Source organism: Pseudochaenichthys georgianus, chromosome 1 (genome assembly GCF_902827115.2).
Source record: "Pseudochaenichthys georgianus chromosome 1, fPseGeo1.2, whole genome shotgun sequence".
Classification (NCBI taxonomy): Eukaryota; Metazoa; Chordata; class Actinopteri; order Perciformes; family Channichthyidae; genus Pseudochaenichthys; species Pseudochaenichthys georgianus.
Genome location: NC_047503.1, coordinates 10,696,231 through 10,768,319, shown reverse-complemented (window position 1 = coordinate 10,768,319; position 72,089 = coordinate 10,696,231). Strand labels below are relative to the sequence as shown.

Below are 72,089 nucleotides of genomic sequence, written 5' to 3'. Positions count from 1 at the left end.
CAGAATACGACAGTTTAATGGTGGAGGTACACACATATTGATAGGTGTCTTGTAATGCACTGTTGAGGAACCTGCAACCCAAGTTGTTCATCTCCGACCTTGTCAGGTAGTGAATATTTAATAAATAAAGAACACAGAATTATTAAATATAACACACAGAATTTGTGTGATTATACTAAATGATTTACAAATAAACACCACTGCAGATTTACAACTGTTACACATGCTGATGTAACGCAAATGTTTCCAACTTGGGATCAACAAAGTATATCTTATCTTAAGATGATCGATGGCTACTGCCATATTTGCAAAATGTGCCTCTGAACCTTGACAAGTGCATGTTTCAGGCTCATCAATGAACAACAGGAGGGGTCACAGACATAAGACCAGCTGTTAAATAAAGCTCTTCTGACCTTAGCTGGCATGTGGGTATATATATTAATGCTGCCCATAATGGGCACAAGCAATTTTCACCCATTTATTAATTATATGTTTTAAATTTGAGTGTTTCCTATCCCCTAAACCTCCAGGGATGTACACAGTTTAATACTGGCAACTTCTTATTATGGGAAATATGAAAACGTCTTTTAAAACTACAATTCCCAGCAGAGACGTGCCATAGAGCATGTTGCAAAACACACAATAGCCAGCATGTGTAGTTCTGGGGACAGGGTGGACCCGTCCATATCCAGTTTTGGACAGTCTGCCGTGGTTCCATCCCATTTCAAAGTGCTGTTTGACGCTCGGCGTAAACCTCGGCGCACACTCAAACATCCAATCATAGAGCTTGAGGACTATCACGGGGTATGTCAAGCGAGGCGGAGAGAATACTTACTTCCAGGTGTAAAATTCTCTAAAGCAACTACTATGAGCTGCTCCGACCCTCGGTCCTGACGGACTCCAACTTGTGTTTATTAATCAAACAAATAAATAAACACAAGGATAATTATGTGTTATTGTTGAGTAAATAACAGTGTGTGGTTTAGAAAAGAATACAAAATTAGAAGGAAAAAACGATGAAACAATATAGATTTCAGTATTCTGAGCCCCTACTCTCCCCATAACTGATGGCAACAAAAGTCCTACATTATTCTATTAAAATAAAGAAGTAAAAATAATAAGTGTGGCTTGATATTGAGTTAGAAAAAGGTTGATAAACGCTGTGAGAATGGATCTGCGGAGAGCATTTCGCCGCGATCCCAACTCGTCTATTACCAACGTTCAGGGAGCTCCATGCAAGTCAATGGGACGCCCTGCTCGTTGAAAACTGACTCTCAAGGGGTACTCTGTCCGTAATAGAGTAACGGGGAGGGGCCCTGACCGACCGTCAACATGTGACGGGTTGGGAGTGAGAACATGTTGCTGTCCAACCTCAGAGCACTGTGAACACACACACACACACACACACACACACACACACACACACACACACACACACACACACACACACACACACACTCACTCACTCACTCACTCACTCACTCACTCACTCACTCACTCACTCACTCACTCACTCACTCACTCACTCACTCACACACACTGTGGCAAGCCATTTGAGTATTTATTCCATATCCTTGATATCAGACGGCAGCTGCCTACACTAGTTGGCTCTTTGATTTCACTTGTTAGATATATGGTCAAACTAGTTTGGCACTCTGCTTTACTATTTAAATAAAACATTATACGAGTCACTCTTTTTCAGCAACTAGTGGCACTTTTGTCTGACTAGTTATCACATATGCCTTACTAGTTATGCCAGGAGCAGCATTAGTAGCACCAAAGTCCCAACTCGCCAAATCTCCCTTTTTTTAATTTTCACAAATAGAATAAAGGTTTCACAAAACTAAAACTGTGTTATAAAGAATGTTTAGACTCTCTGGGATCATCTAGTCCAAATAAATCGGACTAGATGACAGTGACATCATGTCTTATAGGTCTTACTAAACCACAGTTTACAGTGCACATGACAACAAATGTAAAGTAAAACTATCATTAGTTTGTATACTTCTTTATGGTAACCTGAAAAAATAAGGGCTCCATTTGGTCTGTGTAAAAGCCGTCAAAGGTGGGTCTTCAAGCTAACACAAATGTGACTTTACTTCATTATAACATATCCCAGGATAAAATGACATCAGATTTGTTTTACGAAAAACACGTCATTCCTTCTGATTGTTTCACAAGTCTTGTTAATAAGGATCTGTGCTGACCTTGTGCTCCTCTGGTCCATACCAAACGCTACTTTAGGGACAAGTGTATACAAAATCTGACATTTAAGGCACTAATTAGTGGTATAATACACTCTGAGTCATTATTGGAGCAGATTTGTCCTTTTATGGTGAAAAAGTAGATTGTTTCTGTTACTTTGTCTGAGTAGGGGTAGGGGTTCTGTGATTTCAGAAGCTTGTGCCAGACTTGAAGGACAAACAAGCGTCAAACTGTGAGACTGGCAGGTGAAAGAGTCCAGCACAGCTATTATTGCACGCACACACAAAATATGTGCATGGCGGTCCACTGACAATGGTGAATCTGGTACAGTATGCTTGACTTTTGTACTTTTTCTTTATTTCTTATTTTTTCTCTTCAAAGACACTCACACAGACAACTATAATTAATATATAACTCCCTGTGTCAAGTGGCCTCTATCAATCCTGTAAGTAGTAATAGTCCACTGAGTATAAGAAGAGGAGTGCATATTTTGTGTCAAGGGAATGTATTCACAATTCATATATATCTTACCACCAGGAGTTCTCTTGAATGCCCCTAAATGTTAGCAGCTGAGAGGTTCCATTTGAAACCTATTCAGCAGTATTTATAAAACAATTAAACACTTTAGCTATGGAATTGTGCAGTTGACCTCGTTGCTAATAAGGGTTTAAGACCTTGAGAACCTGGGGTCATCTAGAGACCAGGGGTTCCCAAACTTTTCAGCCTGCGACCCCCAAAATAACAGTGCCAGAGACTGGCGACCCCTGCACTCTCGCAGGAATATCTCAAGCTTAAGTTTCACTTTCGATTGCATGATAGCCCAGCGCAACACCTTCGTTAAACATGTTGCCACTTGTTTGTACCATTTACAGGCAATTTGTAATCTGTTCTAGAAATTGGATTTCAAGAAGCATATAGAACAAACAATGGATGTATTTTATGAACATGTATCCATGCTGAAAGTAGATTTAGATGTTTTAGGAGTCAGATAGAGATTATTATCTAATATATGCATCTGATGAAGCATTGTATGAAGTCTGTTGATGATCAGAGGCTGTTGTTGGGGCTGCATACTAGTGCTGCACGATTCTTGCTCAAATGTGAATCACGATTTTCCTCTATAAGAATTGAGATCACGATTCTCACACGATTCTCATCGTTTCAAAGAAAATATTTATTGCACTCTTACTCTTAGACGTCACGAGAGTACAATGAATTTAAACAGACAACATCTGTCTCTCTTGTAACAAAAACATAACTTTGTCTTTAGCCTGTAGTTGCTGAATACTGAACAAACATTACTACATTCAAAATGTGGCACCTGGAGCCAACTATTGTGGCTCTAAACAGACACCATCAACATCAAAGTGCTGGACTTAAATCCAAGTCTCAGTTTCTTGTAGCAAAAACATAGAGTAACTAAAATTAATTTGACAGCCAACTACTGTGGCTTTAAACAAAGTGCTTGACTTAAACTCAAGTCTCTCTGGTAACAAAACATACAGTAACTAAAATAAAGATATTGCTGCTGTCTGAGTGCTGAACATAAAAAATAGAATTGTTGCAGCTTTATAATAACAAAATGTAAACTTTGCAGTAGCACCTGTCCACAGTGACAGGACACCCAACTACTGTACAACAACACCAACCTGTTTGTTACAGGGAGGAATGCACTTAAGTTACTCAAAATACCTCACCACAGTGCTGAATATAAAAACAAAACAGTCACAGCTTTAGAATAATAATATTAAAAAAGCCTAGCCGGCTAGCACCCAGTTCAACTACTGCACTTAAAGGTTCTTGTACTGAAAAAAACATAAACTTAAACAAAGTGCTAGACTCCACTGAGTAGTAATGTCACTGAATCAAAAGGATTAACTTAAATACTGCAGTCAGTACTGAATATAAAAACGGAACGGAACATAAAGTTACAGCTTCAGAATAAATGTAAATAAAGCCTAGCTGCCTAGCTACTAGCACAGTCCATCTACTGCACTTTAAGATTCTTGGCTAAGAACACCAACATGTCGACATTCTGAGGTTTCAGGGAGGAACGCTGGCAAGTTACAATGTTCCCCCTTTTTTTTTCATCGGTGTTGTCCTCGACCTCCTCATCAATAATTTCTGTGTCACTCATTTCTGTTTTTCTTGTAGGCCTACTACTAGTCGCTCTCGTCACTCTTTGCTAATCAGTGCTAATGCTAACGCTTCTGTAAACATACTGCCGGCTCCTGCCCTCACGTGCTGCAGTCAGTGAGTGTTGCCAGGTATACTTATTATAAGCCACATTGGGCTTATCTTTCTGTAAAGTTGCTTGGTAGTAAGTAATAATGGTTGTTGCAGTTGTGAACTTGTAGACCCGATATATATAGGTTTAAAGTGTTCATGTTCTTTTGCGCTTGTTTTCATAGACCTGGTTGCTTATTCCTTCCGCAAAAACTGGCAACCCTCGTGGCTGCAGCGTTAACACTGCATGAGAGGAGGAGAGACAGACAGAACACTACCAGTTGTATGTGATCATGGTACTTTAATGTTAAATGTATAGAGTATATTTGCTTTAAATCGTTTAAGTATGATTGACATTGCAAGTTGGTATTATTCAGAAGCAAAATAATTTAAATAATAGATCCCACAAAAAAAAATCAGCTTGACGTCATAGGATCGCCGTAATTTAGAAATGAGATCGCATAGGTGTCTGAATCGAGATCACGATCTTTTTTCGATTAATCGTGCAGCACTACTGCATACACGTTTTTTAATTTTTGTTTTGTAGGCAGACCGTGCAGGCCTCAGAGAGTTAAACTTGGGCCCGCGACCATAGTTTTACTGTATTTTGTTTTTAAAATCCACAGCGGAGGTTTGTGTCGTACTAGGCCTACATGCGGAGTATTTTGCATATCTCTCAGTAGTCTGTTGTCTCGGACATAAACTCCATAATAAATGTAGTCTACATTTCATAAGAGGTGTAAAACCTGAGAGCATTTTAAATCGCATTTGAACTAAATGCTTATATAATCTGTAGTTGTATTTGTATTGTTGATTTATTGTGTGAACGAGGCGATGTAGAGATGGTTAAGCTGTCATTATTAGGCTGTTTAGTACTATTGGAGTGGTGAGCAGGCCAATTGTTTTTGGATATTTGTGGAGTCAGGTGGTCCCTGAGTGTTTTTTTATAGGTTAAATTGTCCTTGGTATGAAAAGGTTTGAGAAACACTGCGCTAGTGGATTGTCAACAGGGGGAGCCTCACTGCGGGGACAATTATACAGATGGCTAGTCCGCCCCTGAAAAATGTATGCACACGTTATTATTAATAATATATTTTTTAATTTACAATTTTTATTTTGTAATCACCTCGCGACCCCCACTTTGGGAACCCCATATGTCAAACTCAAGGCCTGGGGGCCAAATTAGGCCCTTGGTGGATTTAACTTCGGCCCGCAGGATAATTACTATTAGATATGGCCCGCCGGTATATTGCACGCACACCTTCACTCAAACCTGAGGGTTTCCTCCGCTCAGAGCCTGAGCCCACACATTGATGAACTTGCACCCAAGATGAGATGCCAAGTAACCAGTGTTGGGACTAACGCGTTACAAAGTAATGCGTTATTTTTTACAGTAACTAGTACTCTAACGCATTACTTTTTAAATTCAGTAACTCAGTTACCGTTACTACATGGTGTGTTACTCCGTTACTGCGTTAGTTTTTTTGATATAGTCAACAGCCAGGCGAACAGAGATGAGAACTCTACTTAAGTACAGTACTTGAGTAAATGTACTTAAATACTTCCTGTGTCACATGCGGAGACGGACTGTGGGCGTGTTTGTGTTGTTTACTAACAAGACTATCATGGCGGCGGCGGAGCTCAAGTCTAGTTTCTCCACCTGGAGATATTCTCACTATTTCACTTTTGTCGAGCACAAAGAAAAGAACGTTTTAGTTAAATGTAAGTTGTGTCCTGGCGGGTCAAAGAGCCTATCTACTGCCCAAACCAGTCATTCAAATCTCTTAAAACATCTGCAAAAACAACATGCTGGGACGAAGCTAGTAGCTAAGACCACAGAGACTCATCCACCTCCACCTGCACCTAAGCAACAGCGGCTGGATTTTAACCAAGGGACTGCTCGCCAGGGAAAAGTCGATGAAGCCATTGCACGGTATGTTGTAGAACACATGCAGGCTATTGCTACAGTGGAGTCACCCGCTTTCAGGGAGCTAGTTAGCATGATAGCATGTCCGGGCGGCACACGGCATATGAAACGGAAAACTTTTTCCAACTACCTGGAGAAAGAATATACAAAAATGTAAAGCCAGCTAATATCGATGCAATCCAGATTGCATATAATGCATGTCAAGTTGATCAACAGATTGTATTATTCTCCAATGCAATAACAGTACTGAAATGAAGGCTATAAGGGCATTAATATAATGGGAGCCCTTTTTTAAGTAACTAAAACGTTACTTTTCACAGTAACGCATTACTTTTTGGTGTAAGTAATCAGTAAAGTAACTGAGTTACTTTTGAAATGAAGTAACTAGTAATGGTAACTAATTACTGGTTTTCAGTAACTAGCACAACACTGCAAGTAACTGGCTTGAAATAGCATCACAGCAGCACAGCAGCACAGAGTTTAAATGGATGTTTCCTTTTGCACTTTTTTTCTTGCGACAACAGAGCATGTTTGTTTTTCTCTTTGAGGGGAATAGTTTTGTTGAAGCTGTTGTTGGCCGGTGGAAAAATGTAATCATAAGAAATGACTCAGAAAAGCTGCAGATAGAGCCATAAGAAATGAAAGCAACTGATTATTTAATGTTTAATGTTGTTTTTATAGGCAATCATTTAAGCTTTGTTAGTTCCAGGTTTAATATGTACAATAAGTTCATTTCAATAAGTTTTGCAATAAACATTGAACCAGTCCGGCCCTCGACTAGTACCGATTTTTTAATTTTGGCCCACGGTGTATTTTAGTTTGACACCCCTGGTTTAGACAAAAGTTCCTACGTTTGCTTGGAACATGGCAATAATAGGGTTTTCTGAGGTACTAATCCAGAGTCAGTGTATAACATTACACACAACGGCTGTGTCCCAATTCAGCGGCCGCATCCTCCTGAGGATGCATTCGAAGACCGCATACGTCACGAAGGCTGTCCCAATTAAAAAAAAAGACAAGGCTCCTCCGAATGCAGCCCACAAATGCAGCCTTCTATTCCCAGATTTTGAGGATACATCTGATGTACACTCCGCGGTGTATCATATCCCAGGATGTAATGGGCGACGGTGACGAATGAGTTATTTAAAAATAAAATGGCTTCTCACGGGACGGCAACGGCTGAAGCTTCGGCGGGAGCCGGATTTGTTTTTAAACGTAAGTATAGGGTTTCAACTCACCCAAATAGTAAACGACATGAAACAGTAAACCGATTTAACTGTTTTATTTAAAGATACGGGCGATTGGAGATGTCTTCTTTGTATACATAAAATAATATGAAGTGAAAATATTTCGACATGTTGTAAACCAGAACCATGGTTTTCATATTGTTGGGATTAATTATAAAGCTAATTTATTTATTTAACTGCTTTTGTTATACAAATCTTACTGCAAAAATGTTATTCATAATACTAGATGTTGTACTATTCTCTCTGTGATTAGGACGGTTTTGGAAGATATGGGCCTGCAGGGAAGTGTAACTCCCCTGCAAGCTAAGAAGAAGTGGGACAATCTTAAAGAAAGATATAAAGTATGTGAGTTTTACAAGTTAATAAACACATTTGCTGACATTTGTTTATCTGCTGGTGTTTTTTTTTTTAATGCCATGATTGTTTTACTCTGCCTTTAGGATTGCAAATACCCAGGGTCAGGAGAGGGAGTCGGTGGGAAACCCACTGCTGCAACTTGGCCGTGGTTTGTCCAAATGGATGAGATATTAGGACAGAGGCCCTCTATCTGCCCGCCTGTCCTAATATCCTCTATTCCAGAGGACACGCCACGGCCAAGTTCAGCAGTGGGGGACCAAGAGGAGGACGAGGAAGAGGATCAGGTTGAGGCAGGGCCACCCCGGCCTAAAAGGAAGAGAAATGATGGGCTCATGGACCTCATCAGAGAGGATATGAAGCAGCAGAGGGAGGAGAACAGGGAAAACCTTAACAGGCTTTTTTCTCTCCTAGAAAAATTAGTTGATAAATAAATGTAATGAGCAATATGAAACTTATAATTTATTTGATGGAACAACATACAAATGAAACAACATACAAATAAAACAACATTTAAACTATATACACATTCAGGCTGAGCAGGGAGTCCCAGGTGGTGCTGCTGGACCTGGCTGCCACAATTAGGACCCTGGTGTGCTCTGATGGTGGGTGGGGCATCATGCAGGGTGGTCTCCAGAGCTGTTGGGGATGCTTCTCTCCACAGTACATCGGATTGTCCTTTAGGGCTAGGGTTCGCAGGGCGGACGCAATCGACGGCTGCCATGTCACTAAGATGTTTTCAGCAGCAGATAAGAACAAAAGATGTATATAAATATTGCACACGGTTATTTGATCACAGCTCGTCAATTGTTTTACATACCTTTACACATAATCGTGGTCACCAGGAACCTCCTCCAGGGCAGACACCTCCGCAGACAGTTGGTCCCGCCAAGGAGCACCACTGACTGCCTCCAACACATTCTCCCCCTCATCCTCCGCTACATCCTCCACAGTGTCCTCTTCTGGGGCCATGATGTCGCCGGCCCCAATACAGATGTTGTGGAGGACGGCACATGCTGTTATGATCTGAAATTTAAAAATTGGCAGAAATATATAAATATATATATATATGTTATACCTCATGTTAGATCTACTCTTCAGTATTATCAAAATGTCCTAATGAGTGATTACTTACTTGAGGAACGAAGGTGTGGTGCACCTCCAGCGCTTGCAGGAAGATACTCCTGAATCTTGTCTTCATCACCCCGAAGGCACGCTCGATGATGGAGCGTGCCCGGGAGTGATGGCTGTTGAAGCGCTGGGGTCCCACACCTTGCAGCGGCCGTTTGTATGGAGTGATGAGGGGGAGTGGATATTGGAGGCAGGGGTACCCCCCGTCTGCGAGGATAAAGTGCCCTGGAGGAGGGTAGAGTGCCTGCCGATAGAGTGGGCTGTGGCGGAGCACTCTAGAGTCATGGACTGACCCAGGCCAGCCCACGTATGTGTCGATGAAGCGGGCCTGATGGTCACAAACAGCCTGCAGCAAAATGGAGCTGAACAGTTTTCTGTTTCTATAGCAGTGACCATCAGGGCCGCTTGGTGGCACGATGCGGACATGGCAGCCGTCGATTGCTCCAGCAGCTTTTCTGAAGGCTCTGTGTCTGGCCAGCCCTGCGAACCCACGCGACACAGCCTCCAGGTCTTCTGCTGTCCTGGGGAGGTGGATGACCTGGTGGCAAATGGCCACCACCTCCTCAGTCACTCTGTGGACAATCCGATGTACCGTGGATCTAGGCATCCCAAAAACTCTGGAGACCACCCTGCATGATGCCCCACTTGCCAGCCAGAACAGGAACACCAGGGTCTCAATTGTGGCCCCCCATCCATGTCTCCTGTCCTGACCCAGGAGTTCCAGCAGCACCTTCAGGGACTCCCTGCTCAGCCTGAAATCAGGGCGTGTGTCCTGGTCATTAAAAAACCTGTCCAGGACAGGGACGCTTAAGTTGATCCTGCAGTACAGGGGCCTTGGCTGGTAGAGGGAAAGGTTGAGAAAAAAGGGTTAAATAAGTGAACAGCATTTTTGTTCTTTGTTTATACATATATCTATTGACATGTTTATATATATATATATGTTTATTGATATATACACACAAAAATATATACATATATATATATACATACTTATATATGTATATATATATATATATATATATATACTCAAGCTATACTCAACCTGAAATAAAATTTGTATCAGTATTATGCTAATAACATTACTGTTAGCTAAAAATACAGTACATACATATATTCTGTGTTTGTGTATAAAAATATCTCTATAGACATGTTTATATATATACACAAGCTATACTCAACCTGAGAAATAACATTTTAATCATGTATTATAGGCTAATATTAACATTACTGTTAGCTAAAAATACAGTACATACATATATTCTGTGTTTGTGTATACATATATCTCTATAGACATGTTTATATATATACACAAGCTATACTCAACCTGAGAAATAACATTTTAAACATGTATTATAGGCTAATATTAACATTACTGTTAGCTAAAAATACAGTACATATATATTTTATATAATATGATAATAGATATAAGTATCAGTACCTGGACATGGTCTTCCATTAATTTGAAATAGATGGTGCGCCTGGTGTGACCTTGGGAAATTGAATTTAACATATTGAACATCACCAAAAGAAGTACTATCTCTGACTCCATATTGAACCGTTTGAAAATATTTTGCCTAATGTCAGAAATTATTACAGGCACTTCTGACTGCAGCTGGTTGCTATGCGACGGGGGCGGCAAAAGGTAGGGATAACGGCCGGTGACGTACCAGGAAATGCTCCGTAGACCGTCTCATTTCGCATTCCGCGGAGGACCCACGTCGGTTGGGTCCTCCGCGGAATTCAAAGGCTGGGTCCTCAGGAGGATGCAGCCGCTGAATTGGGACACAGCTAACATTACTTTTATCTTGTAGAAAATCATAGTTCCTGGTCTTCGGCTGCTCTACATGTTAATTTGTTTGTCTTATTGTTTATTTCTTTTGGTGGCACCTGGAAGATCGTTGACATCCACCTGGATCCATCTTTTTTTGTGTCTTTTAATATACATTCACCTTATAATTGTATTTGAATTGTCTTTGTTGTAAATGTTCAATTATGTCTAAGAACAGAGGGTGTCGTGCACTGGAAAACTGTAAAGCCCCCTGAGACAAATGTGTGAATTGTGATAAATACAAGAAGAAATTGAAAGAAAAAAAAGAAAAACATTTATATTACCACATTACTAACACTTCTTTTTAAATCCATAAAAGCCCTGCATATTGTTAAATATTACCTTATGCCAGATTTCCAGACTTTTGACCAATCAGAATATTTTTTTTGGCAATATCTCTTATCATAACAAATGTAATCAAATGTTTTTCATTTTACATCAAACTGACGGTGTATCTAAAACACGACATTGTACCTGCAAATCCACCTCTTCGCTAAGATATCCATGAAAAGTTCAGGGTTTCCCACACATAGACTATACTTGGGCGGGCCGCCCAGGTATATTAACGGCCGCCCAAGTATATTTCGCGACCCATTTAGTTTTGGTTTTTTTTATACGTTTTTTTTTTTATTTGTCCGTGACCACGACGCCATCTGCGATCGATTAACTTGTGGACAATGATCCCTTGCTCCCTTGCTCTGATCTCGCCTCCTTCTGGCCTGTTAAGTGGCCTGCCTCACACAGGGTGACTGGCTGTCTACATGATGTGGCCTGCCGACATGGCCACTGTCATACAGATCATAAATCAAAGCCCTTGATTGGTCTCTGTGTGTCATTCAAGCTCGGGATAACCTCAGCTCAGGTGAGGTAAAGGACTCTCTGAGTGTTTAGATAGTTAACTTAGTCTAAGTTCTCAGTGGGTCTCAAACGGTGTGGGCACCATTTATGTAAACACATATTTCCATTTGAGAGGGTAGTGATTGGTCTAATGGATAGTGAGGTGGGCTGAAGATCGGAAGGCTGTGAGTTCAAATCCCGCCAGGAACACCACCACTAGTGTGACCTTGATTAAGGCACTTAGCCCTTAGTTACTCCAGGGAGAATGTCCCTGTAATCGGTCATTATAAGTCGCTTTGGATAAAAGCGTCAGCTAAATGAAATGTAATGTGATTAGTAAAATATGCATGAATAAATAAATAAAAAGTGAACTAGGTGAAAAAAGGTAAGATACACTTTTAAAACTTGTTGAGAGAAAACTAGTCTTTGCTGCTGCCTCAAAGAGAAGCAGGGGGAGAGGAGGGAGACAGGAGAGGCTGATTCAGGAGCACAGACACACTCACAACTATAAATGAACCAAAAATAAATTAATAAACAAGTTTCAGTGTTTTTTTCATATTGGAAATGGTATGTTATTCGTTATGGCCATGATTGTATGATTATTGAAATGTATACAGTTCTGTTTAATATAGGTGTTTCCATAGATCTAGTCTCTTTATTTTCCCATATGTTCATGTGTGGGTAGTAGATTTAAACTATAGGGCTATCATTATGGGCCCTGCCTGTACCTGTTCGCTCTGCCATCGCGTGAAGGGTCTGCTAACAAGCGACCAACAGAAATGTTAATGTTGTTGCACGTCACCTCAACCCCCCCCCCCCCCCCCCCCCCCGCTACCACCACCCCCCCCCAAGTATATTTCAGATCTGTGGGAAACACTGAAGTTCCATAAAGAATAAAGGCTAAGTGAGGTATTGTCTGAATGTTTTTGAATATGCAGTCCGTTAAACTAGTGCCGACTTCATTCAGCAGCTGCACTTATTTTTTTTCAAACACAATAAAGAGGAGGTGAAGCACAAGGAGTAAGCCGGGTCTCTCTTAATGGATTTAGTGGATTTACAACAAATGGGAATAAAAGTTAGAATGAAGAACACATCAAAGTTCAATTTCTTCTGCCTAAGCTGCTTTTATGAAATATGAAGGTGTTATGAATAAAGCACACTAGCCTCGCAACATTTGGCATAAATCTCCCACAGTGCACTCTGTAGCCTGTTAAGCACTGAATTTAATATTGGAAAGATTTAGCACCGGAGAGAAAGGAAGACATTTCTTAGAATACAAGTAGGAACAGAACATTGTTTTCCAAATCCAGTCATGCACAGCTGATAATATTAATTGCCCTGCAAATAAAAAATACAAAAAACAGGATGTAAAGGGGTGAAAATTCCTCGGGATGGAACATTTAAAATGTTAATTATCTAGAAACTGTAATTCTTTGTTTGCTTATGCAAAATGGAATTATCCTTTGACACCTTCTGCCTGCGTTCCTTCCTGTCTGCTCTTTTTTCTCATGTTCCATTGTCTCTCCCAGCTCAGGGAGACGTTTACGGCCTCAGTAATGAAAGCGGTGGATGAAAACCACCCGACGGTGCTGAGCTGCACACGTTACAATTTTAAACATATTAAAAAACAGTGGGAGTTCTGAGGGCAAAGCCAAAGCAAGTTATGATTGTAAAGGAACACAGTGGAGCTTCTTGGGCGTGGGGGGACTTAATAAGTACTGCATTTAGGGCATATGGTGGTCCGAAAAGCTCTGACTGGGGGATCCCAAGGCGCTCCCAGGCCAGCGAAGAGATATAATCCCTCCACCTGGTCCTAGGTCTACCCCTTGGTCTCTTCCCAGTTGGACGTGCCTGGAACACCTCCCTAGGGAGGCGCCCAGGTGGCATCCTAACTGGGTGCCCGAACCACCTCAACTGGCTCCTTTCGACGCGAAGGAGGAGCGGCTCAACTCCGAGTCCCTCCCTGATGACCGAACTTCTCACCTTATCCCTAAGGGAGACACCAGCCACCCTGCGGAGAAAACCCATCTCGGCCGCTTGTATCCGCGATCTCTTTCTTTCGGTCATGACCCATCCTTCATGACCATAGGTGAGGGTAGGAACGAAAATGGCCCGTCTCACGCTCCATTGTTCCCTCACTCGAGAACAAGACCCCGAGATACTTGAACTCCTTCACTTGGGGTAAGGACTCATTCCCTACTTGGAGTGGACAGTCCATCGGTTTCCTGCTGAGAACCATGGCCTCAGGTTTGGAGGTGCTGATGCTCATCCCAGCCGCTTCACACTCCAGTGAGTGCTGAAGGTCGCAGACCGATGAAGCCATTAGAACCACATCATCTGCAAAAAGCAGTGGTGCAATCCTTAGTCCACCAAACTGCAGACCCCCTCCCCCACGACTACGCCTCGAAATCCGATCCATGTATATTACAAACAGGATTGGTGACAAAGTGCAGCCCTGGCGGAGGCCAACCCTCACCGGAAATGGGTCCGACTTATTGCCGAGGACCCGGACACAGCTCTCGCTTTGGGAGTACAGAGATTGGATGGCCCTGAGTAGAGACCCCCTCACCCCATACTCCCGCAGCACCTCCCACAGTAACTCCCTGGGAACTCGGTCATACGCCTTCTCCAAGTCTACAAAACAAATGTAGACCGGATAAGCGTACTCCCAGGCCCCCTCCAGGATCCTTGCGAGAGTAAAAAGCTGATCCGTCGTTTCACGACCAGGACGGAATCCGCATTGTTCCTCCTCAATCTGAGGTTCGACAATCGGCCTGACCCTCCTTTCGAGTACCTTGGAGTAAACTTTCCCGGGGAGGCTGAGTAGTGTGATGCCTCTGTAATTGGCACACACCCTCTGATCCCCCTTTTTAAAAAGCAACGTTGATGAGACGTGTCAACCATGACAGTCCCTCAACACCCAGAGCCTTCAGCATTTCCGGGCGGATCTCATCCACCCCCGGAGCTTTGCCACTGTGGAGTTGTTTGACGACCTCAGTGACCTCCCCCCGGGAGATTGGTGTTGATCCCCCGTCATACTCCAGCTCTGCCTCTAACATAGAGGGCGGAGTTGTCGGGTTCAGGAGTTCCTCAAAGTGTTCCTTCCAACGCCCTAACACTCCATCAGTTGAGGTCAACAACGTCCCATCCTTACTGTACACAGCTTGGATGGTTCCCTGCTTCCCCCTCCTGAGGTGTCGGACAGTTTTCCAGAACAACTTTGGTGCCGCCCGAAAGTCCTTCTCCATGTCTTCTCCGAACTTCTCCCACACCCGCTGCTTTGCCTCGGCCACGGATGAGGCTGCTGTCCTTCGGGCCTGTCGGCCTGTCCTTGCAACTGCCTCGGGAGTCCCCCTGGATAACAAATCCCTGAAGGCCTCCTTCTTCAGTCGGACGGCTTCCCTGACCACCGGTGTCCACCAGGAGGTTCGAGGGTTACCGCCCCTTGAGGCACCTAGGACCTTGAGACCACAGCTCCCCGCCGCAGCTTCGGGAATAGAGGCTTTTAACACCGACCACTCTGGTTCAATGTCCCCAACCTCCACAGGAATGCCCGAAAAGCTCCGCCGGAGGTGTGAGTTGAAGGCCTCCTGAACTTGGGCCTCCTCCAGACGTTCCCAGTTCACCCGAACTACACGTTTGGGCTTACCAGGTCTATCCAGAGGCTTCCCCCGCCACTCGACCCAACTCACCACTAGATGGTGATCAGTTGACAACTCCGCCCCTCTCTTTACCCGAGTGTCCAAAACATACGGCCTCAGGTCCGATGATACGATAACGAAATCGATCATGGACCTTCTGCCTAGGGTGCTCTGGTACCACGTACACTTATGAGCATCCTTATGTTCGAACATGGTGTTTGTTATGGCCAATCCATGACTAGCACAGAAGTCCAGTAACAAACCACCACTCCGGTTCAGATCAGGGGGGCCGTTCCTCCCAATCACGCCCCTCCATGTGTCTCCATCATTGCCCACATGTGCGTTGAAGTCTCCCAGCAAGATTAAAGAGTCCCCTTCAGGAGCCCCATACAGGACTCTTTCCAGGGTCTCCAAGAAGGCCGTATACTCTGAACTGCTGTTGGGTGCATAAGCACACACAACAATCAGAGTTTTCCCCCCCATAACCCGCAGGCGTAGGGAGGCGACCCTCTCGTCCACTGGGGTAAACTCCAACAACGAAGCACCTAACCGGGGACTTGTGAGTATCCCCACACCCGCCCAGCGCCTCACACCTTGAGCAACTCCGGAGAAGAATAGAGTCCAACCTCTATCCAGAAGTAAGGTTCCAGAGCCGACGCTGTGCGTGGAGGTGAGCCCAACCAGATCCAACTGGTAAAGCTCCATCTCCCGCACAAGCTCCGGCTCCTTCCCCCCCAGAGAGGTGACGTTCCACGTCCCCAAAGCCAGCTTCTGTCGCCCGGGTCTGGTCTGTCGAGACCCTCCATTTTCACTGCCACCCTTCTGGCAGCGCACCCGACCCCATCGCTGTTTCCCGTAGGTGGTGGGCCCGCGGGACGGAGAAGCGGAGGTGTTGCCCACGTTGCCTTTTCGGGCTGGGCCCGGCCGGGTTCCGTGGCAAGCCCGGCCACCAGACGCTCGCCGACGAGTCCTCCTTCTGGGCCTGGCTCCAGAAAGGGACCCCGGGCATCCTCCGGGCCGGGTATCCTCACTTCTTGTTCTTGTTTCTTTCATGAGGTCTTTTGAACCAATATTAGTCTGGCCCCTACCAGGAACACAAGGTTCCAGACAACACAGCCCCCAGGTTCATCAGGGCACACAAACCTCTCTACCACGGTAAGGTGCTGGTTCTTCAGAGAGGTTCTTTGAATATAAGAATGTAAATACTGAGTTGAGAGAATAGTCAGGGGATTTGGGTGATGGGAGACACATCTATAGAATCACAATTTCAATAGCTTACCATTAAATGACGTATATACCTTTCTGTATGTGATGTTTTACAAATCAGATCTTAATGTGTAGAAGTCAAACATGAGAAATAGTATAGCAATATCCTGTAAAATTATGTAAAAACATGAATAAAACTACACATCTTCAGATGTTATACATACATAAGTGTCCTACACTAATAATACAAAGTTATGATTAGTATGCTGTGTGTACCTAGTGTGCACCGCCTAGTGGTTAAAGCACGTTATTGAATTGTTTTTGTTGAATAATGTTTTAACTGATATTATATACACATTAATTATACTCTTATGTATGCAGATAGAATAAGAAATGTGCAGAATATGACAGTTTAATGGTGGAGGTATACACACATATTGATAGATGTCTTGTAATGCACTGTTGAGGAACCTGTGACCCAAGTTTTTCATTCATTGCATAACTACACCGTAGTTGTGTATATGATATGTCAATAAACCTTAGAAAATCTTGAAATCTTGAAAGGGATGTGCAAAATAGCAATTATATACAGTTTTTAATTAACTATTAGTAGAGAATAACGAGCAATTAATATACTTTATAGAGATCTGCAGATAAATGTTTAGTCTTCTCAAGCACCAACTATCAAATATCTCTCCAGATTGTTGGCACTTGACAATCATCTTTCCCTGAACTTTACTCAGGTGTAACTAAAGTCTGATGTAAGGGTTGTTTATATTTTACATCATTAATCAGAATCTGCAAAGTAACTAAAATAAATGTAGTGGAGTAAAAATACCAGGTTAACCTCTGGATTGTAGTGGAGTAGAATTACAAAGTAACAATGAGCTGTCATGTGGGTATATATCAATGTTGCCCATTATGGGCACAAGCGATTTTCATCCATTTATTAATTACATGTTTTAAATGTGTACACACCAATTTGTTTTCTATCACCTAAACCTCCAGGGCTGTACGCAGTTTAATACTGTCAACTTCTAATTTTTGGAAAAACGAAAACGTCTTTTAAAACTACAATTCCCAGCAGAGACGTGCCATAGAACATGTTGCGAAACATGATAGCCAGCATGTGTAGTTCTGGCAGGGCGTTCATGTCCAGTTTTGAATAGTCTGCCGTGGTTTCGTTCCATTTCAAAATGCTGTTTGATGCTCAGCGTAACCGTGGCGCACTGCCACTCCAACATCCAATCCCAGAGTTTGAAGCTGAGGATCTTGGGTAATCAGTTCAGTGGGTTTGTGGTGTCTATCGCTCGAAATGTCCCTTATAGGTCTACGTCTGTTTCCGGTGACTTTATTTATGGCTAAAAAGCCCAAGGTTGCGTTCCAATAGTCCATTTAGCTTAGGAACCTTCCTAACCAAGTGAAATGACCCGGAAGTACGTCAGTGGCAGCCATGTTAAGTGCCGTTCCAATTCTCCAAATGAAAGGAAAGGAGGTTTCAAACTTCCTTTATAACCTCCTTTAGCTTAGGAACCACTGGACCTCCCTTGACGAAAGGAGAGGAGAAAATGCTGCCCACAATGCATTGCAGCCGCGGCATTTGCCGTCACTCAACAGTCGGCCGTTCACGGAAACAACCGATTATGACCGAGAAATGATATCATGAAAGTTATGTGCTTATTAAGCATTTTAAAATGTATGTGGTAAACTGCCAAAGTGCTTTGTTTTGAACGTTCATCAATATTATAATCAAAAAGAGAAATATGAACGTTAGTTTTTACTGAAATGATCAAATAAAGTCAACATCTCACAGTCTTTACTGAGCTGTGTGGGGTTTGTTCAACTTTTAAAAGATGTTTGAATGGTTATATACACAGTGATAGATGTTAAGGACTAACGTTTATAATAAATACATTTGTATTGATTTTAAGATATTTTCATAGTTCATACAATCATACGTATTGGGATCATTTGTATTAATGTGGACCAGAGGGAGAGGGTGACGAGCATAAGTTTCACTTTCCTTTTTTATTTCAATTCCAACTTTGGTCATGAAGAATATGTTTCTCTGTTGTCCACGTTCATAAAGCAAAGCAGCATCATCAGAGCACGGTGCAGAGTCTCTAGATGAGTTTACAGTAGTCCCTCGTTCTTATTAAACATCCATGTTGTAGTCCGCTGTATAGAAAACTGTAGTTTCCATAGTTTCCCCACAGCAGCAGACGCACATTCATGATGTCCGCTGGCGCATCATAAACACGTGGCGTGGGATAGTGAAAGTGCATTCGGATTCTCTAAAGTCTCTTCTCCTAAGTCCTTTTGAATTCTCCTATCCACTATCCCTTAACCCCGTGACGTTTCACTCAGAGGTCAAGGAATAGGAGATAGGGTTAGAATTTAGGAGCTGATTTTTGGATTATCGGAACGCAACCCAAGATTATAGAATTCAATGAATAAATAAAAACAAGGATAATTGTGTGTTATTGTTAAGTAAATAACAGTGTGTTATTTAAAAAAGAGTAACAAATTAGAAGGAAAAAAATATTTTAAAAAATACAGATTTCAGTATTTTGAGGCTCTAAGCCCCATTTATTTTCCTCACAGACGGCAAAAAAGTCAGACATTAAGATAAAAAAGATAAAACACTGGCATGTAATGTACGTTAGAATAAATAGAATGGTTTTGAATAATAGATGAGAGTAAAATCTACGTCATTTTACAGCCTGAAGCCACAGAGCTCTTCTGTTACTGTCCTTTCTTCTGAGAGGAAGTACAGAAACACGTAACTCTGGATTTGTTTTAATGTTTGAGGTGCAATAAACGACACAGCAGCTTTTTGGCATGTTAAAACTATTATGTTCTGCCTCGCTCATGAGAGTAACAGCTGGCGAAATTACAGCCTCGCCTACTGATTTGAATTTAACCATATATCGAGCCCGATTCTCCATTTCAAATGTGTGCTCTAAAATGATATTTATAAATGACTATTATCATTATTATAAGCAAGACAATAAATGGTAACGATATGTAGAAAATAAACGTATTTAAGATACGTTCATAACAAACGTAACGTGGGAGTATCATATGCACGCAAAACTCGGCCTCAGATCTCAATGGGAATGGTTAGCATATCATATACACGCAAATTCGGACTTCTGCGTATCTATTGCACGCATTTCCAATTTGTAAAGTCGTGTCATTTGTACGCAGACTGAAGAGAGTGGGTTGGTTCTTGTAAATTACTTCTCTTGTTATTGAGTTAAAACATTAAAAAGAAAATACACCATCTAGAGCACAAGCGCTGCTTTAATCAACAGTTTCTCTCCATCAAGAAAACACACGCACGCACACACATACATGATGGACAGTGTCCACACTAGTGTTTTTTAACCATAATGGTTACTCTAATGGAATAAGTATGTACGAATGTGAAGAGTTCTCTGTTTCAATAGCCGCTTTCACACCGCAGGACTTGCGGTACTTTAGTGCCGGCACTAAAGTACCACAAAAGTACCACGGCACTAAATCCGCCAGGGGGCTAGTGCCAATCGCATTCACACCGCAGTACTTTCCCTGAGGCACCATTACGCTGACGTCACTTCGTCTTCTTCTTCTCTGGGTTTACTGGCAGGCCGCAAAACCACTTCACGGCGAGTACAACAAAAAAACGAGAGAAGAAGAACTACACGGGGGGGGGGGGGGGGGGGTATAAAGCCCATCCGCTGTTTGAGGCGTTTGTTTACTTTCCGACCTCAGACATGGAGTTCATAAGGGTAATTTACAAATAAAATACCCCATTATAACAATGGACTTTATCTTTATGTATTTATTATATATTACCCCCTCAGGCTGATTTTTGGAAAAGGACATCAACCCTTGTTTGGTGTTTTTCCCTTATTTATCTAAAACAAATGACATGATAAATTACTTGTGTTTATGTGTGTAAGACTTGTGTTTCTGATCAATTTAACCACCGACACCTGTCTGCTCTCACATTCTTCTATTCTGCAAATTTGGGGTGGGACACAATAAATAAAGCTTCGCCAGTTTGTTTGTTTTATTGCACAGTCAAGACATAACAATAACGGCATCATGCTGTTCCAGGTGTGTCGTATGCATGTAAATTGAAGTTAAATAACAGGGTGAAATGTAAAATAAAGTGTAAGTAGTTTCAAAACAATGTAACAGTGGCAATATATATAGCAGCAGACACGCCTTAGTGCAAGTTAGGTGTCAGTATTAAAAAACAGTGGCAATATATATATATAATAACAATAGAAAATAGTTACCACTCTTATTATTGTGGTCTTTAATTTTTTTATAGTCCTGCCTGAGTTTCTTTATTTTTACCCGGCATCCGTGTGCACTGTGCACGATTCCCAGCTCAAGTAGCGAACATCGCTCAAAACATTTGGAGTTGGGAACTGCTTTCTGTAGAAGCTGCTGCATCCCGTCCTTGGAGTAAATTGCCAGAAGCGCCGACACTTCCTCATCATTCCACCGCTCCGGTGTTGTAGTACGTGTGGTCATAACTGCTTTAAAGTACAAAAAAACCACTCGCTCAGGTGTGGATGTGGTTTTGTAGCGAGGAAAAAAATGGCTGCCTAACAAAACAAATTCAGAGTCTAACGGGGCGTGGTTTGCAATTCGCCCAGCCAATAGAAATAGAATAGAAATTGGCACTCTTTTGTCACCAGGTTCGTACCACCTCTCTAGCAGGGACTAAAAAGTACCAAAAGAGTTCCCGGCACTGAGTAGTCCCGGCGGTGTGAACGCGACATTATTGGTACTAACGGAACTAAATAACTAAAGTACCAGGGAAAGTCCTGCGGTGTGAACGCGGCTATAAATGCAGTAGCATCCAGACATTGGGCCTTATCATTTGACAAATCTGCTGAAATGTGCAGTTAGGTGAAAGGCTGACACCAAGTGGTAAATAACGGTTACTACATTATTGCTGAAACACAGTAGAGCTGTATTTAGTAACACATATTTTTATAGTGTGAGTATTAATTGTGTCATCTCTTGTGAAACATGTCAGTGCTGTCAGATCTTCAGAAGGTTAACAGCAATTTTAGGCAAAGCAAATCATATACCAGTTTGAAGCAAAGGAAACAGCATTATTTGTGGGGGAAATATTTTTTGCATGGACCCTATTAATGCTAATGTTAGGTTTCATATTTTTATTTTGTGCCTCTACTGTGACATGTTTACATGCTTTAATGTTCAAAATGTGATTTATTTGTCTCATGTCTGTCTTTTCACCCTCTGTCTGAAACCAGAGCCCAGTCTGCTCTGATTGGTTAGCTGGCTTGCTCTGTTGTGATAGAGATGTACCGCCCCTTAGCCATCAATGTGTTGGAACACTAGTCAATAGAAGGCTGATTGTTATGTAGTGATGTCACTATATTACGGAAGTAAACAAAGGTGTCCAATGGAGGCGTTTCAGGCAGGGGGACGACGACACACTTTAGGATGTACGCCTGGGCAGACCTTTTAAATGCACAAAAATCTATATAACACTACAGGAAAGGGATAACCCAACAAAAGCACAATAGGGCTCCTTGGGAAGGGGTACATATTACTTTCAAATATCAGCATTAAATTATCCTGATGATTAAGACCAATATATTTTACAGGCCCTGACCCATGGTCAGATATACAGAAACAATACATACAGGCATGGTGGAGTTAACATAATGGAAGAATAACAGTATTCACAGAATAAATAAGTATTTATTGACAATTGACCTATATGTGAGCATGACACAAAACACTGCTTCTGATCCTTTACTAACACAAAAACAAGTATTAGAGGAACCTTTTTGAAATGCACAGGACAAACGACAAGCACAAGGGTTACATCCACTTTCGCTCTCAAAAACATTTTTTAGGATTGAAAGATTATGCTAAGCATTCTCAGCATTTCAGCTCAGTTTTAACAATGAACATATTGAAATAGTCAAAAGAAAGTAGGGATGCACTGTTGATTTCCAATGTAATGCTATTTAATATGTCTTTTCAGTAAAAAAATATGGGTAATAACTAATAAGAGATTATGACTCATATCAAACGCAACCTGTAATTTCTTAAATCTTTAAAAATGACATTGTATAGCAGGTTAAAAAGGTTTTTTAAAAATATATTTTAAGGAATTTGTGTTCACGCAAAGTTAGTGTGATGAAGGTTTATATATTATTTTATGATAACACCTTTTTTTATTTTCAAGCCATAGCAGGGGAATAAATAGAAACATTTTAAAAACCCTAATCCATCAGTAACAGACAAATCTTTATTCTAAACCTTGGTATGGGCCAAATCGTCTTTCTAAATCTTGGTATCAACCAAATCTTTATTCTGAATATCAGCATCGGCCAAATTGTTATCGATTATATCAGCAATGGCCGAATCTTTATTCTGAAAACTGTTGTCTTAAATATCAGCAATGGTCAAATCGTCATTCTGAACATTGTTATCAGCCAAGTTGTTACTCTAAAACAGGGGTGGGGAACCTCCGGCCCCCAGGCCGTATACGGCCCGCGAGACCATTTGAGACGGCCTGAGAGGTAATTTATAAACACACGCAAAAAAGAAAAAAATGTAAGAAATCTAGACCGCAAAACAATTAAACAAGCGAGTGCCTGTTTTTCCTGGCCAAGGTCAGGGTCCTTGAATACAACACGAGCCTACGGCCTGTCCACAGTGCAGCATAAAACAAATCTTGGAGGTGGGCGTGTCTGAAGGCTTGGGGATTTTTTGCGCACCCGACATACAAAGCAATAGCAATGTTAAAACGAAGTAAACTGGATATAAAATCCCCAAACAGGCAAAAACCTACCAGTTTCACCCACTGTCTCTGCCACCTCCCATGCCTGGTTCCTCCGGTTTTTATCCCGGTAAGTTATTAGTGACTGGTCATAAAGAACCGGGTGATTTGCTACCGCAATAACTAATTTCTCCTCCATTTTCAGGAATATCGAAAATGAACTGCGGTCTGGCTCTCCCAGCTTGCACGCGGTTTGATTGGCTAGCGCTTGTACTGTCAGATTTGCATAAACGGGATTTGATTGGCTGACGCTTCCACCTCAGTTTCAAAAGTTGAACCCTGGAAATCCTGGAAATCTTCGCTTTGCTTCCCCACAATGCATTTCGGCGAAAAGTGAGGCAAAGTGACGTCACCCCATTCAAAGTCAATGGGCAGAAGCGTTGGAAGATTTTTTTAACGCTGCTGTGTGGACGGGCCGTAACGTGTTATCACGTGGTATAGAGTGGCGAAGTCACGCCCATCTACTTCCGGTCCATGGGACCTTATTTCGGAAAAATTATGCATTGAAGTCAATGAAGAGAGAAAACGTATCTTTCGATCCCGTTTGAATTGTGCCATTAATTACACATATGATGTTTGTCAATCTTAAAAAATTATTTCCATGTCAAAAAAGTCACAGTTTGTCGTAAAACTGTTGAAATATAAGACTATGAAAAATACGCAACTAGAAAGACTACAAATCCCAGAGTCGCATAAGTGATGTCATAACTGTTTTCCTCCACTAAGAGATAGCTAAGATCAGCGCCATATAGATATAATCTATCTATATGGCGCTGGCTAAAATAAGATAACTTTAACAAGATGCCTGTGTGCTTAGTACCAGGTTGTTATCAACACCAGCAATGGATCTTGCTCGTTCTTTCGCTTCCCGTCTGATGAAAGGACCAAGAGTGGCTGGATCAAGTTAGCTACCTAGCTAGTAACTAGCACGTTAGTTAGCATTACAGCCTTGTCATTTGTATTAGCCTTAACATGAAGTAACATTAAGTAACCCAACATGTTAAACAGTAAGAGTAGTAGTCATATTTCGTGAACCCGTTGAAGAGTACTGTCACACCGGTGTGATCATTCTATAATACACAATTTAAGCCTGGGGGAGAAATGCTAATGCTACATTAGCATCTGCGATCTTTTCTACTTCACGCTATCTGCAAAAATGGTTGACATTAAACATTAAAAAGACCAGGCAGTTCAGAGAGAATCAAAGGAAGGCAGGCAGGCAGCTTTGCATGACATTCTTCTGGACGTGTTTCATTGTGTTGATAGTGAGGGTAGTCAATCTTTTGTTGAGAAGACAGTAGTGACGGCCATCTTGGTGACGTGTGTTGTTCTGCTAGACGAACAACACACGATGTAGTTCATTCAGCGTTTCACACAAACAAATGTATTACTTCACAGTTTTACGACAAGTTTTTGACTTGCAAAATTATCTTTTAAATTGACAAAACTTGACAAGGTTTCAGCTGCCCATCGCAACATTGTGTCCGTTTTAGTTTCACCTGTCCATCATACATCCAGGTGGATCCTCTGGTGGCGTTTCAGGTTACAATTCTGCGTGAAGCGTTTCCCGCAGGCCATGCAGCAGTACGGTCTCTCCCCGGTGTGGACCCTCCGGTGGGCCTTGAGGTTGCTCAGCTTGGTGAAGCTGCGTCCGCACAGGGCGCAGCAGAAAGGCCGCTCCCCCGTGTGCGTCTGTAGGTGGGCCTTCAGGTTGCTGGGGTGGGGGAAGCACCTCCCGCACTGACCGCAGCGCAGGAGGTGCCTCGGTCCGGAGTCTGGGTGGAGTAAAGGGTTTGCGTGAAGGGAGTTTTCAGAAGGATCTGTTTTGACGCTGACCCATGGGGCAGCGGTTCGGTTTTGTGCCTGTTGACCTCCCTGCAATGACAGTTGTGGAAATGGAGACGGAGCAGATTTAGACGTAGAGGGAGTTCTGTTGAGGGGGTTTCCAACGTGAGCTACAGACAGGGCGGAGCCATAGCTGTTGGCGTGAGCCGGCTTTTTCGTGGGTCTGTGGAAGTGCTGTAGGGCGCCATGCATTTTGAGACCTGTGCCTTTGTGGGAAATGTGGTTCTGCCTGAGTGCTTCCAAGCTCACTCTGTGCCGTTTTACTAAACACGAGAAAGACGTCATCCTAGACTTTTTCTTTCCTTTAGGCTCACTTTCTACGTAGCCGTCAGAATCAACAACCTCTTGCTTGATGGTCACACATGAGGCATCACTGTTTTGCAGTGCTGCCTTTGGGGACCGTGAGGATAACATGTGAACTCTTTCTGGGGTAACCACAACATCCACAGTAACAGTGGGACTACTAATTTCAGACAAATCACATTCAATTTCTGTTGAAAGTCTGTGATTCGGCATCAGTTCAGGTGTTATGACCGCCCAACCATCGTCCACCTCTAAAGATGGATCCGTAGCCACGTGAGCTTCTTCCTCTAATGCTGAAAAAGAGATTTGTGAGTCTTGCTTAATAACATTCCTAAATAATTCCTCAGTGTTTTCTTGAGTGTGTTTTGGTTGTGCCTTTTCAGTAGAGCTGTGTGATTGAGGTCCTTCTTCACCTAAAAAAAAGGGGATATATTGAAACATTATTTGGGATATTTTAGGTTGAGTTGTATAGTTTGATTTAAGCCAGCTTAAAATAAAAAAATTATAATATTGGTTTAAGTTTATGTGCTATTACGAATATTTCACAGCTTAACTTTGCCATCCAGCAACCCGGGCTATCACAAAAACAGTAATTTTACCTTGCACAATAGATGTCCCTGGTCTACAGCCATCTAATTTGCTAGTTAGTTTGTGTAACTTTGGTTAGCTTCCAAGCTGCTACTCCTACTCCTGTGTTTATTTTGTTTCTGTGGGAGTTAAAGAGTGTGCTTATGGTGCTTATAGCGGCAAAAAGAAAATCATTTAAAAAAACAACAGTAATGTTTATTCCCAGAAATCATCTGCACAAGCCTCTAATCAGTGAGTAGTGCTTGTTTTCTTCTGTGTTAACATGTTTAGCGGGTATAGTCTGTTGGTATAGTTGAACATCTGTCAATTCACACCAAAACAATCTAGATTAATAAATAGCCCAACAGATTAAGAGGGAAAATATATATTTCTGATTTTGGGGGGAACTATCCTATTAATATGCAAAGTAAAAAATGGACCTAGGTGAGCACAATATTAATTTACCATAAAGAGAATCACTCCAATGAACAGAAGAATTGGAGTGGTTATTCACTTCTTCTTCCTTCACATCCAGCATTGGCAACCGGTCTTCGTCTCCTGTTGTCTAAACAGCACAGAGAACACATAACACAATGAGATTTACATTTTTTTAGCTGGGTCCCAAGTAGTTCTAGTCATTATAATTCGTAATGTTCCATTTTGGAATTTCCCCCAAAATGATGCACATAAAAACAAGTTTAAAAAAAGCATCAATCTTAAAGAAAAACTAAAAAATATTAGGGCGGCATGATTTGGGATAAAATAACTATTCCAAATTATTTTGACTGGAATTGCAATATCATTTTTAAAGAAAAATATTGTATTAAGTCCGTAGTGAACGATCTGTAGACCGGCACATACTGTATAAGCAGCGCCACAATCCTTAATTCAGAATTATATTTCCACATAGTTTTCTAATATTGCGCTTTCTGCAATTCGTATGTTGGACCAACCCATACTGCACTTTTGATTCAATTTTGATTAATTGTGCAAACCTTGTCTGAAGCTTAATTAATCATAACAGAGTTCAATCATATTAATTTGACATGCATTTACCACAAAAGTGTTATTTGCTAGGTAAACTACGCTTTCTATATTCATTGCCACAATACCTATTCCACAAGTTACAGGATAGATGGGGGAAAAAACAGGAAAACATTCCTGCCCACTGCAACAACTCTCTATAACAAATCACCTCTGGCTGGCAGAGAACTCTCTGCTCCATAGCTTCTCTTATTAACTGGACTTAAACTCCCATTGTACACTTTTATATTCAATTAAATAGTTAAAGCCTTTTATTGTCATTATCAGAGTATAACAGAGATAGTGAGGCAGGGGTCGTCACACCCCACCCCCCTTAAAGAGATTGAGATTTTGATATTGTCGTCACTCTACACTCGTCGATCAGAGCGAGCGGAGCGCTTTTTCGCGAGCGGAGCGCATTTTCTCATCCGCCTCACGGAGCGTGGAAAGTGAGGGGCAGGGCTGCCTCTCTTCCGTCGGCGTGGATAGGAGGTTTACCTGTGCTGTTGTGGGGAGGTTTTTCCCGGGAAGTCGCGGAGAGACGGAGCGGCTGCACGTTGTTGTTTGGGCCCCCTTTTTCCACCTGCCCAGTTGTGCTGTGGCGGGGACCTGCTTCCACTTGTCGTGTGCTGCTGTCCTGGCGAGATTTTACCCCGGGGGGCGTAACGGAGAGACCGGAGCGGCTTCGCGTTCGGGCTGCGGCCTGCTTTACACCTGCTGTAGCGGAGGCCTGTATCCACCTGCTCCACCTGTCGTGCTCTACGGTGCCGAGGACGTTTTACCACGGGGATATCGCTGAGAGATCGGAGCGCCTCTACGCCTCGAGCTGGTCCTGCTTCGCCTATCCTGCTGTACTGAGGAGGTTCTGCACCGGGGATATCGTGAGGAGAACGGAGCGCCTCCACATTTCGGGCCTGCTTGCACGCCTATCCGGATGCTCTGCTGGTCTGGGAAAATGGCCCATATCGGGATTCTGCTGTGCCTGTTAACTGTTTTGGACTATGAGAAGATCTCTAGTCATTCTGAGAAGACTACTGGATTCAGGTCTGTTCTGCCACCCGCAGTGGGCATCCCCTTCAAAGGTTCGGATGTGTTGCTCAAACAATTACCGGTTGCCTTGTCACAGTCAATCTGCTCGACAAAATATGTTTGTCTTTTTTATTTTCCTGCGATGATGGTTCTTCAGGACTGCTTCTTAAGTTCTAATCACACTCTCGCAGACTTTTCCGGTGTTTCTAAATTAGATGACAATGTATGTGTGTCATTTAAGAGGAAAAGATGCCTGTTTTTGTTGTTGTTATTACTGTCAGGAAATGTACAACCTAACCCTGGTCCGCCCAGTAGTAATAGTCAGATCGCTACTCCTGCTGATTTTAAAGCTAGGTCTGGGTTGGGTTTCATCCACTTGAATGTGCGCAGTCTGTTAGGTAAACTAGATTTTGTCCGTATCTGGGCAAAATCGACTGACGCTGACGTCATTGTCTTATCTGAAACATGGCTAAATAAGTCTATTTTGGCCTCTGACATTGCCCTAAATGGTTTTAATGTGTATCGTACCGACCGGCCTAATAAAGGTGGTGGCGTTGCCATTTATGTTAAGAATAAGTTCAGTGTAACTACATTAGTTTCCAAATCGATCAGTAAGCAATTTGAATTTTTAGCCTTAAATATAGAAGTGGCAAAGGGTCAACAGGTCATGGTGGTGGGCTGCTACAGACCCCCCTCAGCTGTCAAAGACTCCTTGTCTTCACTAGCAAATCTTTTATCACAACTAGACTACAAGGAAATAGTGCTACTTGGAGATTTTAACTGGGACTGGTTAACTGCAGTGTCAGAGGATTTTAAAAACCTTTGTATCTCTTTAAATGTTACTCAGATTGTGGACAGTCCTACTCGCCCTAATATTAAGTCTCCAAATAAATCCTCCCTAATTGATCTCATTTTAACTAATGTTCCCCATAAATATTCTTCTGTGGGAGTATTTGCAAATGATCTGAGCGATCACTGTGTTGTAGCCACAATTAGGGACACTAAGGTCCAAAAGGTTAAACCTCGCATTATCATCAAGAGAGACATAAAACATTTTGTGGAGCAGGGTTTTGTGCATGATCTGTTTGGGTTTGATTGGGGTAAAATCGATCTGTGTGCTGATGTAGAAACCGCATGGTCTTATTTGTATCTTGGTTTTATGGAGGTCATTGATAGACATGCACCCCTGCGTAAATTTAGAGTAAAGGGACCAGACAATCCTTGGTTTTCTGCTGAGCTGTCTCGTCTCCTTCATGAGAGAAACAAGGCCTGGGCAAAGGCTAGGAAATCAGGCTCAGAGATAGAATGGCTGCGTTTTAGGCAGCTAAGGAATAGCTTCACTTCAAATGTCAAAAGTGCAAAGTCGAAGTACTATTTGTCAGTTACCACAGAAAACCTAAATAATCCTAGGACATTTTGGAAAGCAATAAAATCGATATCAACCGGTGAGATCCGTAATGAGCTACCTCCGTGCCTTACCACAGCATCTGGCTCTATATCGGACAGGGCCACTATGCTAAATTGCTTTAATGAGCATTTTGTGTCCTGTGGTTCTCTATTTGATTCTGTCACTAACTCTGCTTCTGTAAACACCAGTCTGTGACTCTGAACAACGTGGTCTGGAAAACCCTTTCAGTTTTACCCCTTTTACTGTTGATGTTGTTCATGAAGCCTTATCTAAGCTAGATCCTAGGAAACCGGCTGGCCCGGACAACTTAGAACCTTTCTTTTTAAAGATAGCTGCAGACTTTATTGCTCCACCTCTTACTTCTCTTTTTAACCTCTCCCTCAGCACAAATACAATTCCAAAAGTATGGAAGTCTGCTTATGTCTTGCCTTTACTGAAAGGAGGGGAGGCAACTATTTTAAATAACTATAGGCCAATCTCTAAATTGTCAGTTCTGGCTAAGGTTCTTGAACGCCTAGTGAGTGAACAGGTAAAGGAGTTTTTATGTACAAATGACATCCTGTCTAAACATCAGTCAGGATTCAGAAAGAAACACAGCACCATCACTGCCACAATGAAAGTGGTGAATGACATTACTAGTATTTTAGATAATAAGCAGAGTTGTGCAGCTCTGTTTATTGACCTTTCCAAAGCGTTTGACACCGTTGATCATCTCATCTTAAAGCAGAGGCTACTCAGTATTGGCCTATCCAGCCTTGCAGTGGGGTGGTTAGTGAACTACCTCTCTGAAAGGTCCCAATGTGTTCATTTTGATGGACTGTCTTCTGAGTGGTTAAACATTTCTAATGGTGTACCACAAGGTTCTGTTTTAGGACCACTTTTATTCTCCATATATATTAACAGCGTAGGGGATAATGTGGATGAAGCTACTTTACATTTTTATGCGGATGATACTGTGATGTATTGTGCAGGTCCCACCATTAAGGAGGCTGTTGTTAAATTACAGGCTGTTTTTAACACTATTCAGACTCAGTTCTCTGAATTAAAGCTTCTTTTAAATGTGGATAAAACCAAGGTAATGCTCTTTTCAAAAGCAAAAAAGACACCAGAGCCTGTTTTAGATATTGTAACTACGCAAGGAACAAAACTTGAAGTTGTTGCCTGTTACAAATACCTTGGTATCTGGCTTGATGATTGTCTCTCTTTTAAACTTCATGTCAATAACCTGCTAAAAAAACTGAGGGTTAGGCTAGGGTTCTTTTTCAGAAACAAGTCCTGTTTCTCGCTTGAGGCCAGGAAAAGGCTAGTCACTGTGACCTTTTTACCTGTGCTGGACTATGGGGATCTGGTCTATATGAATGCACCTGCCAATTGCCTGGTCAAGTTAGATGCTGCGTATCACAGTGCACTGAGATTTGTGACAAACTGTAAAGCATTAACCCATCACTGTACCCTGTATGCAAGGGCTGGTTTGCTTTCACCAACTGTACGGAGGCTCAGTCACTGGTACATTTTTATATACAAAGCCATGCTAGGGAAACTTCCATCTTATATCTGCTCCCTGATCTCACGGAGAATTGTAAGTGGCTACTGCCTGAGATCGAATGCTGTGGTTTTATTGAATGTGCCAACGGCTAGGACTGTCTTAGGGAAGACAGCTTTTAGATGCGCAGCTCCTCTGTCTTGGAATAGTCTGCAAATTAAATGGAAACTGAACAATCTGGTGCCACTAAATGTTTTTAAAGCTCGGTTGGATGCTAGTCAATCAGAAGCTATTGGTACCTGTTTATGTGGATAATTATGTAAATGATGCTGTATGATGTCCTTTTGTTGTTCTGTTTATGCTTTTATGTTTCATGTGGAACTACTTGAACAGGTCTCCCTTGGAAAAGAGATCAATGATCTCAATGGGATTTATCTGTATAAATAAAGGTTTGAAATGAAATGAAATGAATAACGAGATTCAGAGTGCAACTCTGTCCCGGTGTGCACAAAATACAAACAACTACATAGCACTAAAAAACACGGCAATAGGACAGACAACATACAATCATAGGGGGGAATAAATTGTTAAAAATATTGATATAAAAATAGTATATAAAGTGCATTAAAAGTGTGTGTATGTGTGAGAATGGTTACGGTTATTGCATTATGTGTGGTGGTTGAGCAGCCTGACAGCACAGGGGGAAAACTGTTTTTGAGTCTGTTTGTCCGTGACTTGAAGCTCCTCCCAGAAGGCAGGAGAGAGAACAGTCTGTGACCTGGGTGAGAGCTGTCCTTTATTATTTTGTTAGCTTTGCTGAGGCAGCGGGAGGTGGAGATGTGTTCCAGAGAGAGCAGGGGGCAGCCGATGGTTTTCTCTGCCATCCTGATCACTCACTGCAGGGCTTTCTTGTCCGCAGCTGAGCATCCTGCATACCACACAGAGATGGAGTATGACAGCACGCTCTCGATTGTCACCCGGTAGAAGGACACCAGCAGCTTCTTGTTCAGTCGGTTTCTCCGAAGCACCCTCAGGAAGTGTAGTCGCTGCTGGGCCTTCTTAACTGCTGCAGCGGTGTGTGCTGTCCAGCTGAGGCTCTCCGAAATGTGAACCCCAATTCAATATTGAATAATCTATTTCTTGCACAATAATATCCTGCAATATATTTGTTACTGGAAATTTGTATTTCCACATGTATATTTTCCACATCCACCTATATATACAGTTGGGCAAACAAGTATTTAGTCAGCCACCAATTGTGCAAGTTCTCCCACTTAAAAAGACGAGAGAGGCCTGTAATTTTCATCCTAGGTACACTTCAACTATGAGAGACAGAATGGGGGGAAAGAATCCAGGAAATCACATTGTAGGATTTTTAATGAATGAATTGGTAAATTCCTCGGTAAAATAATTTTTTGGTCACCTACAAACAAACAAGATTTCTGGCTCTCACAGACCTGTAACTTCTTCTTTAAGAGCCTCCTCTGTCCTCCACTCGTTAACTGTATTAATGGCACCTGTTTGAACTTGTTATCAGTATAAAAGACACCTGTCCACAACCTCAAACAGTCACACTCCAAACTCCACTATGGCCAAGACCAAAGAGCTGTCAAAGGACACCAGAAACAAAATTGTAGACCTGCACCAGGCTGGGAAGACTGAATCTGCAATGGGTAAGCAGCTTGGTGTGAAGAAATCAACTGTGGGAGCAAGTATTAGAAAATGGAAGACATACAAGACCACTGATAATCTCCCTCGATCTGGAGCTCCACGCAAGATCTCACCCCGTGGGGTCAAAATGATCACAAGAACGGTGAGCAAAGATCCCAGAACCCCACGGGGGGACCTAGTCAATGACCTGCAGAGAGCTGGGACCAAAGTAACAAAGGCTACCATCAGTAACACACTACGCCGCCAGGGACTCAAATCCTGCAGTGCCAGACGTGTCCCCCTGCTTAAGCCAGTACATGTCCAGGCCCGTCTGAAGTTTGCTAGAGAGCATTTAGATGATCCAGAAGAGGATTGGGAGAATGTCATATGGTCAGATGAAACCAAAATAGAACTTTTTGGTAAAAACTCAACTAGACGTGTTTGGAGGAGAAAAATGCTGAGTTGCATCCAAAGAACACCATACCTACTGTGAAACATGGGGGTGGAAACATCAAGCTTTGGGGCTGTTTTTCTGCAAAGGGACCAGGACGACTGATCCGTGTAAAGGAAAGAATGAATGGGGCCATGTATCATGAGATTTTGAGTGACAACCTCCTTCCATCAGCAAGGGCATTGAAGATGAAACGTGGCTGGGTCTTTCAGCATGACAATGATCCCAAACACACCGCCCGGGCAACGAAGGAGTGGCTTCGTAAGAAGCATTTCAAGGTCCTGGAGTGGCCTAGCCAGTCTCCAGATCTCAACCCCATAGAACATATTTGGAGGGAGTTGAAAGTCACCTAGTTAGGATGCCACCTGGGCGCCTCCCTAGGGAGGTGTTCCAGGCACGTCCAGCTGGGAAGAGACCAAGGGGTAGACCTAGGACCAGGTGGAGGGATTATATCTCTTCGCTGGCCTGGGAGCTCCTTGGGATCCCCCAGTCAGAGCTGGTTGATGTCGCCAGGGAAAAGAAAGTTTGGGGCTCTCTGCTGGAACTGCTACCCCCGCGACCCGACCACGGATAAGCGGGAGAAGATGGATGGATGGATGGATGAAAGTCACCAAAACATCACAGCTCTAGAGGAGATCTGCATGGAGGAATGGGCCAAAATACCAGCAACAGTGTGTGAAAACCTTGTGAAGACTTACAGAAAACGTTTGACCTCTGTCATTGCCAACAAAGGGTATATAACAAAGTATTGAGATGAACTTTTGTTATTGACCAAATACTTATTTTCCACCATAATTTGTAAATACATTCTTTAGAAATCAGACAATGTGATTTTCTGGATTTTTTGTCTCCTTTTGTCTCTCATAGTTGAAGTGTACCTAGGATGAAAATTACAGGCCTCTCTCATCTTTTTAAGTGGGAGAACTTGCACAATTGGTGGCTGACTAAATACTTTTTTGCCCCACTGTGTATATATATATATTAATGCTGTCAAAATTATCGCGTTAGCGGCGGTAATTACTTTTTTGAATTAATTGCGTTAAAATATTTAACGCATGTGCAGAATGGCCCGCCCCATACATCCCACCAGTGGCAGCGCCAGGGTATGGCTGGGGTAGGCTACACCCATACCAAGAAATGGCTTAGCCCCACCATGAACAATGATGTTAAAGTAAGTAAAATAAAGTCTGCCAACTCGCGCGGAATAAATTGCACAGACAGCAGTTAGTAAGATTGATTTCAGTAGCCACTTGTCTGGAAATACTGAAGACCAGAAACGGTTTTGAAAACTTTTGTCACGTAGTGATCGTCTTCTCAATAGAACATCTTTGATAATGTCTTCTGGCCAATCAGAATCAAGATAAAGGCGTGGTGTTGTTGCAGGAAGTCCCGACGGAGAATACTTTTGCTGTAGTACAGGTAACACATAACTGGTACGCAGGTTATGTGCGTAATCTGAAATGCGTACCGTCACTTGTGTCACAAAGCGCATTTGCGTACCGACGTACTTGTGAAGCTTTTCCAGAAGGCGGTTAGATCACCGGACGACAGAGTCGGTCTCCGTGTGCACAGACAGGGCTGCTGTTAACGTCGGTCTGTACAACGGAATTGTGCCAAAACTACGCCAACCGGCTGCGGAGGGAGACTCCCCTCTTCACTGGAGAACTGCGCTAAAACAGCTGATCACAACGTTCACACTCTGTGGTCACGAAGTACTCCACTACCCGCCCCGCCCCTGTCGACTTTCCTGAAGTACTCCCCCGTTGATAGAAATCAACACGTAATGAAATAAGACCCCACGGTTTGATGATTGATAGGTGTGTGGGCTGTCTTTCATTTTGACACGCAGAACATTTTTATAATAAACATAGATACTGTATGTTAAATGGATATATCTATCTATCTATCTGTCCATCTATCTATCTATCTGTCTGTCTGTCTGTCTATCTATAGATATCTACCTATCTATCTGTCTGTCTGTCTGTCTGTCTGTCTGTCTATCTACCTATCCCATCTATAGATATCTGTCTGTCTGTCCGTCCGTCCGTCTGTCCATCTATAGATATCTATCTATCTTACCCCCTTTGCCAGATAGACATATTATTAAATGTCGTTGTGTTTTAAACATACCTATTCTCCTTAAATTCAAACTGCCTATCTCTAGTTTCAAAAACCTCTGAATCAGTTGAGAAGCTTATGCATTTTTGCTTTTTTAATTATCTGTGCAGTTTCAAATACAAAGTAATGTGACCCACCGTCGATCTCCTCTCAGGGCTGAGGGTAGCAGCACGAGGGTCTGCTTCCTGTGTTGACTCTGGTAGGACTTCCTGTGTGCTGCATATTGTCCAACTCTCCCCAGAGTCACCTTCTTCTTCTTCTTTTACACCACAGCCCTCCAAAGCTTCTGAAGAAATTAAGAACTGAATTATGACGACATAATGAGTATGTCTTTGTTTGCAGAGGTGGAATGTAAATACCTATATTTACTAAAGTACTTTGCTGAAGGAACTTCAGGTACTTGCACTTTACTACAGTATGTTCATCTCATGACATCTTTTTAATACCACTCCCTTACAGTAATCTGACATTTTAAGGTAAGTCAGACATTAATCATTATTTAAATGTATAAACTATGACATTAGGTTACAACTTAAACTGAACACGAAAGCATAAAACCAGTGGTAGATTGACAGAAAGTTAGAGAACTAATATTGGATAATCGGTTGAGTCAACCATATTGGACTTCAATTCCTTGAAATATATATTTTTCTGTATTTTAGATTAATTTGAGTTGTCACTTTGGGCTCTGGGTAATTGTGATAACATCAATTAATAAATGGAGAAAATAATCAGTAGAGCAATAATAATTATTAGTTGCAGTCAGATACAACATTGTTAACAATAGGATACACTTCAACCAACTACAACATCCTGTTTTTATTTTAAAGTTAATGTATGATAGTAATGTAATGATACAGTATATAAAAGTACAACTGTCACAGAGGACTGTTTTTGCATTGTTTAATTGTACTTTTGATATGTCGGTACATTTCCCTGATTGTTACCTTGTGCTTTTATTTAAATAACATCTTCAATGCAGGGATTTTACTTTTACCAGTTCATTTATGAAGTTTGGTATTAGTACTTCAACTAGGATCTGAATACTTCCTCCTTTACTGATCGTCTGTTCTTACCATCCTGTTGTTCTTTGGGCATTTCTTCTGCTGTGTCACTGCACAGTTTCACAACATCCTTAGCACAGTCGACACACTTCCCAGTGTTCCCTCCTTGGTCCCTTATTTTCCTCTCAGCCCATTGCAGCTCCATCCTCAGGGCCTCCACCTCCTGATTCCTGCGCTGCATCTCCTCCAAGAAGCCGTCTTCTACCAGCCTGGTGACCTCAAACATGGCTGTCTTCACCACGGTCTCCATCACATCCGAGAGCTGGGTCTGGAAAGTTACAATGAGGGTGTCCAGGTCCGACATGGTGTATGCTATCAGGGTCCAGTGTCTTATTAAAATAATAATTAGAGCGAAGGAGTAAAGACCCAATTGAATTGTTATTCTTGAAAATGGCTACAACAGGTTGTTTACGTTGTAAACCAGTGGTCATACATCCACTTGATGTTGTTATAATTTTCCTTAAGGAGCAATACAATGATATAAATTAAATTACGGGGGTTACAATTTGGAATTAACGATGACCAATAAACTGTTTACTGACGCGAAATACCTTCATAACAATTCATATGGTCACCAGGCTAGCCAGCTAATGTGACTCCTTAGCTTAACGGTAGCATTTGTATGCTTATAAACCTTAGCAGCGTCACACTGTCAATATAAGGTAACGTAATACAACTACTTATTATATAAACCATAGTCGAGCCAAACCTTGGGTCTTAAATGTAGCAGATTAATGTGTACTAAACGTTAAACGGGATTAGCTTTTCATCAATCACTGATGGGTCTTGTTTTTGCTCGTGAGGTCACGCAAGACGTAGTACGGTGGCCTTCTCTTAGGTTTGAGTGAATAACAAAACGCGTTTTAATAAAAGGGAAACCCATAGGCTGCGCAAGGCAGTCAATATAACTTGAAGAAGTTGGACTTTATACTAAATGATGAGTGCTGCAATGTAATGAATCTATACTTTTCTTAATATTGACATTTCTTACCACATTTTGATAACTTTAATGGGTTAAAATGTCTCTCCCAAAACATTAGTTTTTGATAATTCCTGAATATTGCAGACATTGAGTGACTTATCTGTGTCATGAAATGAAAACTTCTAATCAGAACAACTTCTGTCTTGTTAAAATTATTTGATAGGGTTCTTCATAATGATATAAGGCTGCCAAAACAAGTGTAAATGTTTACTCTATATTATCCACTTGGTTACATTTGTATTTTTAGAGATGTATTTGTTCAGTATGCTGGGCCCATGTTTTGAGTCACAACGTGTTGACTGTGATGAATTTGACAAACATATAATAGAAAAAACAGACAAAACTTGATAAATATTTGATTTAATCTATAGAGGTTCAGAATTCCTTTCACTTTGAGGCATCACACTCACATGTGGTTCTGATTAACATTTTTCAACATCCATGAGTACTTTTAAGTGAATTGGTTAATCAACATTACCAACTAGAATTTAAGTATGTTTCCAAACACAATATTGTTTCCTTTTATGTTCCCCTTTCAGGAAAAGGGGTTTGATGTATATAATAAAATAGTTTCTCTCAGAAAAGAGCCACAAATAAAAACTCATTTAGACCAACCTCTGACTTCTGTGAAATTGCTTTCCTTCCTTTTAAACACCTTCCATCCTTCTTCTAGCAAAAGGGTCAAGCTCTACTGAAAAAAAAATACCACTTACAATTAAATCTAGAGAAATCATTTATTTAAGAACCCTGCAACTATGTATCTTACTTCTTAAATCTTGATCATGCTACCTTAATGTGTCTTTGTTCCTACAATCCTCATCTGCATAGTTAGCATGATAGGTTTATAGATTAGAATGAAAGCTTCAGGCATTAAATCGGTCTTAAAATGTTTGAATTTGTAAGACTTTAAGGAATTCTGTAATAAAGGCAATTAAATAAGAAGTAGCAGGGTTATTACCTAAAATGTAATTGTCCTATTGTTTTTTCCAAAAAACAATTAATACTTTCAAGTAAGTTCATCGAGTGAAACATATTTTCTGGGGGAAAAAATAACATAATTCTTTGGTTTTATTTTAATTCTGTAATGTAATAACAATGATTATGAAAACGAAAGTAGTTTTTTGGAACAACATATCCAGCAATAAATGGGTACACATAAGGGCTATTTTATCAGTGTCTTATATTTTAACCACGACCAAAATGAGTTTGAATAGAAAAACAACAAAGCATTTGACAATGAAGAGAAGAAAAAAAACATCCATGACTCATAAATGAAAGCAATGAATAAACAATATTGTCATTTTTAACAGTCTCTCCACACGTCCCTTGATTTAACAATCTGTCGCATGTTTCCGTTGATGTGACTTCAGATGGTCTAAGCGTTTGAAGCTGAGGCCGCACACAGTGCAGCAGTATGGCCGTTCCCCCGTGTGTGTGCGCTGATGAACCTTCAATATGTCCGCCCGCGTGAAGCTCTTATCGCACACAGTGCACCGATGTGGTTTCTCCTGTGTGTGAATCCTTCGGTGCAGTTTCAGATTCCAGAGGCGGCTGAACTTGTTGCCACACACAGTGCAGCTGTAAGGTTTGTCCCCCGTTTGGCTGCACTTGTGCATCTTTAGGTCCGCGAAAGACGGGAAACCTTTCCCGCAGTGGCTACAGAGGTGGAGCCCCTGCCCCGAGTGAATCCTCTGGTGGACTTTGAGGATGCAAGCTTGCGAGAAGGTCTTTCCGCACTGTGTGCAGGAATATGGCGGCGCTTGTGAGGGGTCTTTGTGCGTTTGTTTGTGGGTCTTTAGTAAGGCCGAATCTTGGAAGGTCATGGAGCAAAGGTTACAAGCATGCCTCCTCCCCCCTCTCCCTCCCGCCTGATGCTGCAGCTTCTCTCCCAGGTTTAAGGTATCACTGTATGACGGCGCATATATATCCTCTGAAGAAGGTTCAGCGCGAAGTCCCTGACCCCTGAAATTCAACCTGCCTACTTGATCACCAGTAACATGTTCTGGGAACAAAATGCTTTGGTCTTGTAGATACCCCTCCTCATTAATCAATAAACAGCTGAGCTCTCCACCTACATCAATGTTTGTCCTTGAGGGAGACCCTGCAGTTAAACCGACCGCGCCCCTTCTGTTTCGCACGGCACCCGTTTGGTAAACGTGATGCTCGGCTCCTTTTGGTGCTTCCACAACCCCCTCGTAGTGCCCCATGTAACTCGAATCCTCACCCAACTGCGATGGCGACCCTTGTAACCCGTCCAGGTTACCCATGTCAATCATATTGGAGTCTCCATAGCCGGTCTTGTCAAAGCCACCATAATCTTCCATGCCATACCTGTTCAGTAAAACCGGTTCAGATGGGTCGCCTGGGCATCTGTGTTGGCCTGATTCTGGACTCTGGTGGTCGTAGCCAGTTTCCCAGCTAATGTGGCACTTTTGGGTTTTCTGGACACTGAAGCGCTTACTGGGCCCTGGCAGACCTGGTCCTTCTGATAGGAGGAGAGGATTTCCAACAATTAGGGATATGTTGTTACAAAGAAGAAACTCCAACAAAAAACTGTAACAAATAGCTGTATAGTTATGCATAAAAAATTAAAGGACATATCACCCAAACATCACAAATACATATTTCTAGTAGTATCTATCTAGTCAATAAAGATAAATAATAACACATATCTTGTATAGTTTTCCTATAAACTAGTACTCGGGGATGCAAATTCATCAGGTATGGTGACAAGGATCCGATCCCCCGACCCGACAGAATATTGGCTTTAAAATGAGGAATAACAGGATGTTAGCCGTCAGAACAACTAAAGCAGCAGTTAATAATAACAGAAACGTTAAAGAGTCACATCTAATAGAAATAATAAAAGCATTTATTTTAATTGTGTAGCAGTCAGTTTATAATTTTGGCAGCACCGTTGAGCATTTTGAAAATGTATTTCCATGCCTCTGTTCAAGGCTTAGTCTGGCTTATCTGTATAGCCAGTGGTGTTAAGTAACTAAATTCATCAACTCAACAAGTACTATACTTGGGTACAATTTTGAGATACTTCAATATTTTTGCTACTTTGTTCTTCTTCTCCTCTACACTTCAGAGGTACATGGTGTACTTTTCCTCCACTACAGTTCGGAGGTACATGGTGTACTTTTCCTCCACTACATGTATTTAATCCCTTTAGTTACTCGACAGATGTGGATGAATGATGTGAAATATAATCAAGTGTTAAATCAGACTTTAGTTCCACCAAAATCCACAAGCTACCCTGCAGTATACAAATAAATTCAAACTAGCTGCACCTTTACCAGCTTTGAGAACACTTTCATGATCAATCATTATAAAACATATCGGATATATTATTCTGAAATGGATCAATCTGCACAGTGACTACTTTTACTGTCGCTACTTTCACATTATTTTGATGAGAATACTTTTCTACTTTTAATTGAGGAACATTTTGAATGTAGGATTTGTACTGTAACCGAGTATTCCTACACTCTGGTACTTCTACTTTTACTCAAGTACAAGATCGGAGTACTTCTACTTTTACTCAAGTACAAGATCGGAGTACTTCTACTTTTACTCAAGTACAAGATCTTAGTACTTCTACTTTTACTCTAGTACAAGATCTGTGTGCTTCTACTTTTACTCAAGTACAAGACCTGAGTACTTCTACTTTTACTCAAGTACAAGATCTGAGTACTTCTACTTGTACTCTAGTACAAGATCTGAGTGCTTCTATTACTCAAGTACAATATCTATACTTATACCACCTCTGTTTATAGCCTATGAAAAAAACTATTAGAAAACGAAGCCTAAAGCTAACGTTAGCAGATAGTGACAATGTATGCTAGTTATCTAGCTCAACGATTCATTAAATAATATTGCGACAGAAAAACTTCTCAGTGCACATCTCGCTCTGCCGCTCTGACAGGGAGCTCTGCTCTGAACACCTGAACGGCCCATTCTAATAGCTGTTCACCAGCGGTCCAGTCTGTGCCACAGTGACTCCGGACCACACAGTTAATATTAACGAACGCACCCGTAGGTAATGTTGCTGCTGAAGCTAGACCCTCATCGCAGAGCCTTATTATACATCCATGAGCAGAGCCGACAGGCAGGAAGACTCAAGCACATAGCTTGCGCTTCATTATAATATCTAAAAAAAGAACACCATGCGTGTATGATGGCACATAACAGCTCGCGGGCGCAGATTACTCCGGGTGGTGGTGGCAAAGTCGATAGGGACTTGGCTTGGCAACTGGAAGGTCACCAGTTCAAGTCCCGGCAAGACCAAGTGCTACCGAGGTGTCCCTGAGCAAGGCACCGTTCCCCACACTGCTCCCCGGGTGCCGTTCAAAATGGCAGCACACTGCTCCTAACACTAGGGCTGAAGTCGAATAGTCCATTTAGCTTAGGAACCTTCCTAACCGAGTGAAATGACCCGGAAGTCCCTCAGTGGCAGCCATGATAAGTGCCGTTCAAATTCTCTAGATGATAGGAAAGGAGGTTTCAAACTTCCTTTATAACCTCCTTTAGCTTAGGAACCACTGGACCTCCCTAACCGACAGGAGAAGCGAAAATGCTGCCCCACAATGCCTTGCAGCCGCAGCATTTGCTGTCACTCAACAGTCGGCCATTCAACCGATTATGACCGAGAAATTATATCATGAAAGTTACGATGCTTATTAAGCATTTTAAAACGTAGGTGGTAAGTTGTCAAAGTGCTTTGTTTTGAACGTTCATCAGTATTATAATCAAAGAGAGAAATATGAACGTTAGTTTTTACTGAAATTGTCAAATAAAGTCAACATTTCAGTCTTTACTGAGCTGTGTGGGGTTTGTTCAACTTTTAAAAAGATGTTTGAATGGTGATATACACAGAGATAGATGTTAAGGACTAACATTTATAATAAATACATTTGTATTGATTTTAAGATCTTTTCATAGTTCATACAATCTTTGGGATCATTAGTATTAATGTGGACCGGAGGGAGAGGGTGACGAGCATAAGTTTCACTTTCCTTTTTTATTTCAATTCCAACTTTGGTCATGAAGAATATGTTTCTCTGTTGTCCACGTTCATAAAGCAAAACGGCAGCATCAGAGCACGGTGCAGAGTCACCAGATGAGTTTACAGTAGTCCCTCGTTCTTATTAAACATCCATGTTGTAGTCCGCTGTATAGAAAACTGTAGTTTCCATAGTTTCCCCACAGCAGCAGCAGACGCACATTCAGGACGTCCGCTGGCGCATCATAAACACGTCGGATAGTGAAAGTGCATTCGGATTCTCTAAAGCACCGCAGTCTCTTCTCCTAAGTCCTTTTGAATTCTCCTGTCCACTATCCCTTAACCCCGTGACGTTTCACTCAGAGGTCAAGGAATAGACGATAGGGTTAGAACTTAGGAGCTGATTTTTAAACTATCCGACTGCAGCCTAGGATGGGTCAAATGCAGAGAAACAATTTCCCCACGAGGGATTAATAAACGTCCATCTTATCTTGTCCCAGACCCCCCCCCATACCCAACAAATATTTTTATTGCAGATCTACATGAATCACACAAACAACCTATTTTGGATTCAAAATGGCGAATTTCGCCGAAAGGTGACAAGTTTGCATCCCTGAGTACTGTAGAAATTACTATATACTTATGTTAGGTGATTGAAAATACAGGGACAGATCTCCTAAAAATCTGAAATATGTGCTTCACTTGTATACATTTTCTTCTTTTATTTATCAATCTAGATTAATAATACTAATTAAAAAAAAACTCTCCTCTACAGGTAGCACTTTGCTTATTAGAAGCTACTGTAACGCAGTAGAACTTACCATGCTTTTGGCTAATTAGTAGCTAATGCACCTGCATGATGTTCGTTTTTTCATGGTTTAATGCACTCATTGCATGTTGCTCTGGATAAAAAAAGGTCAGCTAAATGTAATTGGATGTCATATAATGTAGATGGAATAACAACCTAATAAAGGTCTTCCTTCTCTTAAATAAAATAGAACTAGATGCCACTTGGCCAAGGAGGATGCAATTAATGGTTTAACCTTCATGTGTAAAAAAGCCTCTTGTTCATGAGTATATGCACGCTTCCACCTGCATAGTGATACGGTATAAAAAAAATAGTTCCTAGATGAAACTGCTGACTACAAAGTCTGTGGAATATCTCAAATCATTCATTACTGAGTACGACATTTAGTTTAGGAAATATATGTATGGGCTAAATCTCTGAAGCTCACACCAAAAAAGTTTGAGTGATAAAAGGTACAAGAAAAAAAAGTATATTTTGTATTTAGGGGTAACATTTATCTTTGGAATATGAAAACACTGACCATCCAAATGTCCTCCCCATCTCTCCTCAGACACATTCGCTTCTGGCGTGATCTGAAGGGCTTCCTCCTTGAACAATCTATTCAGCTTTTCACCCTGTACACCTGAAGACTGTAAGAGGAGCAGAAAGACATTAATGAGAAGGTTTAACTTGACTCGCCTGGAGAGATACAATATTAGATTTACAGGTGCTTCTGTCTGAAACCAGAGCCGAGTCTGCTCTGATTGGTTGGCTGGCTCTGTTGTGATTGGTAAACCACTTAGAGATGTCCTTAGCCTATCACGTACAATGTGTTGGAGCGCTAGCCAATAGAGATGCGAGTGTAACATACTGATGTCATTATTTTACAAAATAAAACAAAGGTGTCTAATAGAGGCGTTTCAGGCAGGGGGGAGTGTGTGGGAGAGAAACTCCCTCTGGAGGGGTACTTTGGGATTTTAGCCTTTGCAGACCATTTACATGGTAAACCTATATGACACAGTAGAGGAAAGGGAAAACCCCAGGCTCATAATAAATCCTTTTTACTACTAAAACATTTAATCAGAATTCCTTTTTCGTCGCACAGAGTGGAAATTTACATTGTTACAGAAAAGAGACAGTATTGATAAAAACCTGAAACAGTATGACAATTAATACAAATACAAATTCACCAAGTACACATTCACAAAAGAAAAGTAAAGTAGAAGCATTGTGATAATTAAGTGGTACATTCAGAACATAATGAAGTCGCTGCCAGTAGAAAGGAGCACTTTTGTGCTAATTTGTATCTCTATTTACTGGCTTTCACGTCTTTGCTAGGCTTGGGATATGTCCCTACAAAGAAGATGAAACTGCCTCCCTAACTGCCAGCATGCTCGTTTCATTATTGCCAGTCTTGCCCCCCCTTTTTCCTCCCTATTCTGTTTTTCAATGTGCATCTCAAACTGTACCCTTTGCTTTTCAATCAGACAGATAGTATGCTCTCTATATGACTGAATGAACTTTCTTGCAAGAAATATAATACAAAAAGACAGCTGAATGGTTTGATTCTGTATCCATATTTTGAGAAATAAAAGTAGTAGAGTAATTATTGCAGAACATTTAAAAAACATACTAAAAAGTAATCTGTTACGAACATACGTTAACCCCTGAAACATTTTAAACCTAACTTACTGAAGCTATACAAGTGAGACAAACTGCCCTGTACCTGTGTTGCCTTCAGGGCTCTGTGAGACTCGGGTCTTGCCTCGTCTGCTTCACGACCATGTGTCTCTCCATCGTTCTCTTGGGGACCACTCATCTCTTCTTGCGTCACACTTTCCTGTTTGAGACTTTTATCTGTAGCAGAAGATAGGTACAAATATGTTTTATTTAAACTGTTGAGTCATGATGAATATTCCCATTTGTGTTTGAAAGATTTAGGAAGGCTAACAATGGGTTAGCCTTCTAATGGTGTGGATATAGCTATAATCAACATTTATATTGAAGTTGATTAGATGTGAGATACCTAATTTGCATCCTTGTTCTGCTATACAGCCAAAACAATGCTAACACATCCAGCTAACTCAGAGCAAGAATAGCATTAGCCTTAGCAATCTGGCTCCTTAATTGCCAACTGCTTCTGTATTTTCACCAGCTTGTTGCTAAACTTGTTTGTCGGCTCTTTGGGAATGAAACCATGAGAGGGAACAAACATTTAGTGCAACAAAAAACTTGAAATGGAATAATACAACTTATGTCCCTATGGCGTTTATGTTTGAACCACCATACACCAAAGCAATTTGAGTATCGATCACAGTATATGTTAAAGTCGGGTATCACCACCAGACAGACTCACCTAACACTTTGGGGGTTTCCTCGCCGGACACCTCTACTCTCCCGCAGTCGAGACACCTTCCCCTCCTTTCTCCCTCTCTTTCTTTACGCCGACCCTCTGACCACTTCAGCCGCCTCTTCAGGGACTCCACTTGCTCCCTGCACCGTGTAACCTCTTCCAGAAAACTGTCCTCCACCAGCCGGGTGATCTCATACATTGCTGCTTTGAAGACCGTCTCCATAACACCAGAAAGTTGGGACTGAAACGTGACAATAGTGTCAGCCATTGTGCCAACTTCAAGACTGTAGTACAGTAGCAGCTGTCAGCTAGCGCTGGTCTCTTTAAACTGGTTGTGCCAGAGTATTCAACACGGGTTTCAGTCTATGTAACGTTAAACAGGATGTACTCGTATGTCGGCCCGTCCACAAGTCCCGTTTGGGTGCTTAATCTTATAACAATCCAAAGGTAATGCTAAACAAACAGTAGTTTGCCAACGTTAGCTAACTAGCTTGCTGCACTGGTGTTTCCACTGTAACGTTACACATGTTGAACTACACGCAGTAAGCAAATGTAGCAAACAATAACATAAATACATAACATGAATAATGTTTATGTTCAGTGCGAGTTGGCTATGTTGGCAAAAGTAATTCAATTCCTTATCCAACGTTGCAAATTCTGTTAAGCTTTACCACTTCCTTTTGTTCCGTAAACAACCGCACTTCCGGTATTAGAAATATACGGATAGGGAGTTGGGACAATTGTAATAGTTTACGAATGAGTGAGTTTTTTTAGACTGGTACTTCCTGGTCTGGATTTGGCAAACAGAGCAATATCAATAATGTATTACTGACACATGCACCCGATTATTATATTCTTACTTACAGTATATATATAAAACACAATTGTAGGTATTAAAGCGTAGCACCGGATGTTATCTCCAGTCCCCCCGGATGCGTCGTCCTGCGTCACACAAAGCAGAGACCGCTGTCCGACCACAACGGGGATGAGCCATGATGGGGCAGTAACTAATGTCGTGTTTTTACTAACGGTATAGGACATGTACTGATAGAAGTGGACTTATATCGAATTTCGTAGGAACGGTACACTATTCCAAGATACAATAATGTCTTCGGACGATTTTCAGACGAAATACTCCTCCGTCATGGAGAGTATGCTAAAGGCTGCAATCGCAGAGACGACGAAACTTTTCGAAACTATGGTCGACGAGCTGAAGGTCGAAATATCCAAGATGAAAACGGAGAACGAGGAACTCAAAACAAGATGCTGGCAGTTTGAGATTGAAAGAAATGAACGAACTGTTTTTATCGTTTCCGGAGAAAGTGAGCCTCCTCCAGGGCCCAGCGACGGCTCTGAGAAACGTGATCAAGCTATTCAATGCGGTGAGTTGTGATTCATTACTATCCACAACAAGCATGGCTTTCCTAACTAACATACTTTTCTGTTAGTGCCACAAGTAGGTGGTTCTGTTTAATACTTAAAGCAGCCCATGGCTATTGACGTATAAAGTATCTTAGCCTAACGTAGTTATTTCTAAGGCATGGGGTTTAAAATATGAGGGAAACCATACAATGCTATTTCCGCTAACGGCTTTGTAACCGGATGTACCAACAGCAATATTGGCCTGTAACATTATGTAACATTAACGTTATACAGCACTAAGATGCTAACATTATACATTCTATAATCAGTAGGCCTACCATTTTGACTTCTTTATTTAATCACAATTCACATAACGTAGAGTTTAATAAGGTTGTAATTAGGGATGCTCCAATCGGCCGCCGATCGCTATCGGCCGATATTCACTTGACGTAAAATACATGACACTTGTAGCTGTGCGCGGTAAAACAAGCTCGACAAAATGGTTTCACCAGTATGGCAATATTTGAAGGTGTCCGAAAAAGACAGAAATCCTGCAGCTCCACCCGCTGTGACGGACCGGTGAGTGGAGCAAAACACACACTAAGAGTTAGACCTAACACACTTAGCTAGTTATAAATATATATTATTCACTGTCGGGTCACTCATTACTTGACCAGTGAGCTGCATGAGACGGACAGGGAGGCACGTGGTGCAGTGGGTTGTGCGTTGGTGTTTGGACCAGGGGGTCACAGGTTCAAACCCCACTGCAGTCAGCATGTCGTTGTGTCCCTGGTCAAGACACTTCGCCCCAAATTGCTCCTGTGGGGATTGCCCACAGTATTGAGTATATATGTATGTAAGTCGCTTTGGATAAAAGCCTCTAACAATTGACATGTAATGGACAGGGACCGGCTGTCAGGAGAGGGAGAGAGGAAAAGAGAGCGCTTCCGCTCATTTCTCCCGTGTTATTATCCAAAGTGAATGCACACTTGAATAATGTACTTCATGTGAATTTAATAATTATGTTGGTTGTTGTTTGTGGAAGATCCAGTGAATGAGCCCCATTAACTGAGTTTTAAACATCACTTTAAATGGAAGATCCCCATAGCCCCCCACCCCATCGGATCGGAGCGGCCCCAAAATTGGCGATCGGAGCATCGCTAGTTGTAATGGAAAGCTATTAAAATCTCTACATGACACATTATAAAGAATGCTAATCGTCCCTAAAAAACAGTTGGTAGGATATGATCATACTATGTAGCCATTTGTCTAAAAATGTTGACCATGCCAATTGTTATGTGGTCAGTATTGTTACGTTATACTACACACTACAGAGAGCAATAGCTGGGAGATCGATCACTTTATTTGCTAAACTATGTGGTACTATTAAATCCACGTATATTACACATCACATCAATGAGGCCTGATAAATTAAACCAGGATACATTCTTTACCACTAAACTGCCTGTGTGCGCTTGATAAATACCAGGGATGCACGATATTGGTTTTTTGAAACCGATAACTTCCATGGGCAGACCACACTTCCACACTCACCGGCAGGCACCGACTGGCCATCGGGAGGGAGGGTGTGTATGTGTGGCCTGAGCGAGAGAGACCTTACGTGCATTGTTGTTGTTAGCATCTGGTGCTAGCTAGCTGCGCTAACGGATATAAGGAGCTGTTTAAATGAAAACAGAGGAGCGATATTTCGCCACAACTGCGCAGAGCACTTGACTTTATGCAGGAAGCCAGACAGTGGGACATTATACGAAAAGTCAGCACGGATAGTGCGCAACATGATTGCAGCGTCCAGGCAGCTCCAGTTCGTGCATATGCCTTGAATTGCACATAGCTCCAACGCGGGTGCACACACAGTGTATTGTATTATTGTCTTCGTACGCTTTTAGGTGACTGATCAGGTTCAAAGTATTAGGGAGCGCTGGATTTGTGAATAATTCCCCTCTTCCTAAACCACTAATACCACAGTACTGGCAAAACGGGAGGAGCCCACTTCGCACACTGGCTACGTGTGATATTCTAACCTGAAGTGTGTGTGTTTTGTCCGCTCACCGCTGCATCTGATCATGCAGAGCTGCGTGTCGACTCGTCAGCAGCAGCTGATCTCTCTCTCTCTCTCTCTCCCGCCAGATTAGACTTCACTCGCGTTTATGTCCATATCGATCAGATCCAGCTAGTTCTAGCTAATGATATGACTACCTGCTTATTAAAAAGACACCTACACAATAAGTGTCGCTATGCAACTGGGGCCACAAAGTATAGCGCAGCATTATGCATTTGTTTACATGCCCACCGGAACCCCGAGGCATTACCAACAGATCAACGCAAAATCAACCCATTCAGGACATCTCTTTCTCCACATTACGTGTTAGACATTAGAATTGACTATTCTTGTCTGTCACATACTCTTCTTGGCTGTCACATAAGTGGCGCAACTGAAGCGGTATTGCGCGAAAGGGAAATTATTTTGACCGAAGAGATTTAGATTTGCCGTCTAACGGGAACTCTGACGTCGCTCCTCTGTTTTCATTTAAACAGCTCCTTATATCTGTTAGCGCAGCTAGCTAGCACCAGATGCTAACAACAGCAATGCACGGAAGGTCTCTCTCACTCGCTCGGGCCACACATACACACACCCTCCCGGTCCTCCCGATGGCCAGTCGGTGCCTGCCGGTGAGCGTGGAAGTGTGGTCTGCCACAAGCGGGTGGCAGGAGCGGGGCTGTCAGCATCAGCTTTTAGATGGTATTTTAAACTCGATGCGCTCTGAAACTACGGGGCGGCCGAGAAAAAAAATACACATGCGTTAATCGCGTTAAAATAATTAGTGGCGTTAATTTTTTTTGCGTTGACAGCCCTAATATATATTAGGGCTGTCAACGCAAAAAAAAATTAACGCCATATATATATATATATATACGACATCAAAAAGTGCATTTTGCATGATAGGTCCCCTTTAAAACGCTGCGTCAAAGCAGTTAGCCAAGATATCATTGTATGGTTTCTCTTGTAGAGCCGATGAATGGGAGTCGGAAGCGGAAGACAAACACTTTCTACTTGTAATGAAGACCTGCCCTGGAATGCCAGTTTAAAACAACTATTTCTTGATAAAACATGAAAAGGTCACCACAAAAGACAATATTAGTGTTTGACTTATATACTATATATTGAAAATGTGTCGTTATCGCGATATCAACATTCACTGTATATGTATCGCGTATAAGACTGCAATTCATGTGCCATGCATTTACGCTCTGCACTTTCTTAATGTCTGCATAGGCTACAGCTGGGGGCTATGTTGGCACTGAATCTGCAGAAAGACATTCAAACTTTTTTATTTTTAAGTATTTGTTTATCACAAGTGATATTTTCATCGCGATATTCAACTGTGTTATCACATGTTTTCTTTTTAATACAACTTAAAGGGGACCTATCATGCTAAATGCACTTTTTTTATGTCTTTTATACATAAATATGTGTCCCCGGTGTGTCGGGGAACTCACACAGCGTCAGAAAATAAAACCCTTTCTCTTTTCCTCCATACCCAAATCTTTTAAAAACGGGGGTACAACGGAGCTGATCCAGATTTTCGTCCGATATGACGCAATATCGAAAATGTGGACCCACGGCATCGGAAACAATGGACGTAATATGGTCGGTGTTCAGTTTCCCCTAGTCATAGCAGCGGTGCTAAGGCACGTGGGCCCAGCATAATGTGAACATTGGTGTGTGCAAAGTGCGCCCCGCCCATTTGTTTCTATGTGCCAGCACAAGAAAGGCTCTTGAGGCCTTGTACCAGGGCCGGTTCTAGCCAATTTGCTGTCCCATGCAAGATTTTATATATAAAGAATAAATGAAAAATCTCTACAAAAGACAAATACACTACAAAAACAGAAACTTATTGACGTAGGTAATATACGTCAAAATGTATTCAGTATTGTATGAACATGTTTGAATTGGGGGGTGAACGTCACATCCTCTAGGGCGGTCCCCCCCCCCAGCAAGATGTTTTTGAACATTTTAAAGTCAGACGCTTCAATCTGGTGCACTTTGAGCACACAATTACTAGAGACCTGATCTAGGGGGTACAACTCTAAAACACCCATTTGAAAAAGATCGGTTTACATTTTAATAATCAAATAAGTATATGAACATAACCAATAACCTACCATAGCCAATAACAAATACATGTTACTTATTTTATTTTTGTTGTTCATTCATATCTTATTTTTACCTAGTTAATATTTATTTATGCATATTTTTGTAAATCTCCAACTTTAAACGATATTTTTGGTTTACTGTCCTATAATATACATTGGAATGATTTCAAACCTGTTTTTATTTATCCTAATAATTATAAAGGAGTGCCTTGGAAATATGTGTTTACATAATTTGTGGTCAAAACGTTTGAGACCCACTGAGATGACTTAGACTAAAATCAACTATCTAAACACTCAGAGTCCTTTACCTCACTGAGCCTCTCAGTCTGACAGGAGAGCTCTCTTCCACCCTGGTTGTAGAAACATCTACTTCTTATATCCGTTAGCGCAGCTAGCACCAGATTCTAATAACAACAGCGCCGGTACCGGTGTGCCCTCTCTCGCTCGCTCCCAAGCTCGCACTTTGGCTGTGAGCTGCGGGCGCCTGATAAGCCAACATCCCCCACTTTCATCACTTAGAGCGCCCATCGTACAGGGCAAATGAAAAGTGTAACCGGGGTGAAAAGGGTGTTACATTTACTTAATTATGAATGTTGTTACATTAAGGTAGAAAATTAGGATGAGCGCCAATGGTAAAAAGATCTGGCGCCCTAGGCGACTGCCTATGCCAAAAATCGGCTCTGCCTAGTACATACAGTGGCAATGTCTCAAGATTTAGCAAAAAATACACCTTTATTGAACGTACAGTAACACAAATCCACATAACAGACAATCAAAAATGAAAAAGGGGCGCCACTTATTATTTATTTGTTTGGGTACCTGGCTGGCGCACATATTTCAGCAGCGGCGCTGCGCCGTCACTATTTGTATATGAGAAACACTGGTGTTTACATTAGCATCGCTAACACTCAGAGCTAACCTGTACTGGAGAGCATGTGTGTGAAGAAGCTGGATATAAAAAGGAACACACCTTGTGGTATAACCGGCAAGAGAGAAAGCCTTTGAGCTCCATACTGTTTCAGAAATAATCCTTGATAATCCATGATATGGCTTTCACGTTTCATCACGGCAGTATTTAGTTTAGACAGTGGCTGCCGGTTCCCGCAAGAGCTCAGCGCCCTCCTTTTTTATTTTGTATCACTTTTTTATTTTTTTTAAGCTTTATACCCCAAATCAGCACTTTTGAAATAGAGGGATATGAAGCATGGCTAGAATGGGTGATCTGTTTAAATATTTTTAGCAAAACACTTCATAGGCATGTTTTTTATACATCTGAGACCTATGCTATTGCCTAAAAATAGCATGATAGGTGCACTTTAACTTTATCTCAGATAGAATTCTGATCACACATTAGGTCCGCTTCCTCCTCTTTTTTTTTTTCCAACAGGGCTGGAATAGAGGGATATGAGGGATTTCTAAAATGCATGATCTGTTTGTATTTTGAGCAAAACACATCATAGACATGTTTTTATATATCTGAGACCCATAATATATGCCTTTGAAAATAGCATGATAGGTGCAATTTAACATTTGTTTTTCTTTATGTTGCATGTGTCAGAAATAATGACTTGTAATGCAAAAAGTGCCACATTATGGTAGGTATGAAGGAAAACGAAAAACACAAATAAATGCATTTTAAATGTACTTAAAGGGTAATTAATCCCGAGCCCTGACTACAGGCATTATGGAGAAGGAGTAGCCTTTCGGAAACCGGCACATCACCTTTTCAGAATTTCGGCATCAACATAGTACGAAAGTATTTGTTGACGTGACACTATTACTTACAAGCATAACACTCAAACTATCTAAGAATATGTAGAACCATGTACATAACACAGATGGATGGGAAATTGAGCATAAACAATTTAGTAGGTTGGATCAGTATTTAGGGATTTTCCAGTGTTACACATTTTGATTTTTTTTTGTGAAAGTTTCAGGATGTAAGGCACAGAAATAACGAATTGTCCTATTTTCTGTGTGTTTATTTGTACAGATATTGTTCCTTCCCGAATTATGCTGGTGGAGCAATGTCCACCTGTGAATCATCAGGAGATTGAGAACACTCTGCACGACCACAACTATGAGGGAACTACTCAAATGGCCTTTATAGTTGTCAAACAGGAGGTGTGTTTGTATTTAAAAAAATCGGCAATGTTTTTTTTTCATCTATGTTGTCTTGTTGAAATTTAAAAAAAAATTCCTCTACCGCAGGATTCCTATGATTCTAAGTCGCATTCCGTCGTTAAGCAAGAGGAAGTGGAGCAAATGGTGGTCTGCGGGCAAGTTTCAGGTGATCAACCAGGTAATGAGTTAAAACTAACTGTTATTTTCTTAACTAGTTTGATAGTTTGTAAGATTGCCAGAATTTGTCAAGGTTTGCTCCTTACCATTCTCCCTTTATTCTTCTAATGTTTCCTCTAAAATGTCTCTTTCACTGATAGATTCACCCCAGGCCTCTGCTTCTGCAACTGAAATTGGAGGGCGTCTCGTTAACCAGGAAAGTTCAACTGGAGAAATACCCACGCCCCAAGAAAAGACCCCAGTAGCCCTAGAACAACCCTGTTTGGGAAGTAATGGTGGTCTACAAGGAGCTCAGAACCAATTGCCTGAATTGGTGACTTCAATAGTCTTCTCACTTGCTTCCATAAACAACAACATAGAAGAAGATTCTGAAGTAAGTCAAAACATATCAGCAACGCAGGGAGAAACTGGAAAGCCCCAATCGGTGGTTGCTCATAATGAATCAGAGGTTGAACCTCTTCAAAAAGAGCAACCATTAGTGGTCAGCGTACCATGTCCAAAGGAGAGCAAAATAACAGTAAATGAACAGGCTGATGTTACTCCTAAAACTACAGGGAAAAGAATACGTGCACCACGTAAACAACTCAATAAAGGAAAAGAATTTGAAGAATCAAAAAGTGGAGACGTTGAGGGTAGTTCCCAGCCTGAGTTGCCAGTGCCACGTAGAAGAGGACGGCCGCCAAAGCAAGCCAAAAATCAGCAACAGCCTATGAAAGAAAATGGTTCTCCGACTTTTTCAGTACCATCTGTAGGTACAAGATGTTCCTCTAGAAAGGGTAAAACCTCTAAACCTCAACAACTCTCCATGGAAAATGAAAAAATCTCGATTAAAACTCCATCCACTGAATCTTTATCTTCAATTGAAACATTAAACCCTCTTGAAGATCAGCCCAGAGAACGTTGTAGCTCTGTAACTCTTCAGGATGCAATGCTATTAGTTGAAGCTATGACTCAGTCAACAGTGGATGTGGCAGCACCAGCTAAGACCCAGAGTGCATCTCATGTGGGCATCCTACAAACTGTGGACGAGGTCGCAGCAGAGCAACAGACACCACCGCTTTCTGTTGAACCATGTAAAGCTGCATGCAAGCTGGCTGTTACCGAGCTCTCCACAAAGGACCAATCGACAATAGAGAAACACAATGACTCTCCTGTGAATTCTGATATAACTCCGACCAATGAGCTTCAGTCCAACATCAACTTTGTCCTACCAAAACAACAGCATAAAGTAATTCCATCTAAACCTACTATATCTTCAATTCCCTTAACACATGTTGCGGTTCAAAGCATTATGCGGGCACTTCAACAGCAATCTTCTGCTTCTCCGGTAACATCAGTAGCAACCAGCAAAACGATCAAGTCAGTCTCTCGTAAAATAATTACCATGCCAAGATCATTATCCTTCTTAAAACCTCCTAAAATAGGAGCACCATCTCCCTCCCAGCCTCCTACTGTTGTGTCAACAGTTGTTGCTGCACAGAAGAAGAGTATACTTCCAGACTCCTTAACTGCCGGCTTGCTTCTCGGAACCCCTTTCAAAGCCTCTGTTCCTCAGACAACAGTAGACCCTGCGTCCATGAAATTGGTTTCTGCTGACCCTTCACAGTCAACCACAACCGCAAAAGACTCATTGTCAGGGCCAACACAACAACCTCAAGTCACAATAATAATTCCAAGAGAAGTGTCAGCTGTGGCGTCAAGGTTGCTTCATTCACAGACCATCATTCCGAAAACCAAGCAAGATACAGCCAAATCAGATGCTCTTGTTACACTGTCATCGCCCAATTTGATTTCACCTTCACATGAGTTAAGGATTACTGTGAATCCACAAATTGCTTCAGAGGAAGACCCCAAAGTGTTGTTTCAAAACAAGAGTGAAACATCGGAACCTATTTTAGAATATCCCCAACAAATAGACTCCGTTTCTGAGCTAATAAAAGCACCTACAGAAAACATTCCCAGTTTAAACGCATCAGAGGGGCCAGTGCCTACCTCTGTGCCTCCAGTGATAACACAAACTGTTGCAAAGAAACTCTCTGTCGTGATCAGATTAACCAGGCTCTCATTTCCAATATCAGCCAAAGAAGCAGTGAAAGTCTCTAGACTGCCTACAGATGGATCTTCTGAAAACTTGAAAGAAGGTATCACAAAAGAGAAACCATCATCTGTGGTTATGTCAACGACGCCATCAAAGACGCTTGTGTCATCCACTGAGTTATGTCCTGGATTAAAAGAAACTCCTGTTGTTCTGCCTGTGAATATCTCTCAGATGGCAGAAAAGCCCAAAGGTATTCAAGAGAAGGCATCATTATCCTCTGAAGGCAGAACACCTTCCGAGGTGTCAACACCAGACTTTGAGAACTCAACATTGGCCCCCAACACAACACCTACAGAAAATAAATCATCGGCTGACATCATGCAACTAACTCCAATCGCCACCGAGGACATGTCAACTCCTCATTCATGGATGACTAAAGCACAGTTCCTTGCACAGCTGGCAGTGACACCTGTTACGAAAGACCCAACAAAGGTATGTTAAGAGTTATCACTCGTTTGTCGGTTTATCAAATCCATTGTCTCAAGGATAAAGTACTATTACTAATTCTACATGTTCGGAAGAACGCCTTCCATGGGAAATAATAATTAACCAGGCTGTAATGGTGTTGATTGTTTGGGCATCGGTCTGTCATAATAATTTAATTATTGACCTGTCTTCAGATATGGTCATGATCTCATTCATTTTCCTGTTATCTACTCATTGTGCAATATATGATAATCACATCAATAATTTGTAACTTGTCGACTTACTGTACAATCTGATCATATGACCATTGTTATATTAACAAGTAATTTAACGATATATGGATACAACCTTGATCATTTTTTGCGCCGTATTTGTATATGTCAATTATGGATCGACCGATATGGCTTTTTCAAGACCGATACCGATTATTAGTAATCAAGGAGACCAATAACCGATATTTGGAACCGATATACATTTGCAGTAAAATAAGAAAATCTTGGTGTCAAAATGTAGAATAATAGAACTTCTATGAAATGCCTTTTTACGTTTAATGAACTTTTCAACATCTTAAAACTGGTTTCCTCTCTGTGACCCTGAGTAAAGTAAATGAAGTAAAAAATAAAATAAAAACTACTAAAACCTGTTCTGAACTTCTGATATTTGAGTCTCACTCATTTAGTAGTCCCAATTCAGCAGCACCAGATTGTGGTGCAGAAAGCAGAGTTGCTGCGAGGCTCCACTAGCAGTTCGTCACAGTTTCTCCGCTGTGAGATGCTACCTGCCCCCCCTGTCCCTTTGTAACTGGGAAACTGATCGAATTGGATCATAAGATCGTGGTGTTTTTGCAACTTCGGCATAGGGGATTGGGATGTTTATTGAATTTCGGCTTTCAACTGATTTACCTTCGAAACACCGCTCACTGCTGCTGCTTGCCTCTGTCTGTGTCTGCGTTCTTCGCACCTGCCTGTAATCTAAGAAGGTCCTGCCTCTGGCTGGCTGCAGCCCAGAAAATCTTCAGTGTTGATTGACAATTCAGTAATAGCCTATCAGATAGTGCTGTGGGCGGGACATTGCTCGTGAACAGTGGTGACTGCAGCCAGAGAAACGGCCGCATCAGAGCCAAAGTCGTATCGGCAATTTGATTTAAAAAAAAAAAAGCCGATACCAATAATCTGTAAAATGCGGAATATCGGCCTCGATAATCGGTTGACCCCTAATGTGAATGACAAATATGTTCCAAGCACCCATGAAATAGAAAATCTGGGCTGGGCTAAGACCCCAATGTTTCAAGGTCCTAACTACGCCCCTTGTATTACTTGTGAAATGTTGGGTGTGAATGGTAACATTGGTGTTTATTCACTGGCCTGAAATGTTCCTCACAATGGCCTTGGATGTTTAAGGAGCACCTTAATATATTTCTTGGCTACTCTTGCAACTTTTTGCTAAATTTCTTTCTTTATCTTTCCTTTTTATTATAGACTTCCTCTGAGGACTCCCTGGATGCCACAGCTTCCTCTGAAGACACCATAACTGGTGACAAGAAAAGGTTTCACAAAAAATCTATTTTGGACAAGCTCCAAAGTCATCTCAAAACTCGCTTGCAAACTCAAAGATCTAAAATTAATCCATGCAAAGAAACTATAAGGCCTATAAATCTTAGATTAAAAAATGACAGTCCAGCCAATAAAAAAACAAAAAAATCAATTTTCCTGATGCCAAAAGACTCAGGATTGGTTAAAGATGTTACATCTCCAGCCAAGAAATCTGTTTACCCTGTTACTTGTATTCCCAGGAGATCTGGACAATCTGGAGCTAGTGTTGGATCCAAGAGGACTTTTAGTGATCCACTGGTCAGTTCTAAGAGGTTTAAGGCTACTAGAGAGTCCACTCGCCGGTCTACAGGTGTAGATGTTGGCTCCACAACTAAAAAATCCACTTCTCTGAGTCCTAGGATGTCTAGCTTTACTAAACAAAGTGCTAGCTCTAAAACGGATAAATCAACTTCCATGGGTCCTAGAAAATCTATCTCGATTAAAGAAAGTGCTAGCCCTAAAAACAGAAAATCAACTTCTGTCAGCCCTAGGAAGTCTAGCTTAAGTAAACAAAGTGATAGCTCTAAAACGGATAAATCCACTTCCATGGGTCCTAAAAAATCTATCTCAATGAAAGAAAGTGCTAGCCCTAAAAACAGAAAATCAACTTCTGTCAGCCCTAGAAAGTCTAGCTTAAGTAACCAAAGTGCTAGCTCTAAAATGGATAAATCCACTTCCCTGAGTCCTAGAAAATCTATCTCAATTAAAGAAAGTGCCACCCCTAAAAAGACAAGATCCACTTCTGCAAGTCCTATAAAGGGTAGCTCACCGAATGAAAGTGTTGGCTCAAAAAAGACTGACAGCATTTCTGTGCGTCCTGGGAGGATTAGTTCAACTAGAGATGGCGCTAGCAATAAAAGTTCTGAAACCACTTCTGTGGACCCAAAGAGGACTACTTTAAGTAAAACTGGCACTAGCCCTCAAATTATCTTGAAGGAGTCGCCTTCTTTCTGCCGTAGAAGATGTACCTTACCTAAAGATGTTACTACCAGTGCACAGATTCAAGGGGAAACCAATTCCTTCAGTCTTGGGTATAGAATAACTTCAGATGAGGCTAGTACTAAAGAGGTTAAGTTGAACCCTGGTTCCCCAAGTATTAGGTGGCCTAAATTGGCTAAAGGTTGTGTCAGTCCTAGGAAGACAAGGGAATCCACTCCTGCAAAAAAAAAAAGATTAAGTCCAGATGTTACTGGTCCTAAAAATAATTTAAGAGTGGTGAATGCTAACAAGTTGGCTAAAGCAGCAAAAGCCAAAATAGTGGCCAAAATGAGAAGTTCCAGTCAATCCAAGTTGCAGAATGGAGCTAAAACAAGCCAGTCAGCAGAGAATAGTGACACTCGGAGAAGAATTACAGTTAAAGGCATCTGGACTCCTCCCAGAGTATCAGACGAAAAAACACCTGCTGCTGTGGAGAAGAAAGAGACAAAATCACCCAAATCCCAGAATCAACCGCTAGTTTTCCCTCCAAGTGTTTCTCTCTTCCCTATACCTGTCAGAGGACCTACTGTTATGTCACCATTACAGCCTTTATCAGTCATTGGTAGGCGTCTGCTCAAGAACCAGTGTGGGCAGTGCGGCCGTGTCCTCAGCAGCGTTGCAGCCCTAGAAAGCCATGTTCGTCTCCACACTGGGCACCGACCCTTCTCGTGCACGCTCTGTGGGAAGGGCTTCCCAGACACGAAATGTCTCAAACGCCATGCACGGGTTCACCGCAATGGTAGGATCCATGTCTGCCCACAGTGCGGGAAGGGCTTTGTCTATAGTTTCGGCCTCACCAAACACCTCAAGATGGTGCACAGGAGGATCAAGCCTTTTGTTTGCCAGATCTGCAACAAAGGGTTCTTCACAAAACGAGATGTGGAAGCCCACCTACGGATGCACACTGGAGAGAAACCATTTCATTGCAACCTCTGTGAAAAGAAATTTGCAAGGAGGGTAGAACTTAATATGCATTTAAGGTGGCATAATGGGGAGAAGAGACACTGGTGTTCATACTGTGGGAAAGGATTTCTAGACTCCAATAACCTGAAAAGGCATAAGTATATTCACACAGGGGAGAAACCACATGCCTGTTCTCACTGTGATAAGTGTTTCAAGCAGTCAGGCCACCTGAAAAAGCATGTCAAAAATGTTCATAAAATCCCATGAGAGATGGACATCCAATATGCCACCCTTTTCTTCTGAGGATGTTATTGGCTTTAAGAAGGCTTCAATATCACTTCATTTAAGGAGATAAGCTCTTTTACATTCTTACCAAGAGTTCATTTGAGTTTAGTTAAAAATATTTCAACAAATAATTTCATTTCAATTTTGTGAAAGTACAAGTGATATCATCCTTACTTGCAAGCTCACATTAAAACATTGGGGCTGCATTCGAAATAACATACTTTATTCATGAATCCGCTATGCAAAGGATTGTGGCTGAGAATAGCCAGAGAAGCATTGCTGCAAAAGCAACTGGATATTGTAACATTTTTAAAAACCTTAATTTTAAGTATTCTCATAGCAGATATGTTCAAATCGCTTGATGTTGTAATATCACATGATTTTTTTTTAAATTATTTATTCATTTATTTTTCTTATTTTAATTGCTAGCAAACATACAATTACGGAACTATTACATAAGGACTGGTTTTCCATTTTCTTTGTGAACATTTTGTAAATACAAAAAAAGGCAATTGTAAGTATTTTATCTGCTAGATTTTGATTCTTTATATTGTTTCTTTCTTTTATTGCCTTGATTTTGACGACTGTTACAAAAAAAAAATCTATATAAGTTAACATTGTACTGCTTGGGCAATAATGTAACACCTACGACAACAATTTAAAATTGTGCTTTCACACTGGACAAGAAACCAATGAAGCCATCCCTGAAAAAGACAATGAATGTATGGCCATTGTTTTTATACAGCTCGGTATGACCACACGTATTTCTCTTGAGGTGAAACGATTTATTTTTTTCAAATGTTCTGTATAGTCTTAACACGCCAAAAGAGGATGTGTCCATTTCCCACAATCATCAGAGCACTGTAACACGACTTAAGCGTTTATCTGTGTCCATTATAGTCTAAACAAAAGTTTTTCTTTCAAGTGTTTCAAACATTGTTTAGGAAAAAATACTGATTTAATGTCGTATTTTTGCGGAATTCTCCTTTTTTGATTTTCTTATATTGCCATTGTATCGCACACTGTTTTATTTTACAAGGGACAGATTTCATGTTATATCTTTTGTAAATGTATTTTTCTGCCAGCATTACATTTTCTGAAAGTGGATACTACCCCTTGAACAACTCCCTGACAACAATGGCCAGCCTTCTTTTGAGAATTCTAAACCTTTAGTTTTAATTCATTTGATTACTATGTATATTTCCTTGGTGTGTTGTTTTTTCTGTCATTGAGAAAGCAGATAATAAATATAGGTGTCATACTAAACTGCTCCTATGCCCTTTTTTTTGTCTGAATAAATGTGACTGTAAAAAAAAAAATCAATATGGCCTATGCATGACAATGGTATAATTTTACAATGGGAACTTTTTCCTTTTAAATCGTTCGACTTATTTTAAAGCATGTCAAATTAATAAATACTTTATCCACAATTCATTTGGTAATTTTCACTTTTCCATAGGTACAACAGAGTAGGCCAACTTGTAATTCTTAATTTTGGCAAGGAACAAACAATGTGCTGTTTGTCAATAAATATTAGCATAGGAAGGCTTATGGCTGAAAGTTGGCCATACAATTAAAAGTCCTATTATCCTCAGATGTTCTTACATATTATATATTTTTTATATAGAAATCACCATCAAATCTCACTGGCTGAAATAAAATGTTAAAGTAAGATATTTTTGATGTTGTTAAAGATAATAACTAACAAACAATCACTAAAGCAGAGGGTAGTTTTGTTTTACAATGAGACATTTGCATGTAATGGTCACCTCAATGTCATTTTATGTTCAAATTGATCCCAAGGAACACCGATGCGTACAATGTGCGTACAGGACATTTAAAAAAGATTTTCATTTTATGTTTACCCATTAGTCCGCACTAAATAGGCTCTGTGCACAAGATGGCGTCTATCAACTTCCGGCGGCTGAGTACAGAGTTTTGACAGCTTGACAGTTTGTTATGTCACACCGAGAGCAAGAATGAGCGGATTTCGGGGTAAAGAAAAGCGATTGGCCTTCCAGCGTGTAAGAAAGTCGGCACGACATTGCTGTGTGCCCCTTTGTACAAATTCGTCCCGTTATCAGAATCAGAATACCTTTATTAGTCCCACAGAGGGGAAATGTGCAGCGTTGAAGCAGGAAAGAGCCACAGACAGCTTAGTGTTGAATATCTTACATGTATGCGTTAAAAAGTACTAAGTTATAATATAATAAACAATATGCTAAAAAAAAAAGATAATCAAATCTACAAATCAAATCCTGTAGCAGTTCTTAGGATTTAGCAGCCCGGTAGCCTATATATATATTAGTTATTCAAGATGGCATATGTATATAAAGTATATATTGCACATAGTTTGACGGTATTTAACAGCAGCAAGTTACACAATGTAATGTTATAATCGGGAGATACGTTTCCATTCATTTCGGCAAGCCTGGGCAACAGCGATTAAAAGATGTCTTGCTCCCAAACCAATTGTGTATTTCATTACAAAAAGCAGTTATACCATACTATGTTTAGGTACTAGTGAATTATATCCTCAAAACAAACGCACACGTAAATAACAAAGGCAAATACATCATTTAATAAATCCACAATATGATAACATTTTACAGATTAATTAAATAAACTTTTACAAAACATAGGTTGATGTTATATCGGGGGGGGGGGGAAATACATATTTTTTATTTTATTTTATTTATCCTTTATTTATCCAGGAATGTCCCATTGAGATACAAGATCTCTTCTTCCAGGGAGTCCTGACCAACACGGCACACAACAAGTTTCAACATAAAACAAAGGCATTAAACAAAAAAAACATACAATTCAAATATAAATACAGAAGGCCATTTGTGCAGTGGCAAGAAGCATAATCACATCAGCAATAGCATCAGGTAAAACAGTTACATGTTTCATGAAGGGCTAATCGTAGCATACCTTTAAAAGCATTTACAGTAGGAAGTGCCTCTAGACAAAGTTTTACTTGCAGCGTATTCCATAAAAAGGGAGCATAGTGGGAGAATGCAGCTTTACCAAGCTCTGACTGCATCAAAGGAACATTTAAAAGCATCCCATTTGCTGCTCGTCTAGTATTAAAAAAGCAAGTATAAAATGACAGAAGTCTGGAGATATATATATTTAAACATTTCAATTAGTCTCTGCATATTTAAGTAATGCTAGTTTATATAACAGATGAACAGATATACAATATTCAGAAAGTACATGCAAAAAATATATATAGCCTAATGTGTGCATTTCCAACATATCCTAGACTGTTAGTCGTTGAGTTGAGTAGTGAGCCATTCGTTTTTTTTTCGTGGTGCGATGTCTGCTGAGAAGTCCTTGTATGCCTCGCTGACTTTGAGGACATCTGGGTCTGGCAGCTCCCCCCGCACGGCCTTGTAACGTGTACTGCTTTGAACATGTTTATATGATAATTAGGACTTTAAGAACAATTTTACACTCGGACAACAGTCACAAAGTTGTAGCAGGCTACATACAATTACTTAGGACAATATATATTACCTTACACCGTCAGCAACTGTAAACTGCTTTGGCAACACACTCTCACTCCCTAAGCGTCCAATAGCGACTTTGGTCAGTGTCCGTGGCGTCCAATTTTGACGCTCCTAGTCTCCTTCAGCGTCATAAAGGGACGCAAATAGCTTTCAACTGATTGCAATGTATTCCCATCTGCGTCGGGATTTGACGCTCATGGAAGCACGGCATTCGTTTATGCCGGCTGCCCTTAAAGGCAATGTGAGCATCCATTCCCATTGGATAACGGAGAATTTTACACCCGGAAGTAAGTACTCCTCTTACTGTCGATTGATTTTACAGTGATATCTGCACTACTCATCGACTAAAAAACACCAGATTATCCTTGTTAATTACACAACATTGATTGGTTTAAATTGTGTGCAATGCTTTTGTATTTTCCCCCTTCGATTCGGAGAAACAAATATGTTTTCTGAGTAAAGGATGGCAGAAGACACTACACTACCCAGAATCCCCAGCTATCGTTTGGCCTACACCATGTGCTCTGTTTGACAAACCCCGTTTTTTTTCACCATTCATTCCGATGGCTGGCGTCTATGTCACGTGATCTTCAAATTTCTCCCTGCAGAAAAAGAAAACATGGCCGAAATTCGTTTTATTCTAGGTGGAAAATGGCTATTTTAAAGTTAGTTTGGCCATTAAAATGCGTTTTGATGTCATTTGATGCGAGAAATATGAGTTGTTACTTCAGATTATGTGTGCAGTGGATGTACATGATCTTTAGTTTGCTAGTTATTACGAAGATTACTTCAGGAAATCGCGACGTTTTCATTGTTACCAAGGTGGTTGCTAGGGACGCTGCTATCGATATTATTTCTGTTATGTTGTGTAACTGTTTAATGGTGTTATCTTTATTGCTACCCCCCTTCCCCGTCAATGTATAGTGTTGGTCCACAGCCTAAACATATTAGTTTAACAAAATCCGCATCTAAAGATAGCCTACGTTATTTCCCCCCTGTGCAATTCCAGTCTCACATCTCAGAGCACATCGTCATTAACAAATACCGGAAACAGACCAAAATAATAATAATACCTTATTCGGAGTGTGCTTGCTTTTCTCTTTGAAAGTCATCACATAACGGCATTGTAATACACGGTTCGGCTGCATTACATATTACATATCTGCCGTAGTTCTGTATTTATAGAGCCCTGATGAGAAGACAAACATGAGGAACTGAAAACGTGACGTGGATCATAAATATATCAGCCATTAAACAACATCTTACATTTCTTTTCACACAATACGTCTCCTTGCAGTATCAACACTAATTCGGCTCACTTTTATATTTGATCCAATTGGTAGATAGGCTGTATTTACACCATAAAGGTGCACAGCTGATATCAAGGGACACCTGGTGGTTAAAGCATGTTATTGAATTTCAATATTTTTATTATTAGATATTAATACGATCCCTATAAAGTATATTCATTACTCGTTATTCTCTACTAATTGTTAATTAAAGACTGTATGTAATGACTATTTTGCACATCCCGTTCAAGATTTCAAGATTTTCTAAGGTTTATTGACATATCATATAGGCCTAAACAACTGTGGTGTAGTTCTGCACTGAATGAAAAACTTGGGTTGCAGGTTCCTCAATAGTGCATTACAAGACATCTATCAATATTTGTGCATACCTCCAGCAATGTTAACTATGTTGAAGCACTTATTTTAACTGATATTATACATAATGTATTACTCTTATAAGATGTATGTAGATATTTCATCTGAAATGAGGCTGAAGGAGCCTAGGAGCGTCACAATTGGACGCCACGGACACTGACCAAACGTCGCTATTGGACGCTTAGGGAGTGAGAGTGTGTTGGCTTTGGCTTAGTGGAAATGAACACCATGTCACTCACTCTGCCTGGTTTCACACCCTATTAATTACACAAAATAATTGTCAAATTAATTGAAAAGGTTGTTGATGCAACATACTAGATCAGCTCTTGGCACAAAGGAAATACTCATTAAGCCGTGGATTAGTTGTGAACACATACTGTACTTACCATGGTTCTTGGCTTGTGCCATCGCTGCTCTGTTTCGGGAGTGGCTATATACAGGAGTCAGGACGGTCCTGTATATAAGGTCTCTGAAATGGCTATATACAGGACGGTCCTGTACACAGCGCCAAATGGCTATATACAGGACCGTCCTGTACACAGCTCTCTAAAATGGCTATATACAGGACGGTCCTGCACAGAAGCCCTGAAATGGCCTTTTATTTAGTCTACAGAAATATGGATATAATTGGTGTACAATTAACGTTTACAGCAGGATAAATTACAAAAATGTACAGCATACTACATACAATTCAAAAGACGGTTTCTCCGATTTCTAAAATAAAAATGCTGGCGTAGCCGATAAATGATTTGTGTTGCTTTCAATGCAAAATCACTACACGTCAACGAAATGTCGGCGTATTCTTTAAAAAAAACCTTCAGTTTTAATAAAACCGAGTAGTCTTTAAAGTGTGCAGTGATATCCTTTACAAGTAAAACATTGTGCATTGGAAAATATAAAGTAGAAAATGATTGAAACAACATAAAAAGATAAGCCAAAAAAAAGACTGAAATCAGCATAAAAAGCTAAGCAATTGACATGGAAAGAGATTTAATTGCCACCATTTTATATTGAGGGGAAACTCATTGAAAATAATGTTGTCGTGAGAATATTTATCTGTGAATCCTATCCCTACATTACCACCCGCGAAACTTGCTTAAGCATGCTATAATAGCCCGGTCTGTATATAGTCATTTGACGTTAGCTGCAGGACGGTCCTGTATAGCCACTTCATATATCTTATCCACAGGACCGTCCTGTATATAGCCATTTCAGAGACCTTATATACAGGACCGTCCTGTATACAGCCATTTCAGGGCTTCTGTGCAGGACCGTCCTGTAGCCATTTCAGGGCTTCTGTGCAGGACCGTCCTGTATATAGCCATTTCAGAGAGCTGTGTACAGGACGGTCCTGTATATAGCCATTTGGCGTTGTGTACAGGACCGTCCTGTATATAGCCTCGGCCCTCTGTTTCAGTGCAGCTGAGGACAGGGGGTACAGCAGCCAGGTTGAGTGTGGAGTAGTGCGCGGTCTGGAACAGCAGTGCAACATTGTGGTTGCAGAGTGCTGTTCCAGCTACACAGGAACACTTTGCCACTGCAATCTCCACAGGTGAGCAGTTCTTAAAACATTTAGGACACTGATTCAATACAACACAGACAAAAGAGAAAGCTGAGAGCAGGCTGATCAGTAGTAGGTGTGGGAAAAGGCTAAACCATGTCAGGTTGTCAGTCACATCACATACACAGAAGTTCTGCTGTTTGGAATACTGTAATTTAAGGACATTCAAACGGATACATACGCTTGTATAGCCTGTCCCAGCTCTCTCAATGTATTATCTTATATTATAACTACATAAAATATTGTTAGTAGAATGTTGAACAGCTTAACATAGGGTACAAAACCAGCACTTACCCAACACAAATAATTGGACCCTACATGGATTATACTAACCATTCAGTAAAGAACAGCAGCAGTCACAACCAGTTTCTGGGGTTTCCATGAAAGCAGAGACGGTTTTCAACCTCTCATTAAGAATCTTTGATGAAAGCTAAGTTTGGGTTTAGCTAATGTATTTATCATTTGACACGAGAGGGTTACAAAATGAAAATAAATCTGTAGCCCCTTCATGCTACACACACATAGCTAGCTACCAGTTGATGTGAGCAAATGTATTGTCACTATGTAATCTGTTGCAACACGTCAGCTAGCTGGGCTTATTTGAATCCTAAATCACAGGTTACCTACTCTTACCACATCAAAACCCCAGAACATGAACCTGATTGAGGCTTTGAACCGATTAACACTTTTTATTTTCCTCCCTACTCCGAGATCGTGAGGCCTTTCATGCTTTCTCATGGACCTGTAACAGCTAGCCCTGATGCTCACTCTCCCTGAAGGTAGATCTTTGTTGGAGACTGTGGGGAATTGGATATCATTCATGTTATCCAAAAAAACGTAATAGTACATCATTAAAACGCTTTACACTGTATCAAGACTGTCAATTTGTGAAAGTTAGCCAGTAACTACAGCTTTGTTTGTCACTTACCTTCATAATTGTCGACGTAGCTGGATATGTAGCTACATCTTGAACCCCTTTTCTCTTTTGCTCCTCGGGGCTGAGCCTGCCGCTTGTACCAGCCGATGTACATCACTGATGTTAACCTTCGGTAGGTCTTGGAGACATGGAGTGTAAAATAGTGCCTATATAATATCTATACGCTATCTCTCTCGCTATCTATCGCTCTACTGTAGACCGGAAGTGTACAACCGCACACCCAGCCGCCGGAAGTTGATAGATGCCATCTTGTGCAACTAGCCAATAGAGAGGCGAAGTCACGCCCATCTACTTCCGGCCCATGGGACCCCGGAAGCGAAACATTTACATTGAATTCAATGGAGAGAGAAAACGTATCTTTTGATCCCGTTTGAATTGTGTCACGAACTACACATATGATGTTTGTCAATCTTAAACAATAAGTTCCATGTCAAAAAAGTCACATTTTGTCGTAAAACTGTTGAAATATAAGACTATGAAAAATACGCGACTACAAAGACTACAAATCCCAAATCCCATTCTGGCTCGCGTAAGTGATGTCACAGGCGATAATGCTCCAAGTGGTTGCGACTCGTAATTGAAGCGAAGAAGAAGATCTCATAACTGATTTATTCCCTCCAATAAATAAGAGATTGCTAAAAATAAATTCACGTTTACAAGATGCCTGTGTGCTTTGTACCAGGTTGTAATCACATAAGTGATCATACCACTTTGCTCGTTCTATCGCTTCCCGTCTGATGAAAGGACCAGGAATCGTTGGATCAGACATATCAGGTAATACACATGTTTTGCATGGAACATAGTTAAGCTAACTACATAGCTAGTAGCGAGCACGTTAGTTAGCATCACATTACTTAGCCTTGTCATTTGTATTAGCCTTAACATGAAGTGAACCCAAATGTTAAACAGTAAGAGTAGTCATGATGGTAAGTATTTTGTGAAACATTTGAAGAGGAGCCTATCGCCCCCTCCACCAGGTGCTAAGGGGGCGGGAGGTAGGCTAACGGCACATTAGCATCTGCGATCTTTTCTACTTAATGCTATCTGCTCAAATGGTTAACATTGAACATTAAATGATCAGGCAGTTCAGGGAGAGTCGAAGGAAGGAAGGCAGGCAGGCAGCTTTGCATGACATTTATTTATTTATAGAAGGACCATGCATACAAAAACATTAATCTCAGCAAAGAGAAGAGATACAATATGCCAGATTATAGCTAATTGCTCATTTCCATCTGTGGTCCATTCTTCTGGACGTGTTTCATTGTGATGATAGTGAGTCAATCTGTTTGTTGAAAAGACAGTAGTTGAGTGATTACTGATAGAACATTATTAAAAGAGATAATTATTCAAAGTGTTGTTACTGACCTTTTTCTCTTTTATTTTCTTTACCTCACCTGTAACTGCTGAGACCCTGAGGAACATGCACACTGGACTGACCTGCTCTGGCAACCTGATTTCCACTGTACGTAATAGTATTTGGTTATGGTATATTATTTATATACATCAAAGGCACAATGCACCCCCCAGAGCCACACATGTATTGAGTGTGATATTGTGCATAGGTCATGTGAAATCATCTTTACATGCTAGAAAACTGTAGGAGCGGCAACTTGTTTTGAAATTGAATTTTTAATATCCGATAATAAAGTTGATCTGTTTTCTTTATTCTTCTCTCTTCCCAGCTCCATCCATCACCATGCTCTGTTCCTGCAGGTCCTGCTTGCTAATCAATGCTCATATTTTTTTAAACAATTACAAATAAAGTCAATGTATTGTATGACATGAAGTTGTGCTTCATTCTGAGTCGATAATAAATTCATTCTGCCTTCAACTGCACAATGACTGTGGACTGCACCGACATCCATGTAGCTACCCCCCAGTAAGATGAACCAAGCAAAGAGGGTCGCCATCATGCCTAAGGACATCCAGCTGGCCCGCCACATCCGCGGAGAGAGGGCTTAGACTGACCCGAGACCAGCACACCCAAACACAACGGCTCTTTTAAGAGCCACCTACAGTTTCAAAGAGTTGCAATCCTACGTTATTATAATTATTAAACTGGTTCATGTATCACTTAGTTTACTGAACCGTGATGAATGAAAGAAATTGGTGAGGTAGTGGTTTACTGAAGTTACAAAGACATTAATATATGAGTAACAGGTAAACACAAGCTTCTGTCAATTATGGATCACTCAAACTATTTATATAAAAATATGTAATAAAGTTCTAAAACAAGTATTCGGTATATTCCTTGATAGCTTTTGGAGAAGGTTGTTTTTAAGTTTACTAAAATCTATCGTTTAAACTGTTTCACTTTATAAAAAGGAACAGGTGAGTAGAGCATCATTGAGTTTCTTATTCTGTCAGTAAATTATCCAAATGAAATGTTTATCATTATTTTATTCAACCCTAAACAAATTGATTGTACCTTTTTAATAATGACCTTACATGGTTAAGTTAAATTAACTTCAGAAAATCAAATCTGTTCTGAGAAAAAACTAATAAATGTTTAAAGATAGGAACTTGCCATCCCACTGAAAAACAGTCCGTAGAGATTTAAAGGCGTAGTTGTAGTTCAGTCCAACGTTTCATTTGGATTCATTTCTCCAACAGTCAACTATTTTCATAAAGAATATATATATTTTTCAAAGTCAACTTTATTGTCAATCTTACTCAGTTTGTGTTTATAGCCAGAGAGATCAAAAAGACTTTTAAATCAAATAAAATTATACAATTTACAGATATGTATACAAATATATATATATATCCTATATAATGATGGTGGACACTTCACCTCAAGCAGGGCAGATGGCTGCACAAGTCCATCGGGGGATGCTCCCAAAACACCGACTCACTCACAAAGAGACCAGACTCGAACACTGTCTCCTGATAGGCCTGCACAAAAGCCTTCACCCCTTCGGCCTCGTTTACAACCCCCCAGTTGACAGCCATGACTCCGTCCAAGTTGTACCACCGAGCACCCTCTTCATGAGGGACGCGCATGGAGTGGATGAAAGTCCCGACCGCAGCACAGCACCAAACTTGCTGGCTGTCAACCTGCCCCGCCTGTGTAACTGCCAGAGGATTTGTCCGCTGTCCTCCGGTGGCTGTCTGGATGGCAGCTTGCTGGTCTCTGCTCAGTCGCATTGAGGCAAGAATTGCCTCAAGCCCCCGACCCCCATGCCCCTTCACCAGCTCCGGCACGGTGACAATGGCCTGATGTTGAGGCCGCGGCTCTGGCTCAGGTGACAAAAGCCATGCCATGCCACACTGTGCGCCCCTCAGTGCAGACCTGAACCAGTCTACATCCTGAGTGGCGATGTCTCTGACCAGTGGGTTGTATGTCTCCTCTCACTGTTGGTAAAGTTGAGACACCGGCTGGACTACTTTGGAAGTGCCAGGCTTCCTCCACTGGCACTCAACATCTGTGGAGCTGATCTGCCACATGGCACATATTGCCAATGCTGCAGCGTGGCTGCATTTGTTCATCCCCCGTGCACAATCACAGACAGCGCCCTGCATCGCGCCATCGTCTCCCATGCAGATCTGTAAAAATAAAGTAAGTACCATGTGTGTTAGCATGCTATAATAGATTGAATGAGCAATAATACAAGGATGGTCCGGATCTGGGGGTGGGAGGGGTTATTTTTCCATAGTTTTGTCCTCTTGTCTGATTGTTGTTATTGTTTGTTTTTTCTGTATTTTTTGTAATGTGTGTTGTACTGGTTGTGATTGTACATTGTATTTTTCTAAATGTGTATGAATACATTTTGAAAAACATTTGATCAACAATAAAAAAGGATTTGGTCAGGATCTAGACTCAGTGTGTAGTTTATTAATTAATCAATGCTCTCTACACTAGGAAAACACATACCAGTGTACCAGAGGGAGTCACACACAGCTGTGCCTAGATAACCAAACAAATTGACAAGATAACCAAAACCCTTGAATCTACACACAGCAAATAAGCTCAAATGACACAACGAGATGTAAAAGGAGATCACACATACAGTATAGTCGATATAAAACTGGCCGCTTCAATCTGAAGAGCAACTAAAACAAAACACGGGAGTTTACCTTGTTCTTGTGAACACTAATGTTATCCACAGTGTTACGTGCCGTAGTGTGTGTGTGGTCGTGTGTGTGTGTTTTCCTCTCTCTCCCTCTGATTGTCCCCAGATGCAGCCTCTCCCCAGGTGATCCTAATTGACAATCAGGGCTTCCATATAGGACCGGACGAGGACGGCAGTGAGGCCCCTTCTTTCTCTCCTTCTCGTCTGGCTGCATGTGTGCAGCATGTCTCTGTGTGAGACTCAGCATAGTTGTGTGTTGTTTATTGTAAGCTTGTTTTGTAATTTGGCTGGTGAGCCGCCTTACTTATCTTCTAATTAAAACCTCACTTAAACTCCTTCAGCATTCAGTTTCCTCTCCTTTTTCTCGTCCGTCTATCTTGTGTGTCGCTATTTCCATTGGTACCCCTAGATCTACAAGGGAACGTAACACACAGCATACACAGAGACCACGAAGTTCTTAAGGAGAAAACGAGTTACTGAAACAAAACACGTTGGTGTACCTTGTTAGCTAATGTTATCTAGCTGACATTAACGTTACACATTGCACTCATATTACTCACCAACATCTTGTAAAGCCGGTCCCGCTGCTCTTACAGAACCGACTAACTCCCCTTTCGTGTATGTACAGCTCTCAACGTGTCCAGACTTGTAGTGATGTTCACCTCGTTTTATACTTTTATTGTCATTCTGAAAGAAACAGGTGAAATGTGCTAACGTGA

General features: G+C 41.2%; 3 protein-coding genes and 1 long non-coding RNA gene across 5 annotated transcripts; 1 reads left to right on the top strand and 3 right to left on the bottom strand.

The window, feature by feature from the left end:
- Positions 1-8,408: 8,408 nt before the first annotated feature.
- Positions 8,409-10,624, bottom strand: LOC117452244 (putative nuclease HARBI1). The gene is made up of 4 exons (XM_071204295.1): positions 10,529-10,624; positions 9,095-9,928; positions 8,780-8,985; positions 8,409-8,687 (listed from the first exon to the last, which is right to left on the bottom strand). Exons 1-3 carry the CDS (start codon positions 10,607-10,609, stop codon positions 8,782-8,784), a joined length of 1,119 nt encoding a protein of 372 aa, XP_071060396.1. The 5' UTR covers positions 10,610-10,624; the 3' UTR covers positions 8,409-8,687; positions 8,780-8,781.
- Positions 10,625-22,318: 11,694 nt separating this feature from the next.
- Positions 22,319-37,166, bottom strand: LOC117453559 (uncharacterized). The gene is made up of 4 exons (XM_034092407.2): positions 36,382-37,166; positions 35,443-35,591; positions 26,609-26,708; positions 22,319-25,989 (listed from the first exon to the last, which is right to left on the bottom strand). The coding sequence occupies exons 1-4, from the start codon at positions 36,671-36,673 to the stop codon at positions 24,935-24,937; spliced, it is 1,596 nt and encodes a 531-aa protein (XP_033948298.1). The 5' UTR covers positions 36,674-37,166; the 3' UTR covers positions 22,319-24,934.
- A 563-nt stretch (positions 37,167-37,729) lies between these two features.
- Positions 37,730-46,540, bottom strand: LOC117448518 (uncharacterized). 2 transcript variants are annotated; one of them, XM_034085862.2, is made up of 5 exons: positions 46,364-46,540; positions 45,503-45,740; positions 44,873-45,003; positions 43,688-43,796; positions 37,730-39,836 (listed from the first exon to the last, which is right to left on the bottom strand). In XM_034085862.2, exons 1-5 carry the CDS (start codon positions 46,538-46,540, stop codon positions 38,683-38,685), a joined length of 1,809 nt encoding a protein of 602 aa, XP_033941753.1. In that variant the 3' UTR covers positions 37,730-38,682. The 2 variants fall into 2 exon arrangements, with proteins under 2 accessions (XP_033941753.1, XP_033941825.1); XM_034085934.1 differs by lacking the exon at positions 46,364-46,540 and having other exon boundaries at positions 45,503-46,192.
- A 250-nt stretch (positions 46,541-46,790) lies between these two features.
- LOC117448438 (uncharacterized) lies at positions 46,791-60,886 on the top strand. Its single transcript, XR_011643946.1, has 5 exons — positions 46,791-46,881; positions 53,031-53,161; positions 53,249-53,339; positions 53,479-55,868; positions 57,341-60,886. It is a non-coding gene; the product is annotated as an uncharacterized lncRNA (long non-coding RNA).
- Positions 60,887-72,089: the final 11,203 nt, after the last annotated feature.

Bases quoted from the DNA above. Each gene is read 5' to 3' on its own strand.
- LOC117452244 (XM_071204295.1), bottom strand. From the start codon at position 10,609: ATGTTCAATATGTTAAATTCAATTTCCCAAGGTCACACCAGGCGCACC. The intron at 9,929-10,528 runs GTACTGATACTT...TCCCTCTACCAG, and splicing joins TAATGGAAGACCATGTCCAG to CCAAGGCCCCTGTACTGCAG. The intron at 8,986-9,094 runs GTAAGTAATCAC...TTTAAATTTCAG, and splicing joins ACCACACCTTCGTTCCTCAA to ATCATAACAGCATGTGCCGT.
- LOC117453559 (XM_034092407.2), bottom strand. From the start codon at position 36,673: ATGTCGGACCTGGACACCCTCATTGTAACTTTCCAGACCCAGCTCTCG. The intron at 35,592-36,381 runs GTAAGAACAGAC...TAATTTCTTCAG, and splicing joins GCCCAAAGAACAACAGGATG to AAGCTTTGGAGGGCTGTGGT. The intron at 25,990-26,608 runs GTAAATTAATAT...CCTTTTTTTTAG, and splicing joins TTGGAGTGATTCTCTTTATG to GTGAAGAAGGACCTCAATCA.
- LOC117448518 (XM_034085862.2), bottom strand. From the start codon at position 46,540: ATGTCCTATACCGTTAGTAAAAACACGACATTAGTTACTGCCCCATCA. The intron at 45,741-46,363 runs GTAAGTAAGAAT...GTCACGTTTCAG, and splicing joins TTGTGTTTTATATATATACT to TCCCAACTTTCTGGTGTTAT. The intron at 39,837-43,687 runs GTCAGTGTTTTC...TCCTCCTATCAG, and splicing joins ATGGGGAGGACATTTGGATG to AAGGACCAGGTCTGCCAGGG.